Consider the following 72,089-nt stretch of genomic DNA (forward strand, 5'->3'; position numbering starts at 1 on the left):
ATTTTGCAATATTTTCTTCTACCTTTCTTCTACACTTTCTATGCTTTCTAGGTTGGATTTGAATGCCACTTTCTATTCTATGTGTAGTGTCATATTATTGCAACCCTATCAATTTTAACTACATTTGAATTCCTCACCTTGGCAACAACACCCTCCTTTCTAACCAAGACCTCTTTCTGCATTTTTACCCCTTGACCCCTTCCTATTTAATCCCTGAGTTAGCCTCATGACCCTATCCAGGCCCTAAGATAGGGCAGGACAAGGGCGTGACACCCCTGTCCCACCCTCTTAGGGTGGCCCCAAGATAGGTCCCCCCGACCTATCTGCACTTTGAGATCCTAAATCTCCCCGATGTCGGCCTTTGGTGAGATGAATTAATCTTCTGAGGCATGTATAAAAGCGAGTTGGTTTTCTCATTTGTAGGGGAGGCAAAATTCAAGCAGGAATTAGATAAGCAAGCATAGGTAAGGATATACATCATTAAGCATTCAAGCCTTCTTCATTCATCTATTGGAGCAATATTTCAACATTCATTTGCAAGCATGTATGTGTGTTAGGGTTTTGTCATGTTACATGTCATTTCATGCAACACTTGTGATTACATTCAAGAAGCAAAGCAATCATCATCAACAAATTGCAGATCTACAAGGTATACATTTCCATTGTTTACATTCAATCATTTGTAATTACTTTCTTTCAAGGTTGATTCCTCAATGGGGGTTTGACTAAGGCAAACCCCTATCCACAACCCCTTTTCCTCTTTTTATGTGTGTAGGTTGTAGGTGTGGAGTTGTAATTGTAGGTTTGGGCTTCATTTGCTGAGATGGAAGAACCCTTTTTGTTTCCTGGATTTTGTGGAGGACCATGTACACTCTCGCCACAGTCCTGATGACTTTTCTCCAAATTTGCAGGGAAGATCTGTATCAGTCTAATTAACTCAAATCTAAAGTTACAACGTGATCCCAAACTGGTAGCTACCTTGGATATGGATGACGTTGTTTTGATCCTTTTTCTATACCTATAGGTTAGTGGTTTCTAGGTGCAAGTTAGGGGGAGTGGCTCTCAAGTGGGTGTCGAGGCCCAAAAGTGGCTACCAAGGAATCTCATTGAGAGTTGGTTAATCAAGTGGTAGCATTAAATTAAATTAATTAGGCTGGGTTAAACACACATTAATAAGATAATTGTTGGTGCCCCAGTCATTCCTTTTGTGCTTGTATAAATAGAGGATGATATCTCATGGCTTGGAGTGCTCGTTTAGACTCAGGATGAGATTGGGAAGGCCTTTATGGCAAATCAAACTTCCTTTCCTCCATGTAAGGATTGTCTGCTTCCACATGTGCACTCAAATGGGGGTTGGAATCTAGAGTTTGAAGAGAATCAGACTACCAAGGAAACCCATGTTGATTCCATGTGATGACACTCTTCCCTAGTTGTAGACTATTACCCTATCCTATACGGTGTTGTGTAGAAGCCTCTGGGTGTCTATGTTATGTTTTGTTCTAGTCCTTGTGATTGTTGCATTTGTGTGTTCATTAAATTTTCATGGTTGTTTTAGTGTCAGCCTTAATTGTATGTTTGGTGTGTGGGGCCTTATGTCCTTCTCTAGAGCATGAGGGGTGGGCCTTATGGTTCCACATGGTCGGGTGGTTGATGCTTTCTTCCATTGGTATTTTTTATGATGTGTTTGTGAGCTTCATGGATGGACTATGTCTTCTTCAGTTACAAGTGCTTTGGAATCAGGATGCAAATCATATTCTCTTATGCAATGTTTCATTAATGTATCTAGAATATATTTCCATTTATATTCATTGTGTTATATGAACACACTCTTTGATAGAAAGAAGTAATGTAAATTTAATGTAATGATGTTAATTATGTGATTGTTTTATGAGTTTAGATAGTAGGGTGTCGGTACCATCTATCCTTTATGGATGATTAAATTCTTAGTGATTAGATGTTGGTCGTAATGAATAAAATGAATTGTCATGAGCATTGTATCATATATTAAGTTTAGTTCTTATATAATATCATTTCTATATTAAGATTCATCTATTTATGTTTAAGAATTATATTATGCAATGGTGAGATTAGATTGCATTCTCATTCCTTAGTGTGTTATAGTGTTGCCTTGTAGAGACTGATAGTTCTGATACTTAATATAAGTACAGATCCAATAGCCAACAAGATGAGAGGGGGGGTGAATCATACAAACTTAATCTTCCATAAAAACATCAAATTCAACCTCGGTAACATATATTTCAATAATATAACCAAAACTGTTAAACATGCAAACTCAAAAGCATAGAAACATCATAAACCTCATAACACCAGATTTAACGTGGAAACCCAAATAGGGAAAAACCACTGTGGGATTTCGGACCCACTAAGAAATATACTCTTCTAGAGTATGCTCGGTTAAAAGCAAATCATGTTAAAGATTACAAACACATTGCTAGATGTGACCCAGTTAAGGGATTTCCCTCAGATTTGTTAGGATCTTCACCTTGTTAGAAGTGACCTTGTTAAAGGATTTCAAACACTCAATCAAAATGTCACCTTGCTAGAGGATTTTACAAATAAGAATGTTAAGTCCACTCAGTTAAGAGATTTTCTGTCACTTTCACAAAATAACAGTAATAAAAATCTATCTGCAACTTCACATCTAAAATGCTAAAGAAGATTCTTATTTTTTCAATACAATCTAGACATAGAACTAATCTTGTCCATTTGTTGGGCTTCTATACTCTGTTATTCAAACAGGTCTTCAAGCTTTTGTGCTCGATAATCACTATGTAGCATCCCTATGCATACACTTGCCTGCATGCATTGTTTATCAACAGTTTCCTATTTATAAACAATAGCTAATCGCTTAATCTCCTTGATCACATTTCCCATGATCAATCATAGCCATCAGATCTTTGATCTTGTCCAGGTTCAATGCATCTTTCGATCTAAAAACATTTTACCCCGCCTAGGAACTTGCATACATTTCTTGGAACTTGTGCCAGGGTATTGTGGTTCAATCTATGCTCTAGATCTTCATGTCGGCTTTCCATTACCTTAGATTCATTAACAAACTATATTAACGACATACCAATCATTCAATCAGTTCTAGCTCATCAGCTTCCTTCATTAAATAACGCATGTAACCATTTAATGCATTCTGTTATAGCTCAGTTACAACTTGGTAACAACTCAGTTACAACTCGGTAAATACTAAACTTCACTCGGTAGACATTCCGCCTTCATTAACCGATACCGATAACCTTAGGGTTTACCAACTAGGTTCCTTAGGGTTTACTGATTAGGTTCTTTGCTTGATAACATAGTACAGTATTAACCTTACAATTTACAACATATGTATGATGTTAAAACAATCTAAACATCATGATCTCATCATTGTCTGACTCGGTAATAGTTGCCCATTGAATACCTTATTCATCATAATTTTTCCTGTGCCTTTTACCGACAACTTTATATTCTTCAAATCATACTTCTCAAGATATGGCAACATCATACTGAATTAGAAAATCAATTTCTTGACATCAATGACAAAATAATAATATCAAGACAATAAACATCTTTAATCAATTATATCCATAATCATCAACAACCTTCTCAATATCCTTATTGAAATGCCAACAATCTTTCATTGTCTGTTATAATGCTATATTGCCAACAATCTCCCCCTTTGGCATTGATGGCGAAACCAATTGATTTGACCTTATAAGATTCAGATATGCTGAAATGCTCTCCCTCATACATTAGACTTCTCCTCTTCTCTTCAGTCTTATTTCCAATCTGTAGTCTTCTCCCCCGATATTAGTCTTCTCCCCCTTTGACAACAATGCCAAAAAGTAAAGAACTAAAACATAATTTCTTCCTGTATGAAGTGATTTCCTACTGTTGTGTATCAATTCTTTCTCAGCCAAAGCATTTTGTCTTCAACTCCTATTCCCTGTATTGTTTCTTGTACACCTTTAGAAAACATCCTAAAGGGTGTAAATCAGCATCAACTCCTAAAATATATTCGATAGAGTCATCAGATTGATGCTTTCACCGAACTCGATCAATGAGTAGAAGATAGGGGTAGGACCCCTAACTTACTTCTAAGATATTCAAAAGTGTCCCTTGGTAGTGGCTTGGTGAAGATATCCACTATTTGTTCCTTTGTGCTAACATACTCCAACACCACTTTCTTCTCTTGAGCTTCTTCTCTAAGATAATGATATTTGATAGAGATGTGCTTTGTCTTAGAGTGCATAACAGGATTCTTTGAAATATTAATGGCACTAGTATTGTCACAGAATATAGTTACTGGCTCAGTAACTTTCTCATTTATACCTTCCAACAGTTGTTTGATCCATGCAATGTTGGTACAATTTAATGCTGCAGCAACGTATTCAGCTTCTGTTGTTGATTGTGAAACACATCCTTCTTTCTTGCTAAGCCAACTCACTAGTCTTTCTCCTAAAAAGAAAGCTCCTCCACTTGTGCTTTTTTTGTCATCAATGTTGCTTTCCCAATCAGCATCAATATAAACTTTTAAATCAAAATCATTTCCTTTCTGATATACTAAGCCATAATCCTCAGTGCCTTTCAAGTATCTAAAAGTTCTTTTGACTGTTGTCATGTGTGTTTCCTTAGGATCTACAAAGAATCTTGCAACTATACCTACTACATGTGTTATGTCTGGTCTGCTATGAACAACATATTGAAGTTTTCCAATCATGGATCGGTAAAGTGTTTCATCAACAGATGTAGATTCATCATTCTTTGATAGTTTACAGTTGGTAGTCATAGGAGTACTTACTGGTTTTGAATCCTCCATTCAAAATTTCTTCAAGATTTCCTTTATGTACTTGGATTGAGTAATGAAAATCTCATTTTTCATTTGCAGTATCTGTAGACCTATAAAATACTTTATCTCACCAATTAATGACATCTCAAATTCTTTGCTCATTTCATTTCCAAAGTTCTTGCATAAAGAGTCATTTCCACAAAATATAATATCATCAACAAATATGGCTGAGATCAGTATTCCATTTTCATCATTCTTCATGTACATATTGTTGTTCTCACTTGTCCTTATAAAACCAATCTTAATCAAATAAGAGTGCAATCTTTCATACCATGCTCTAGGTGCTTGTTTCAAACCATATAAAGTTTTGTTCAATTTACATACCTGATCTTTATTATTGTCTTCAACAAATCCTTCAGGTTGTTCAATAAATTCTTCTTCTAATATTCCATTCGGAAATGTAGATTTGATATACCTTGAAATTTTTGAAAGCAACATAGGCCAACAATGTTGTTACTCCATCAAGTCTAGCAACAGGTGCAAAAGTTTCACCATAATCAATTCCTTCTTCTTTAGCATAACCTTTGCAAACTAGTCTTGCTTTGTTTCGAATGACCTCTCCTTTTTCATTTAGTTTGTTTTTGAAAATCCACTTTGTACCGATTACATTTTTGTCCTTTGGTCTTGGGATTAGTGTCCATGTGTCATTCTTCTTGATTTGATCAATCTCTTCTATCATAGCATTTATCCAATCTTCACTATTAAATGCCTCTTTCACTATTCTCGGTTCAAATTCAGATATTAAAGATGTATTTTGTCTCAGTTTGTTCCTTGTCATCACTGGATCATCCTTATCTCCTATAATCTAACTTGGTGCATGATTTCTTTTGACATACTTGGCTAATACAGGCTCAGTAGGCTCTGTACGATCTTCTTCATCACTCGGTAACTGGATATTTTCTTCATTTTCTTCAACAGTCTTCTCGGTAAGATTTCTCAGTTGAACATAGACAAATTCATCATAGTCTTCTGGTTCCTTGGAATTTCCTTCATCATTTCTTTCTGCAAATTCATCAATTTTCACATTTGCACTTTCTACTATTTTGTTAGATGATTTGATCAGATATTTAAATGCTTTTCTTCTAGAAGAATAACCTAGAAATGTTCCTTCTTCACTCTTCTGATCAAACTTGCCATTTCTATCATCTTTGTGAACATAGCATCTACTTCCAAAAAGTTTTAAATAGCTTACATTAGGTTTCTTATCATACTAGATTTCATATGGTGTCTTCAAAGTACCTTTCTTCAATTGTACTCAGTTCAGGGTGTAAACTATTGTGCTTATTGCTTCTCTCCAAAATGTTTGTGGCACCTTCTTTTCAATCATTAGTGTTCTAGCACAATCCACAATATATTTGTTTCTTCTCTCAGCTATTCCATTTTGTTGTGGAGTTCTCGGTGCAGAGACTTGTCTTTTAATACCATGATCATTGCAAAATAAGGTGAACTCATCATATGTGAACTCTCCTCCTCTATCTGATCTAAGACATTTCAGTTGTCTTCCTATTTCATTTTCAACTCTTGCCTTGTACCATTTAAATATTTGAAAAGCTTCTGATTTTTCTTTTAAAAACATTACTGACATCATCCTTGAATAGTCATCCACAAATAATATGAAATATTTATCACCATAATAACTTTGAACTTTCATAGGACCACAAAGATCAGTGTGCACTAGATCTAAAATTCCCTTAGAAGTGTAAGACTTACTTGTAAAGCTTGATCTTGTCATCTTACGCATCTGGCATCCTTGGCACATAGCATTCTCAGGTTTTTGAAGACTCGGTAGACCTCTTACTCAGTGCTTCTTGCTTATTTTGATCAGATTATCAAAATTTGCATGACAAAACCTTTTATGCCATAACCAGGTATCATCTATCTTTGCATACAAACACTTGTTATGAGTTGAGTCAAGGTGAAAAGTGTTGCCTTTTGTTTGTGTCCCGGTAGTAGCTAACTTTCTATTCTTGTCATGAACTTTGACAATTCCTTTATGAAATTCTATTCGGTAACCTGTATTTGTAGCGTCCTAAAATTGTGACACTTGCAATTTTGACTGCATTTCGGTCTTCACGATGGCGACGCAACACGCAACCTGAATGGAGACCCCGAAACCTGTTTATAGCACCAAAAACTGCATTTTTCAAGCACCCTGGCCTGAACCTCCTTGCACCCTGTTGTCCCGGGAGGTGGGACCAGAGCGCCCAGTGCCCTGGTCCCTCAGGACCATGGCACCCAGCGCCCTGGTCCCTGGGTCCTATTTTGGGCCCGGTCTCCTAAGGGGTCTCGGGTCTTTTTGTTTGCAAATCGGAAAATTAACTTTCCTGGTCGGCCTAAGGTCGGGAAAATCAGTCTTTTAACCCTAATTGGCAAGTATATAAACTACATTTTTCTCTCTCATTGGATATGAAGAGGATATATGGAAAAGGCGTGGAAACTATACTCAAGCATTCAAGCATTCCTTCTAAGTCTCCATTCAAGGCTAAGTGTTGCATTCAAGACAAGGATTCAACCATTGAAGAGGAGATCACATACAACATACTACAACAACATACAACATCTATACCTTCGTACATAAGGATACAAACATCCTTAGAACAAGGTATTAGTACTTGTTTTACAGTCATTTACATTTACAGCACTTGCTCATTTCTTGGTTAATTCCAAAACCGGGGTTTGACCTAAAGGCAAACCCCTAATCCCTAACCCCCCAATTGTCTTCACTTTTCTGTGTGTAGGTTGCAGGTACGCGGCTGAAATTGAAGATCTGGAATCCTTGTGCAGAGACGAACAGATCCCCCTTCGTTTCACGGATTTTTCGGAGGACCGTGGCGCTCGGGCACCATCGTCCCGACAACTTTCGCTCAAATTTGCAGGACAGCGCCGTATCGACATTTTACTACTAATTCCAGGTCCGCAGCTTCATACTGTATTCCTATCTCAGTTTATAAGCGAATCTTTCTCACTTTCTATGCATTCCTAGCTTAATTCTTCTATCAACATTCTTTACAAAAGAGGGTAGCCTTGCTGTCATAACCCTTGAAACTCATTTAGCATCCAAGCTTGCATTGCGTGGGATTGGATCTTGTGGGTTTCAACCCCTCTTTTGAATGTAAAGTCTCTCCCCTAAGTGAAAACCATCAACCCTAGTGAATCTCCCTTCTCTCTCCTTGGAGTTGGAAGAGGGGAGAGCAACTAGGGTTCAATCGCGATTTTCCGCTTTACAGTATTGTTTAGTTGTGCTACACTCAACAAATTGTATTTCAAACCTTCAACCCAATTAACATCATTGCATCTTGCATTGTCAAGAAGTGTTATAGATCCTTTACCTTTCACTGGACATGGTGCATCATTACCAAATCTTACATAGCCTCCATCATAATCTTCTAATATAACAAACTTGTGTTTATCTCCTGTCATATGATGTGAGCATCCACTATCTATGATCCAAGAATCATTAGTGTTCATGTGTGATATTAGGTATTTTTCTTCATACCTTTCTTCATCTAATCCATCTTTGATAGCCACATAAACTACTTTCTCTATATCAGTCTCATCTGATTTATCATCATTGGATTCCTCATCAGCTATTAAGCATGTCTTTCTATCTCTTATCTGAAGTCTCGGTGTCCTCTGTAATAATTATCTTTATTTCTATCATCTCGGTAATCTCTCTTTTTAGTAAAATCTTTGTCAGGACAGTTAGAAGCCATATGTCCTATCTTATCACAATTGAAGCATTTCAAAGTTAGCTTTCCTTTATACTTACCTTTGCCTCTCGGTAACCTTTTGGCTAATAGTGCTTCAAACTCTTCTTGCTTTCTGATTTCCTCATATAGTTTGTGTACTTCTTCCATGTTCTTACGAAACCTTTCACTTGCTCCACTGTGATCTCCTTCAGAGTACTTATACTTTCTTTCATTGAAATCATTAGATTCATCAAGATGAAAAGAACTAAATGCATATTCAACTTTATTTACCGAAGATCCACTGTTATCAAAGTTACTTAACTCAAATGCATGTAGCTTACCAATAGTAGCATCTAAAGAAACTCACATATTAGGTACAGACCTCAATTCATTGATTGCAGAGACTCGGATTGCATAAGCTGGTATAAGGGTTCTTAACAACTTACTTTTTATATCCTTTTCTTCAATAGTTCCACCTGCTCCTTTGATTTGATTTACAATCTCCTTTAGTCTTGTACTAACTGAGTTATGTTCTCACCTTCATTCATCCTCATAAATTCAAGTTGTCCTCTTAGACTATCTACTTTTGCTCCTTGAACATGTTCATCTCCTCCATACACTGATATGAGCTTATCCCACATAGCCTTTGCATCATTGCAGCCTTCTAGATCATTAAACTCTGAATCGGTCAATGCAGATGTTATTTCAATCATTGCTTGAATATGTTCTTGCTTTGCCTTTATCTCTTCCATAGTCAATGGATAGGTGCTCGGTGTAACAAATTCATTCTCCAGATAGTATACAGCATATTCTCCAACTCTTGATAGATGTAGCTTCATTCTTTTCTGCCATGTAGAGAAACTTGACTTGTTCAGCTTCGGTGCATCCCTCTTATACATCTTTGGATCTTTAACTCAAGTGCCTTTAAACTTTTCTTTCGGAGTCCAAATCTCTGATACCAATTGATAGTTTTGATACTTAATATAAGTACAGATCCAATAGCCAACAAGATGAGAAGGGGGGTGAATCATACAAACTTAATCTTCCATAAAAACATTAGATTCAACCTCAGTAACATATATTTCAGTAATATAACCAAAATTGTTAAACATGCAAACTCAAAAGCATAGAAACATCATAAACCTCATAACACCAGATTTAACGTGGAAACCCAAATAGGGAAAAACCACTGTGGGATTTCGGACCCACTAAGAAATATACTCTTCTAGAGTATACTCAGTTAAAAGCAAATCCTGTTAAAGATTACAAACACATTGCTAGATGTGACCCGGTTAAGGGATTTCCCTCAGATCTTGTAGGATCTTCACCTTGTTAGAAGTGACCTTGTTAAAGGATTTCAAACACTCAATCAGAATGTCACCTTGCTAGAGGGTTTTACAAATAAGACTGTTAAGTCTACTTGGTTAAGAGATTTTCTATCACTTTCACAAAATAACAGTAATAAAAATCTATCTACAACTTCACATCTAAAATGCTAAAGTAGATTCTTATTTGTTCAATACAATCTAGACATAGAACTAATCTTGTCCATCTACTGGGCTTCTATACTTTGTTATTCAAACAGGTCTTCAAGTTTCTGTGCTTGATAATCACTATGTAGCATCCCTGTGCATACACTTGCCCGCATGCATTGTTTATCAACAATTTCCTATTTATAAACAATAGCTGACCGCTTAATCTCCTTGATCACATTTCCCATGATCAATCATAGCCATCAGATCTTTGATCTTGTCCAAGTTCAATGCATCTTTCAATCTAAAAATGTTTTACCCCACCTAGGAACTTGCATACATTTCTTGGAACTTATGCCAGGGTATTTCGGTTCAATCTGCATTGTAGATCTTCATGCCGACTTTCCATTGCCTTAGATTCATTAACAAACTATATTAACGGCATACCAATCATTCAATCAGTTCCAACTCATCAGCTTCCTTCATTAAATAACGCATGTAACCATTTAATGCATTCTGTTATAGCTCGGTTACAACTCAGTAAGTACTAAACTTCACTCGGTAGACATTCCGCCTTCATTAACCGATAGTGATAACCTTAGGGTTTACCGACTAGGTTCTTTGCTTGGTAACATAGTATAGTAATAACCTTACAATTTACAACATATGTATGATGTTAAAACAATCTAAACATCATGATCTCATCATTGTCTGACTCGGTAATAGTTGCCCATTGAATACCTTATTCATCATAATCTTTCTTGTGCCTTTTACCGACAACTTTATATTCTTCAAATCATACTTCTCAAGATATGGCAACATCATACTAAATTAGAAAATAAATTTATTGACATCAATGACAAAATAATAATATCAAGACAGTAAACATCTTTAATTAGTTATATCCATAATCATCAACAACCATCTCAATATCCTTATTGAAATGCCAACAATCTTTCATTGTCTGTTATAATTCTATATTGCCAACAGAGACATTAGAGAACCTTAAAGGATGTAGATGTTTTTATTTTAATTTGTTTCATCTTGTTCTTAGATAGATTGTTCTCATGTTAAATAATATGTTATTCATTATTACAATTTAATGAGTTAATGTATCTCTTTAGAAAATAAAAAATTATGTTGTTTTCTTGAGGTTGGTTAGTTAGTTGTGTTGTCCTCTGGGGTTCTCTAGTGGGGCATTACACAATGCATCATCCCAATCTTATCATCATCATAAATATCAAATAGATTTAATTTGCAATCTACTTTTTTACTTAAAAGCATAATATAATATACAATTTGTGATATCTGAAAAATTGTCTCAACTTGTTGATTTCGAATAAACTCAAACTACTATCTCTTGTGTTATTTATTCATATGGAGGCAACGCATTTGTTTGTAATATTTGATTTGTTTATTAGTGTCTCTATGTAGTGAGGAGGAAATAATTCTAAGGATTAGAGGGTTGTTCAAAGATAGTGTTCATGGAAAAATAACATCCCATTTTCAGCTATTCTATCTTAATATTTGTAATCCCTGGTCCTAAAATAAACCATAAGAGTTAACATCTCACTATCGAAATGGTTGTCAGTTTGATGTTTATTAAATTCCTAAATCGTGTTGATGTCCTTGCTACTAGATCTTCTTTAGAAAAAATGTAACAATTTATATTTTAAATCATGTATGACCAACACAACTAGAAATACTTCAAAGTGTGGGAAATATCACATGAAGTAAAAAAATATCATTACCAAAGAGGTTGTTCCCTTAATGCTCAATGAAATCATAAATTGGTAAAATATCCTCATTGATACTACATCATGTTTAGAAACAACATCTCAATTCAGACTCTAAAGCATCTATGACCAAAATATTTGAATCTCTCTTAAAATTACTACACCTTGCCACCTATTGTCTCACTTTTGGCCTCATAGAGTCTCAATGACTAGTAGCTACACATTCCATAGTGTGTGTCATATATATGACCTCTTAAGTAACATATCCTCTATTTTTGTCTAAAATTATACATATTTTTTGTATTTACAAACAATTATATTGCATATTGATAAAATTTATTATTCATACATGCATCTAACTTTTCACAAATTGTGTTCATGTTTCAAGGTAAGTTAAGGATTAATAACATGTTCAGCAAAATTTTATTTAGGCTTCATAGAATAGTCATATTCTAACAATCTCAAAAAAATAATTATATTCTAATAAACCTTTGCATAACAAGGATTGACATATTACACACATACAATGACACATCTAACATAAATACCACTAATTGTGTTAGGGTTTTGGTAGATCTAGAGCAAATAGAAATTAACAATTATATGCAAATTCGAACACACAAAGATGAAGAAAAATACACAACACAAATAACACAAAGATTTAGCGTGTTTCACCCAAGATGGGCTACATCCACAGAGCGCAGTTGTCCAATATTTTCTTATTATCCAGTAAAGCAGTACAACACCATTACAATTCCTTTTTACATTCCAACTACTTATAACATTCTATTTTAGGGCAACATACAAAGTCAGCTAAAATTAACCCTAACCCTAAAATAATATTCTAGCAATATTTTCCTTGGTATCCATACTTCACTAAATCTCCCTTTTTCAATTACATCAGCAAATACATGAAGATACATAACATAAGGGTGCATAATCTCTTTTACAAGTACAAAGCATCATGATACAATCTTTTCAATTCCAAGTACATATTGAAAATAGATGTAACAAACTAACCCTATAAACATAACTTTAGATAGGAGAACACACGCAAAAAAAATTTATTTCATACCATGATCATTTATATAGCGAAAACAATCTCTAATATTCAGTTAAGCACTAGAAATTACAAGCAAACAAGACTGCATAGAGTCATATAGACATCACGCTCATCTAGGAGGCATGCATAAGGAATGAATACACATATTGCACACAATTATGATTCTTAGGAGACATAAGGGAGAAACACAAGCATAAACATAAAAGATCTCCTAAGTTCCAATGACATTTTCTATTACAATCTCAAAGATCAAATCAAGTCAAGAGAACATTATAGCACACCACACAAGACCAAAAGCAACAACCTTAACCAGAGATCCCAATATTTGCAACACGGCTTTGATACCAGATGTAATGCTCGCCAAAATACCCTAGAGAAATTGATGAGGAGGCAACAGACCTGAAGGATAACCTTGAACCAACAAACCTCTAAGGCTCACAAAATCAACCAAAATCCCTAATTCCAAAGATCCTTACATAGAACCAAAGCAAGAAATTGTTCAGTGACACCAAACAACACCTTGGAAGATGCAAAGGCTCCACTATGTCCACTTACAAATGACTAACACTTCTCTAGTTCTTGTGTGACTACCCACACCCTTGCATACATGAGTGGGCTACTACTAGGATTTAGGGTTTGAATGGCCCACTTGACCAATTCAATACAACGATCCTTGGAGGGGTGTTCTCACAACACCTTAACACAAATGACATAAGATTTCATGGTTTAGATCCTCCAAAACATCAATTTTGACTCACTCGCCCACAAATAGAACCAATTGCTATTAGGTCTCCATTTGAAGGAATCAGGTGATAACTTTTGACACCCTGAGGATCTAGGCAAACAAAATATATTTTCAGATACCCTTTTGGTATTTCTCAACAATATCTCAATTTTCGGTATTGGACCAACTTGCAGATATCCCAACCAATGTTGCACTAACAAACCTAATAAGGCTACTAGACCTATTTGACTGAACACCTCCACAAACTAGTTTGGTTCTCCTAATGGATGATCATCCATGACCATGAAATGTTATGTAAACCTCCAAAGTAATTTTGTACCACATTCAAACCCCTTTCCAATGCTCTACCACTCAATTCTCACGCACTGCACTCATCAAACCGGTTTGTCACATAGAGATGCCAGACCTAGGGTTAGTTCTCCATCCACTTCTCCCTATTGTATCCTCGTAATGGATTTTGGAACTAACATATGGTATAGTGTCCTATCATCTCCTATAACGGTAGAGTGTTTAGTTAAGGATTGATAGGCCAAAACCCATTATTGTAGTCAAACCCTAGGGTTTTAAGGGTTTTAGGCTACCCGGTAGAGATTTGCTTGTAGAATGGGGCAGTGATCACTTCAAGAATTCATACTGAAATAAAAACAAAGGTAAAATGATCTTGTTACAATAACTATGCTATGATCATTCTTTCCAATCCACCTTCAGTATAGAATCAACATAATTTAGACAGTTTTCCGAATTTCCAACAGTTCTTGATGCTTCAATTTCCTTTCCAAATCAACCAACATACATCCTTAGGTGTTTGGAGCCTTTAAAGGTATATCCAAAACAACCACAACCTCTTCCAACTATTTTTCAAACTAAACTGGTCATTGGAGAATCACAACTTACAAAAAAGTGCAAAATTATCATGACAACAAATTGACAATATGACAACTTTTGCATAATTCAACCAACTTAGACTCCTGACTATCATAGTCCCCCAAAATTATTATATTTGATTCTAAAACATAAAAAATGACTCAAATATACTTGTGGTCATGTGATCCCTCAATTTAGACCATTGTGACCCTTATTGACTCAATTTTCTGTACTAGACCCTAGATGACAATTTGACCCAAACATGGACAAACTTGTCACACTCCTAGGAAATTGAATTACAAAAAGGACCCATAGGGTCTTATTACATTCCTTCTAGGCCAATATAAAATCATCTTGTTTTTGGTTCATGTCTTCATAGGTAGGTGCTCATGCACCAGAAATATACCAAAATCTACTAGCAAATAGAGAATGATTTTTTTTAAAGCATCAATTACTACTCAAGAATGAATCATCACATAACATGAATGCATGAATAGCTTAAAAATGAAACCTTATCCATCATTATGTAACATAAGTGGAAATAACATCTATCAACTTATTGTTTACATCTAACTTTCCTTTCATTTCATTCAATCAATAATACATATGTGAACATAACCATAGATCTACTCTATGCAAGCGAAATAACCTTATTTTCATTAGCACCTCATTATGAAACCTTATGCAATGCAAATTTTTCCCTAGGGTATCTCAACGTCACTACTTGAAATGCATCACATAAACACTTGGAATGCCATATACACATAGAACTTAATTCAATCTACCATTTACTTCTATTCGGCAGTGATAATCATTAACACTTAAGCATGTTTCTTTCATGACACATATTTCCTTTAGGTTCATTTAATATTCCAATTCCAAGTGTTCCTAACCACCATATTTCCTTACATTAAAATGTAACATAACTCTTTTAACCATTCCTTCATTAAGACTAGATTATCTCGCAAGATACATTGCGCCTTCTAGAAACAATGCTAATATGTTTACACAAGTAATCAAATCACATCATCTAGATAACTGCCATTCACTTAACAAGTACTATAGCAGCAAATATAATTCTTTTCCAATATGGATCCCATAGACTGCACATATAATCATACCCAATTCATGAACCCAATGCAATACAAATATAGGAACACTAATCATTCATTTTGAACATAGAATCACATAATTCCTTAATACATAATGAATGCCCATTATAACAATGAAAGCATCTTAAAAAATTGCACTTCATGGGTCTTAACTAATTTGTATGCTCCTAACACTAAGACCGGAAGAACTGATTTTTGGAGAAAACTAACCTTGTTAAGAAGTAGGTGTGTTGAAGATAGTTGGGTGATTATGGGGGACTTCAACACCCCTTTGAAGGAAAATGAGAAAAAGGGAGGGAGCCAAACTAATCTGGACAATAGATTGGAATTGATGGACTTTATCAACAATAATGCTCTCCATGACCTGGAGTTACAAGGAGTTAAATTTACCTGGACTAATAGACGGAGTGGTGAGGATTTAATTCAGGTTAGACTTGATAGAGATCTTATATCCCTAGACTGGTTTAATCTTCACTTTTACTCTTTATCTGCTCACATAAGGGAAAGATCGGATCACTATCCTATATCCTTTACGACGGAGGCCAAGAATAGAAGGAGACACTTCCCTTATATATTTGAGAGAATGTGGACTAAACATCCGGATATGGAAAGGAAGATCAAGGAATGGTGGTAGGTCAGTATTGAAGGGAATGCCATGTATAGAGTGGTCAAAAAATTGAAGTTTGTAAAAGAAAATTTTAAGAGGTGGAATAAGGATTGCTTTGGGAATATCTTTGCATCAAAAGCCACAATTCTCTTAGAGCTAAAGGATATTTAGGATGAGATACAGAATAATGGTTATACTAATACTTCAAGAGATGTTGAAGAATGTTATCCTTATGAGATATCATGACATAATAGCTAAAGAAGAAACCTTCTGGAAACAAAGGTCAAGAAATGTATGGTTGAAGGAAGGGGACAAAAATACTAAATACTTCCATATGTCCACCCTAAAACATAAGGTGGTGCAGGAGCACCTGAGCACCTGAGTGCTCAAAACCCATTAGGTATAAAATTTTGTTGCATATTAAGCATGTGTGTTTATTTCATGCTTCTAGTAGGTTTAATAGGTTTTTCTAGTGGTTTAATAAGGTTTGGAACTCATTTTGTTGAAGAGTTTCCAAGATTTTTTATTTTTGCTCACTAGGCCAAAAATTGTCAAATTTGGGTCAAAATGAGCATTTTTGCATTTTTGTTGTTTTAAAGCCTTGAAAGGCATTGGAGCATGTTTATTTAGTGTTTCCAAATGATTTTGAGTCATTAGATTGAGTGCCAAGTCATCGGGAGTCAAAATGCAACTTTTGAGCAACAAAAGTTGTAAAAAAAAAAAAGTTGTCAAAATGTGATTTTTGGTGGTTTTGGTAGTTCCAGCCTGTACCTATCCGTACAAGGGCTTTAATGAGATGGAACATGTATAAAAACCATGTTCCCATCATTGTATGGGTTGGTCTTATTGGAAAAAGTGAAAAAAAAAACACTCTTTTGCTCTTGTTTTTGTGAGTTTTCAACTAGTTTTCTGCACTTTGTGAAGTACAGTCCGTACCATGCCATAAACAGGCTGTACTGATACTGTTTCTCTTTGTTTATGAACATCATTTAATGCTTTAAGTAGTTGTATTTGAGTTTTATTGGTATTTGAATACTTTTTGCTTGGAGTGGTTGTGTTAAGGCATTGGTTTGAGTTCTCAATGGAGGTTCCTCTATGGTCCAATCAGTTTCCTTGAAGTTTATTCATCCATGGCTTTGAGGGAACTTGTTGGATCACCTGTACATACTGTACCATACTTCTATTTTCTTTTTCTAGCAATGCATAAGAGTTGGTAAGCCCATGGCAAGTGTGTGAAGGCAACAACTTGGCTTGGGTTCTCTTTAAAAGTTTTGTATTGTACCTTGCTCTCATAGCATTGTACATTGATATATTGAAAAGTGTTTAAGTTGAAAATGACAAAGTGAACTTACCATTCTTGTCCTTTCATGACCTGAGTGGATGTGAAGATCCATATGAAAATCTGATTCAAAACAGTGAGTCACTGTTTTCCTGCTAACTGTTTGTAGAAATTCCATTGCCAACACTCATTTGGTTGGAACAAATGGAATGATTGGAAATTTATTTTGTAATCTGGAGAAGTGTTTTGAAATTATTTGATTCTCAAGTAACTAATGTTCTATGGTTATTGTTGTAATGGACCTAAATAAGGATCCACAAGGAGAAACTCACAATATTTCAACTTGTAATGCAGTCATAATTTTATGAAGATCTTGTATGATCAAGCTTGTAAGACCTTTCAAGAAGGTTGAATACTTTGTATCAGTTTTTCATTGACATCCATGTGTAGGCCAAATACATATTCATTGCAGGTCTAAAGGCAAAATATATGCAAACAGTCAAAAGACTGTCAAAAACAGTGAAGGCGGGTTCATTGGTGACAGTCATAAAAAGAAACAGAGTTTTTATTTGCTTTGAAAATGGTTCTAACTCATGCATAATCAATAATGCTTCTTCAATTGATGTTCTCCATGCATATTTGGACTTTATATTGTTGAAAAAAATAAATGCAAAACTGGGAAATGCTGCTGTTACAGTCATTTGGACTGTTATTTCAGTGTGAGGGCAGCAGTATGACAAGTGTTTGACCAAAAGAAAGTTGTAATAAGGCAAATTTGGAACTTTGATAGCATTTGTGGTATGTCAAAGCATAGTTTGAAACATTTGGTTGGGACTAGTAACCTGAAGAAGACCTTTGTATTGTAAACCCTCACTAAAACCATTCAAAACCCTTGAAAAGTGACTTAAATGGTGGAAAATATTCAAACAGGCCGTACAACACTTGGATTAGAAAAAATCTTTGAGGTTGCATCATAATTAGACCATTCCTAAAAGGGTTTGTCATGAAATTGAGCAGATTTAACAGGGTGAGCAAATTTCACTAGCAACTAGGGCTAATTCTAGTAGCCTTTTTAAGGTTGATTTGGCAAATTGGTGAAAACGGGAAGGAGGGAAGAGTTGTAGTTTGTTTCAAACCATCAAAGTTGACAAGTGATGACCAGAGACAACCTTCTATGAGCTCATCAGCAATACATTTCAACATTTGATCAAAATTGACTTTTAGAACCTAGTAATGCTTTGAGTAACTCAACACTCTTGTATCCAAAATTGGGTAGTTTCACTCCTGCAAGTGAAGGACAGTCAATCAGACTTTGCCAACCTATTTAGTAGACCATCAAACACAACAACATGCCTGAAACATTGATAGATGCAAGCAAAGATTCATAAATCATGGTTCTTCAACAGTTGCCCATTCCTGGAAGAGAGGAGATCCAGCCAGTTGGACAACCAAACTTGTTTGTTTTTAGTGACACACAAGAGGACCTCATTTCAGACTTGAATGCTCTAGCTTGGAAGGTAAGGAGGAGTGATGTGCAGTATAATAGGGTGCAAGCTGTGTTGAACAAAGAGGAGGAGACAGGAGAAAGGTTTAGGAGAATGCCATTTGCTCCTAGAGATTGAATGGAAAGATAATTGAAACAAAGCCCACTAAAACTTGAAAAGACTAAGTCCTACCTTACCTCCTCATCATAAGGCCATCAACAGAATATCACAGATTAAAGTGAATGGTAGAAGTGTTGAAGAGGAAGAACCCATGAGCAGGGTTGCTATGGATTTTTTCTCCAATCTACTTGCTAAGGACTAGAATTTAGATATGAAGGCCCAAAAGAACCTTTTGGATTGTATCCCTACAATCCTAGGGGATGATCAGAATCTCACCTGATTGCTATCCCTTCCAATGATGAGATTTTGAAAGCTGTCAATTCCTTTGAAGGCAACAAGGCTCCAGGCCCGGATGGCTTTCCCATGTTCTTTTTTCAAATGTATTGGCATATTATTAGAGATGATGTGTCCAGAGCTGTGAAAGAGTTTTTTGGTGCTAGAAGAATTTTGAAAGAGATAAATGGTACTTTTATTTCTCTTATCCCCAAAAAGATGGGGGTCGATTCCATGGATCTCTTCAAACCTATAAGTGTATGCAACTCTCTTTACAAGATAATCTCCAAGGTTCTAACCTCTAGAATCCTGAAGTTGCTTCCCGTTATCATTTCTCCTCAGCAAAGTGGTTTTGTCCCTGGTAGAAAAATCTTGGATTTGATAATCTCAGTCCATGAAAATGTTGATTCTTTGTCTAATTCTAAAAAAGAAGGCTTTCTTCTGAAGCTTGACCTATCTAAAGCCTATGATAGAGTGGATTGGGATTTTATTATGGAAGTTCTCTCTACTTTTGGCTTCTGCTCTAGAAGTATTAATCTTATTAGGAAATTAGTCTCTTAGGCTTCTTTCTCTGTTTTAATTAATGGATCTCCTTCCCCTTTCTTCAATTCCTTAAGGGGACTCAGATAGGGAGATCCTCTTTCCTCGGTTATCTTTATTATCATGGCAGAATGTCTTGGGAGATGTATAGGGAAGCTGGTTGAGAAGGGGGAGTTTTGTGGTTTGAATCCATCTTCAGCGGATCAAGTTTGCTCCCACCATCAGTTTGTGGATGATTATATAATAATGGGGAGGGCTACAGTGCAGGATTCTAGAAGTTTAAAGAAAGCTTTGGATAGCTATGGTTCAACTACTAGGCAACTTATTAATTGGTCTAAAAGTTTTGTTTATTTCATCAACACCCCGGAGAGAAGGAAGATTAAAATAAGCAATATCCTGGGTTGTCAATTGGGGAGTCTCCCTACTTCCTACTTGGGGCTTCCCTTATGCCATGATCCACCTAACACTTTCTGGGGAGCTTTGGTGGATAAATTCCACAAGAAGCTAGCTAGCTGGAAGGGCTCTCTTCTTAGCCAAGCTGGTAAGGTTCAGCTGCTGAAATCAACTCTTCAAAGTATTCCTCTTTATGCTATTAGCCTTTTCAGAATTCCTACCAAGTATACGAAGGCTATTGAAAAGATCCAAAGAACTTTTTTGTGGATAGGGGTTGAGGAAAAGAAGAGAATGAATCTGATTGCATGGGACAAGGTCTGGGTCTTAGAAGAATAAGAGACATGAATGAATACCTTATGGCCAAACAGATTTGGAGAGGGTATAAAAAATAGGGAGAATAGAAACTGATATGGGACAACAGGTATAAAAGGCAATGTCCAACTCTTCTAAGCTTCCTCAAAGCGGAAAATATTCCAATTGGTTCCAATATCTGGAAAAACGTATCTAGAACAAGAGATTTAATTGTCAGAGGTGCAAAATGGAAGATGGGGAAAGGGAATCTTATCCAATTCTGGAAAGACTCTTGGTTGCTTGAGTCCCCTTTGATTGAAAATCCTGAGTGGAGTAGATTTCAGAACTAGTGCAAGGAAAGTTTTGGATCTATGGTGGGTGATTACTGGCAAGATGGACAATGGAAGGATTTATCTCAGGTGGACCAGTCCTTGGGAAGTCTGAACAAAATAATGAATTCTATGGTAGTGGTGGAAGATGAAGATCAATTAATTTGGAAACTCGCAGCAAATGGTACACTCACTGTGGCTTCTCTTTATTATCAACAGTATTCTAAAATGTAGAGCCCATGTTGGGCTAAGGCCTGGGTGAAAGGCCTTATCCCTAAGGTTAATATTTTTTTCTGGATAGCCTTTCAAGATAAAATTCTAACAGTTGAGAACATCAGAAAAAGAGGTATGAGTATGCCTAGTGTTTGTATTCTATGCAAGCAGAATGAGGATACCATCAACCATATGCTCTTTCACTGCCCTTTCTCTGCTGAGGTATGGGGAAGATGTCTGGATCACTTCAAAATCAGTTGGGGCTTCCCAAAGTCTGTTCAAGAGGTTTTCAACTATTGGCATCATCCTTCAAGGAACAAGTCTACTATTTTGTTGTGGAAATTACCTTTACCCCATATGTGTTGGGGTATATGGAAAGAGAGAAATGACAGAGTTTTCAGAGAGAAGGTGTCTAAGGCTCAAATTGTGTTTGAGAAAATAAAAAGAAATATAGTGGAAAATATGAAAATCATAGGAGGTATTGATAATCCTCAAGACAAGGATGATCAAACAATCTTCAAGAAGTGGAGATTAAAAGGTCAAGATCACTTTCAGATCAATCCTAGAGAGGGTGTGATATGGGTTAGCCCACCCAATGGTTGGATGAAAATTAACTTTGACGGTGCTTCAAAGGGTAATTCGGGTATTGCAGGATGTGGGGTGGTCCTTAGGGACGAATGGGGAAAATGCAAAATTATAAAAAGTATTCCTATAGGAAATCAAACAAACCATGTAGCTGAGGCAATGGTTGCATACCATGGGATGGTCCTTGCTAAGGAAGCCAAATGCACTAGAGTCTGGTGTGAAGGAGATTCATTGAATATAATCAATTGTTCAAATAAGAAGTACCCACCTTCTTGGTCAATTAACAATGCTATCAAAGAGGCTAAGAAAATAAGTGAGGAATTTAAAATGTGTGTTTTTACACATGTGTATAGGGAAGCAAATACATGCGCTAATTGGGCAGCCAACCTGGCTTGCCAAACGGAAGACATCATTACTAGTTATGACGAGAGTGAGCTCACATATGAAGTGAAATCCCTACTCAATCTAGACTGTATCCAGACGAGGCAACATGGCACTTTAAACTATAATTTCTAAATGCCTCTTCCACTTATTTTGAAGTAGGGTTATTACGGAGGTAATGAGACTTTATGTATGTGTCTTCTCATAATTGTCTAGCACGGATTCTGGGCATTTTTCAGGGCATCTACAGAAACTAGAGAAGAGGATTTGGAGCCAAGAGAAGGAATTTTAGGCATAGCACAGGAAAAATGGGAGGAAATAAAAAAAGGTTCAAACCTCCCTCTTTCTTAGAATGGAGGAAGAATAGGGAAGTGTGGGATATCCTATAGGAGAGGGGTTTGAGTGTGTTTATGGAGAGGCTTAGTGGGAAAGATCCCACGGTTACCAAAAATTTTATCAAGAACTAGAAAAATGGCAAAATTATGGTCAAGTCCCAGATGATGAATGTTGATGAGGAGGTTATTGTTGAAGCTACGGGGATGATGACTGAGGGCATGAAATTTTATAGGGACCGCACCATCTCTGATAAAGTAGCGGACAAGTTCCTAGTCACTGATGATGAGAGGAGGAAGATGGTGAAAGTCAAAAATTCCTATCATTCCCCAAAATGGATATGCAGGCCTTGGAGGTTTGTTTTATTTGCTACTATCACCTATATCACTTTGGATGGTAGGTTTACTAGAGCCTATGGTCATCACATTGTTTTTCTCAGCCATTTCCACCATGAGGAAAAGGTGAGCTTGCCTTATTATCTTGCTTTCTCTATGGACCACACTATCAAGGAATTCAAAAAGATCCCAAAGGTGACCATCAGGGGCTTATGGCTCCGGTTTATAAAGTGCTTAAAGGGAGATGCATTGAAAATCCTATTAAAGGCAAAAATACAAGAGATGAGGATACAGAGAGTGAAGCCAGTGGCTTTAACTTTGATTCAGAGACTGAGGGAGACTCAGAGGAGACTAGTAAAAAAGGGAGGAATAAGGAAGAGGAAAAGGATTGTGGTAGATTCAGATATTTCGGAGTCTGAAGCTGAATCCTTTGAGGAAAAATTTATTAAAAAAAAGAAAGGGAAAGTTACAGGAAAGCAAATTCAGAGGAAGAAGACCAACAAGGGAAGTAATAAAGACATCAGCCAAGTTCTGATTGATTCTGATGAGGAGGCTAGGGAGAACAAAAATGATGAGGGTCGGGATAAGGAGGGGGAGGAGAACTCAGTTATGGGCAACATTGAGGGTTTGAACACCTAAGGTCTGCAAAAGGAGGATAAAGGGGACAAAAGTGGTAAGCTTAGTGACTGTGTTGGTGATAATGAGACTATAAAAGGTTTATGTGATATCGTCGAGACAATGGTGAAGGATATTGATAGCTTGAAGAAAGATATGATGGTTGTTAAAAGAGCAATGATTGGTGAGAAACCCCTATTAGAAAATGTTAAGGAACTGGTAGTTGCAATTAACAATGTGGAAGCCATTGAAAGTATGGTGGGTAAAATTATTGCAACGAAAAAAAAGGTTAAAGAGATGGAAGAAAATAAGGAGGTGAAAGGGATGGAAATTGCAATGAACAATCTGGGTAGCAGAATCGATAGAATGGAACTCAATGTTAAGAAGATTGCAGAACAAAACTTCCAGATCCTCAAAGCATCGGTGGATAACATGAACATCTTGATCAATAGATTTGAGAACAACATAGAGAAACATGGTGACAAGGATCAGCTGGACAAAAAGGGTCATGAAAAGAGGACCAGAGCCAATACAAGGATCAAGGGTGACTCATGAGCTGGAGGAGTTAAAGACCTTGGCAGACAACATGAAGCAAATGGTTGTCCATGCTGAGGATATCATGAAAAGTATCTAGCTATCTTTGTCTCTGTTTCGACAGTGGTCTTGGTTCCTGTCTTTTTGCTATCATTTTGTTGTCCTAAAGCTATCTGTTTCTGGGTTTTTTATGTAATGTGTGTTGATCCCTTTTTGTTCGGTTGGGATCTTTTTTTGTTTATGAAGTGATCGGGCATGAATCTGTCTAGTTCTTTTGATCTCTTGCCATGTACAAGGTTCGGGTACCTTTCAAAAACCTGCTTTTATTTAATCAAAACAATGAATACATAATGTATACTTTTCCACAAATGACTTATTACCTTCATATCTACCATTACATGAAGGGACATATCTCTTTCATATATGAATCATCTAGGTATATTGTCTCTCATTCCATTACATAGAAATCAGTTTCATGCACAACCACACCATGAATAACTCAAGAATCCATACATATACTATTTTGATTTTAAGTGTAAAATATTCTCATTTCAAATAGGAGATTCCCACAAATTTAAAGCATGTTTCTTTTCTCCCTATCAAAGACTTCACACAAGCTTATACATGAGTATTACAACAAATGCTACTCTTTCTTTTCTCCCTATCAAAGACTAATATTGCAAGACAGCCACATGAAATCATTAACCATGAGAGTACACATGATCTACCAAGATAACTTGTACATAATATGGAATTTCCATTATCTAACCATCCCATAAATAACATTATTTATTAACATAATATATATGATATTTACAACATTGTTTTTCCATCACACAATCATAGTCTCTACATCGTCACATCCTAATACATAGGAATACAAGATACAAGTACATAATCTCCTTGGTATTTACAACATCATCATGATACAATATGTTATCTCAATTACATTGAATTCAGCTTCATAAACCATATTCATAAAGAGGAACCATAGAATCCACATCCAAGCATGCTAATATCCAATGAAAAGCATCCCAATGGTAGAAGGCATCAACCACCCAACCATGTGGAACCAAAAAGAAACCACCCCCCATGCTGGGAGATGACAAAGGTTCCGACCCACACTCAAGACCTAAGTTGACACCTAACCACCAAGGTTATAACAAGACTGCGCAAAACTCCAACAATGAAACAAGAACCAATACAACACATGGCTGAAATCAACAATAAAACTTCCAGAGACAAAATCAACAAAACAAGGCACATAGAAAATGGACACATGTAGGTAAAGAGTGTCATCACATGCTATCCTTACAATAGAAGGGGCCAAGCCTCACCCTGATAGACATGTGGTACCATCTCAACCTTGGAGTCATTCAAGGGAGATTGGTTTACCACTCCAACGGTCTTCCCAAGTTCATCCCGTGCGTACACGCTTCTAGGACTATGAGGTGGGGCCACAAAACCAATTTTTCTCTTGTTTAGTTAATTTATAAATACCCAACCCACTAATCAATTATTAAAGTTATCACTTGCAATTACAATAAAACTCTTCATGTGGTTCCATCAAGTTTAGACCCCCTCCTAGAGGCCTAATGCTCAAGACCCTGGTCCACACATGCAAGAGCCCACTTTCCCTACCATGGACCATAACCATAGGGTAAAAATACATATCCAAATAACATATAATAGCACCATGAAGTCCCAAAGATGATACAAGAACAGCCTCATCAAACTAAGAAAAAAGAACTCATAAGCCATACTCATAGAAAGAGGCCTTCACCAAATCAACATCAAGGATAAGCCAATCATGAATGAAAATAATAAAAGAGATCCAAATAACATCAAATCCTTAAAAATGAGACATTACACATCCCACTACTTCCATAAAACCAATCCCTCAGCAACAAGGCATACTCCCTCTCGTCGGAGCCACAAATCGCATATGAAACACCTCAATGGTAAGGCATGAACCCTCTTATCAGAGAACAAGAAACATTAATAAGGGATCAAAATACATCATGAGAAACTCAAATGGACTCAACACATACCTCCCATTCCTCTGGAGAATGCAAAATGACCACCTAAACATGCACAAACCTCAAACTAGGCTTTGTAGGACCTTCAAAGCAATTTAGCTCCCTTGGCACATTGATTAGTGCCCTTGGAATGAATAGTGGTGCCCCTAGTATGTAGTGTAGCATCCTTGGTATTAAAAATGGTTTTTTTGGTTTAAACAATGGCGTTTTTGGTTTGTTTGGTGGCATTTTCGAGAAAATGATAAAAAAACAAAATGCATTATAAACTAGTCAAATGGATAGGGCACTTGCCCAGATCAGCAAAGGGGTCAAAAATGATACCCATGACCAACTCAGAGGGCCTAAAAGATGCAAAATTTAATGAGGAATAGAAAAATTGCAAAGTTGTATATACAAGAAGTGAAAACAGTGAGCAAGTCTTTCTCCCATAGTGCTCAAACTATGTCCTAATGCACATAGCATAAAAGGGAGATAACCAAGCAACATAACAACCATATATAAACATCAAACATGATTAAAACTGACTCAAATGTGGTCATAGTCACCCCTATAAGGTCTTCTCCCAAATTCACAATACATAGGGATTTGAAAAATGACTCCTGACAAACAATGGGGAGTCCAAAACTCATACATTCATACTGGGACAAGGAGACTCAAATAGATCAACCATACGGAGTTCTAAAAGTTCTAAATCATATCCCAAAATACATAATACCACTGAAGGAGGTAAAACAACACTCATAAGGATGCATTGGAAAATATTTCTAGTAAACAAACATGCCACAAATTGCAAATAATCAATTTGCATCCCTTCCCTTTTTAATTTCATTATCAAATTTCAATTACAAATTTTTCAATAAAAATTAAATTCCTCAATCAATTCCCCAAACAAAACCAGAATCAAAATATTGCAGACACAGAAAAGACAATCTTTCCAGAATTTAAAAACTTCAAAAGAGAAATCCACCAACCTGCAAAACCAAATCCAAAATGGAGAAGAAATCTGAAGTAGAATAGCCCTTAACAATCCAAAATCCTCAAGCCAAATCTTTAATTGAATTTCAAAATCAAATCCAAAATATGTCGGATGATCAACCCGACAACCATTCCAGAAAAATAAATAAATATGAAAACCATTCAGAACATCAGCCAATCAGAATATTTCAAAATACTATATATTATACCTACCTTTGCATAGTTCAAGGTATTTAATAAATATATTTTATTTACCTACCAACCAATCAAATAAATGGGTAGGTAATATATATATATATTTCAAATGTAATTGCCGATAATATTCAATTTATATAAACATATTAATAATAATACTTTTCCCAATAAAAGAAATTAAATAGATAAGACCTTAAAAATAGTTCCCTATATTAAAATATGAAATCTAATCACAAAAATCAATAAATAATTTTAATAAAGTCAACAAATCATAACCAAAAATAATAATAAATTAAATAAAAAAATATAACAATAAATAGAATAAATAAATAAATCATTCAACAATAAAACAATATAAATAAATAATAAATCAATTTAAAGGTTAATATTAAACAATAGATAAATAAATAAATAAACAGTTAATGTAATTAAATCCTATCAATAATCAATTTAAATACGTGGTCCATCAATAAATAATTAAATCATTAATAATTCAAAAATACACAATAATTAAATCAATTAATTAGCCAATAATTAAATTACTCCAAATTGGTTTAAATAAAATCTCACAATAAAATCATTATCCTAAGGTAATCAAATAAATAAACATAGACTCTAATCATCTTACGCCAAAGGAGACAACATAAAGGAAGACTCTAACCACAACTTTCATCGTGGTGCAATCGACAAGGTACTCATCTTAGACCTAGAGTGTGCGAGGGAAACTATGTCATCTCTGACAACTTGCCATTGGGATTAAGACATACTCAGACCTGTGAAGCCAGGTGGAGTCGATGTCTGGTACCTACAAACCTACATCAAAGACCAACACAGCATATACGATACATATACATCATAATAATCAAACAAGCGATAAAGAGTCGCGATGACATATCCCACTCGCAACGAGTGATATGGCATCGTCTCTACTCATGAAGATAGTCACACAATATAATATCAAAACATCACATAGAATCATCATCATGAAATAGGTTTATTATCATTATAAATCATATAACCCATGTAAGCAATGATCACATATAAATCCATCCATCCAAGTGATACTATGTGCCAACATCCATAATAATCATTGAAATACCACCTACCATTTAATAGGTCTCGCATCATCAATCACATAAATCTCCAAAACATGATGAGTCATATAGAGTAATCATAAATCCACATAAGTCCTATCATCCATGATATCATCTAAGATAGCAAAAGATTCATAAATAGCCAACCAATTATCCATCATAAGTCTAAATAAGTCTAGCTGAATGCAAATCAAAATTCAAGTCTAGGAGGGGCATGTTGCCATTATAAACTCTAATGAGAATCAAAAGTGTTGTCATTAATGGCAACCTTGTGGAAACCTTCAGGTAACCTTGTAGCATTCATTTGGTAAACCACCGGCAGACACTTTACCGACAGTGACAACAATGTATACCGGCACCCCAACCGACAGGAACAAACTTTTGTTTATTGTATTTAATTGTAAATATTTTTTGTAAAGCCGACATGGCATATTGTAATAGACTCATATATGTATGAGATCTTGTAAATTATTTTGATATAGGAGAATAAGAGAAGAAGATAGGTAGAAGGAATGAGTGAATATTAAGGCAAATTTTGTATAAGGTTTATGGTTATAGTATGAGCTTAAACCGGTACTGAACCTGGCATAGTAGATGTTGAATTGTAGTAGTACATTATATTGGATTCTCATAATCCATTTTGTAAGTCAGTGAGACTTCCATTTTATAGATTGAGCAGTGAGCTCTAGGTAGTTGGCCTTCTTGCATGTGCAGGCACCACATTGTAAGTAATATCCATTCATTGGCCAATGAGTAAATATTGTGGGTCACAAATCTCAGTGAGGTATTTCCCACACCGGGTTTCCTCATTAAACATCTTGTGTTATGGTGTGTTTTCTATGTTGTCTTTATTGTTCTTATTTATTGCATTAACTCTTGTGTACGGGTACACTGTTTTGGAATGCAAAATACTTAATAAGGTCAAATATTTTGTTAACCAATTTGATATTGATTCACCACCCCACCCCCCCCCCACCCTCTCAGTATCTTTGGGACTATCATTAATCCTAACAATTGGTATCAGAGCCTGCTCCTCTATTTTCAAAAATCTAACAGCTTGAGGAAGATTTTGACACCAGTATAGATGGAGAACTTAAGAAAACAATTAGAAGGAGCTCTTATGGAGTATGATGCAGAGAAGTTGAAGAATATCAAACTTGAAGATGATTTGAGGACTGCACAGGAATTCATTCAAGGACTTCGAGAGAATCTTACTATTGCTAGAAATAAAAGAAAAGAACTTCATGAGAAGATGCGGAGTGATGATGATGAAAAGGAAACTCTTAATGATCTTGTGAGCAAATTGAGGCAAGAAAATAGTACTATGAGGAATTAAATGCAAGACATGACTATGAGATTTTGTAAAGACATTCAAGACAGAAAGAAGAATGAAGATGACTTGACTAGGAGACTCAATGATGCTGGAAATGAAAATCTAAGACTCGGTCATGAAAATGATATGTTGAAGACAGATTTAATTCACATGCAACATGATAAAACTGAACTTATGAGACAAAAGGAAATTCTGGAAAATGACTTGGCTACTGCAATTCAACATAGAGAGAAATTCAAGAAAAAGTTTAGAACTTGATAATATGCTGAAAAGTCATAAACCTAATGGAGATACTAATGGACTTGGATTTGAAGTTGGTGAAATTTCTGGTACTACAAACAATCATGATCATAGCAAATCGGTAAGACAACCTAATGCTTACAAATTTAATGGGAAATGCTTTAACTATAACAAGTATGGTCATAGAGAAAATCAGTGTAGATCTAGAAACAATCAGAACATTAATGCACCCACCGGTCAATGTTCCAAATGCAAAAAAATTGGTCATAATTCAGAAAACTGCAGAATGACTGTAAGATGTTATGTTTGTGGAAGATTTGGGCACTTATCTAATCAATACAGAACACAAACTGGCATAGGATATGAAAAGGCTATTCAGAAGAATAATGTGACTTGTTATGCTTGTAACAAGATTGGACACATTGCAAAATTTTGTAGAAGCAAGACTTCACCGGCAAATAATAAAGGACCTAGTTTGAAAGGCAAAGAGGAGGTAGATGAGGTAAAGAAAGAATTTTCAAAATAATGGATTAGAAAGAGAGATCAGAATGTTGATGAGACTATTCCTTCACCAATAGAATAGAGTATTACTCCACCGACAGGAGATTCTTCATCCAACTGAAAACAAACCCTTTGGGGGTATTGCAACAAGTTGAATATCATGCAGTTTACCCTCGGTTGATGGTGAGAAGATGGATTTCTTCTCTATCGGCAGATGTGTTAAGTTTGACTTAACCGGTGAGCATTTAATGCGGTTGTTGGAAGAAAAGACATTATAAATCATTGGTATTCCCTCTTTTTCAATTCACCGAGCATTCAAACTTTTAGAGAGCACGAAATTCGAGTGAAGGCATCCAAGGTGAAGAAGTGAAGCGATTTCTTTCAAGCACTCAAACCATTATCAAACAACTTAAGGTATTTTTCCAATGGCTTCCTCCTCTGCTTTGGAATTTATTGCAAACCCTACTATAGTGGAAGTTGTGAAATACGCTAGGCCCATTTTTAAGATTATCCCCGAAATAGCTAAGCAAGATGATTCTATAGGCGCATTTTCAAAAATTCCTAAAGGTGTTGCTTATGCTGAAGACCCTAGAATTTATATTCACTGCAATATTGAGGAATTAGGTTCTGAAGAAGTGTTGAAGATGTTTAAAACTGTTATCTATGATGAAAATGGAAATGTCAAACCCGAACACAAGGTAATTGAAACTTTAGGTTTTATGGAAATTGCTATTATCTATCGAGTGTGAAGCGTTAATCGTTTGTAAACCCTAAGGTTAGTTTGCACGGTGGGATGATTCCATTTTGGGAATTACATGGTCGGGTGGTAGTGCCACTTCCCATCAGATGTTCTTGTCCGTACTCTCATGAGAGGATTGGCTTCACAGGTGATTTTTGTGGTTTGTGGCTCATGCTTATCTCATGTTTTGGAGATTATTGTTACTTGGAGACCTATGTGGTCATTGTATCATGATCTTTTGTAACCTTGTAATTGGTTAAGTTGTATCTTTATATGTATATTGAGGAGCCATGTATTGGAAGAACATTGTAATCCTAAGATTGGGATGTTATTTATCAGTTTACTTCATGTTATGTGTACATGCTTATTGAAGAAATTATATTGTATCCTTTCATTCTTTCAATGGTGTAATCTATTATTGCATATGGCTTCCTGTGATCATTGAGTTAATGATGGATTATTGGATAAACCTTATTGTGGAATTTATCTTTTGGTTTAATTCTTAGTTGGAAACCCTTAAGGAAATTTTAGTGTAAGTCTTCCACTTGTGTTATCGTGCATGTTGTGTGTTATGCACTTATTATGTTTATACTTTTAAAAAAATAAATTTTGTTTCACCCTTGTTGTGGGTTTTCCTTTGGGGTTCCTGGTGGGGCATTACAAGATGCAAGGGTAGGTATGGGTAGGTAGGAGAAATAGTAAAATATTCTACATGAGGTTGATCAGCCACCGAATGTGGAATCATCACTCCACAATAAGTGGATATGATAGAGTAACAACAAGATCACAACATAAAAGGTGGAAATTCTCCTATATACACACTCTCAATGTATGCAAGGGAAAACAGTGTACCATATTTATGTTACTTCTAAAGTTTTGGCTAGCTCCATTAGAACTAGTAAAGTCACTTCCGAGTGAATTATACTTACATATTGATAACAGATGGAAATATGCAATGGACTCAGAGAAACAAATAAGAGAAAGAAGTCTAGTCCATCTATTCCCTGATATGTCTGTAGCAGAAATTAAGGAGCATTTGACAACATACAATTCTAAATTTCTTGTCAAACAAAGAGCCTTAAAATTGATGAATGGGCTATACATTGATGTGGAAAATGAGACAAAATCCAAGTGGCAGGAAATATTCAACCGGAACATGCACGATAACACAAGCGGAAGACTTACACCAAAATTTCCTTAAGGGTTTCCAACGAAGAATTAAACCAAAAGATAAATTCCACAATAAGGTTTATCCAATAATCCATCATTAACTCAATGATCATAGGAAGCCATATGCATTAACATATTAGACCATTGAAAGAATGAAAGGATACAATATAATTTCTTCAGTAAGCATGTACACATAACATGAAGTAAACTGATAAATAACATCCCAATCTTAGGATTACAATGTTCTTCCAATACATGGCTCCTCAATATACATATAAAGATACAACTTAACCAATTACAAGGTTACAAAATATCATGATACAATGACCACATAGGTCTCCAAGTAACAATAATCTCCAAAACATGAGATAAGCATGAGCCACAAACCACAAAAAACACCTGTGAAGCCAATCCTCTCATGAGAGTACGAACAAGAACATCTGATGGGAAGTGGCACTACCACCCAGCCATGTAATTCCCAAAATGGAATCACCCCACCGTGAAAACTAACCTTAGGGTTTACAAATGATTGACGCTTCACACTTGGTAGATAATAGCAATTTGACTAGTTCGGAAATCAGCTTAACAGTGTGAATAGATTTGATGTAAATACCTTGAAATTCGCTCTGAATGAAGTTTGATCGCCTTGATTCACTCTGCTCTGCTCTCTTGAAAACTTGGTGAATGAAAATGACCGTGAAAATACCTTTAAGTACTCAAAAATACCTTATCGGGCTCCATGCAAGTTAGGTCAAAACATTAAATGCACTCGGTTCACCTTTTACCGATTTACTCCTTTTTTCGTTTTTAACCGAGTAACCAAATTTCCTTCATTAACCAACTTGACAGGCTTCCTGTATACACTGACTTGACAAGTTTCTTATAAAGTACTTTGATAGAATTTCAAACTAACTCATTGCATCTTAACTATGCAGATTTTGAATTTTGTACATAATAGAATAGGAACTGTTATGATTTAACCTTTAAAGAATGCAGTCCCTTCATACCTTTTCTGACTAATTTGGAAATGGTGCACCTAACTTGGTAGGTAAGGTGCTTTCTTCATCTGACATTATTTCCTTCTTTTTCCAAATCATCTTGAATTTTTCTTTTATCTCTTCAGTGTCTCTTCTAGGTTGATCTCTGCAATCTCCAGCTAAATGTCCAACTTTGTGACAATGAAAACATGCCATACCAGGGTTTCTCCATGATCTTTGGTTGTTCATTCCAAACCTTATAAGACAATTGGCACTAATATGTCCATATCTTCCACAAAATTCACACCATATCCTTGTATTGTAATCCCATGGTACTGCTGCATATTGTCGGTAAGGATCTGTGTGAGTTCGGTAACCTCTAGTGTTTGTTCGGTGTGGATACCACATGTAGTTCTTTTGCTTAGACCAGCACTTCTTAGTATTATGTCCATATCTATTGCAGTTTCTACAAAACCCTTTGAATTTTGCCTTTTGATAGTTGTTAACAGACTTTGTCCTACATTGATTAGATGTGTGACCATATTTATTGCAATTGTAACAATATCCATTGGACTTAGTGATATTCGGTTGCTTACCTTTTCTAATCTGGCATATGTTGGTAGTATGACCTTGATTTCCACTGTAGTAGCAAATAGGCTTCTTCCTTTTGATGTTATTACTGTTTCCAGCTTGCTTTGATGATTCTCCTCTCTCGGTAGTATGAATTCCTTTCTCAGTTGATTCTTTTCCTTTGTAACCGAGTCCTGCATCTTTATTGGGTCTTCTTGTATTCAGTTGCTCATCCAACATCTTTGATGCTTCATAACTCTTCTTCAATGTTTCTTTGGATTTCTTCTTTGTTTCAAGTTCACCAGTCAACCTTGATACTTCAAGTTTCAATGCTTGATTTTCATCATTCTTTAGAATTGCTTCATGATGTGCATAACCTAGTTGATCTGTCATATTTTGTTGAATACCAGTTAGCCTTATGATTTCATCATTCTTATCAAATACTAAGACTTCAAGTTGTTGTTTCTCTCTTTGTAGATCTCTTGCTTTATCCTCAGCTATCCTTAATGCATCTAGATTTTCAGTCATCTGTGTACTGAAATGTTCATGTTCTCTTTTCATTGCTTTTAGTTGATCAGCCAATGCTTTGTTCTTTTCTTTCAACATTCCAATTATTTCTTCAGACTCTTCAGATATACTGTTCTCAGATGATGTCTCGATTTGTTCCACTAACTCTTGACAATCCTGCAAGTCATCAAATAATCTTCTTCTTACTTTCAGAGATTTTTGCATTTGCCTTTGCATGTCTGCAATCACTTGATTTGCATGATCCAGCTCTTCTTGTAGATATAGAATCCTTCGAGATTGTTTATAGCCTTCCATTGATAAGATCTTTCTCTTTAGGTAGTTAAACCCTTTTCCAAGATTCAAGCTCTGATACCAATTGTTAGGCCCAATATGGAAAGCTAATGTATTGAGAGGGGAGGGGTGAATCAGTACTCCAAAACCTTTCTTCAATAATAACCTTACTATTATGCATAAACAGAATAGTGCAATAACATAAAATAAAGTTAAAACAAACAGATAACAATCATACATGATTCACTCCATAACACATATATTTTGGTTACGCAGAAACTCTTGGTTAGAGAGAAAAACTGCGGTTGGGATGGCACCCACAACTTCACTACTGCAATAATAAAGATTGCTTGGTTAGAGCTACATTTAGCTATTTCTGATAGCTTACCCTGTTAGGAGTAACAAGATTTGTTAGATCTACCTTGCTAAAGGATTTTACAACATTAATCTGAATGCTGCACCTGGTTAGAGGATTTACAATTTATAGACTTGGTTAGAGTCTTTTACCCTGTTAAAGGTTTCTCTTTTAACTTCACAATATTACAATAAAATCATTACAAATATCTGCAACTTTACATTTGAAATGTTATAGCAAATTCTATGTGCTCAGAATAAGATTACCTTGCTTATAGCATACCTCGGTAACCCATATTGTAACTCGGTAAACCCTTTTGTTTACTCTATTCTTTGACTGTTCTCTGATAACCTTCTCGGTGACCTCTCTGTGTCTCTGTAACATTCTTCCTTCATACATACACACACACACACACACACACACTTCTTTTACTCTCTTCCCATGATGTATAAATAGATCTCTTAAAATGGTGATCTAATTCATTGCTTCGATCTTACGAACAAGATTCCTCGAATGAATAACTAAACAAAATATTTCATTGGTTAGATTGACCTTGCAATCATACACAATCTTCTAGTGCAATTTCCAATGTAATAACGGTTAGATGTGCCTCGATCTTGTAACACATTTTCATGTGCATGTCTAGGTTCAATGTATCAGGTAACACGTTTCACTCGGTGAATATCAACTCGGTGTGTTAACTTTACTGCTCGGTAGCCATAAAAGATACTCGATAAACAGCTCGGTGAATACTACGTTCTGTGACTACTTTCTTCTGTAACCGACTAGACCATTCATACCGACTTCTCTATGTGTACCGACTGCATGATTTGGTAATGCTAACCGACTAGAATATATAGTATGACTTTGAATATACAAACTAATGGCAATTTGATAAGTAGTAACAAACAGTTGCAAGAAGCCTTCACCGGCATGGGCACTGATAAAGAGAACAATATAACTAAGTATTTTAAAACCTTCCAAGCAAAAATGAAAACCAAGGAGAGACTATCACAGAGTGTAGTAGACAAATATGAAAAATAAATATGTTTTGTAATTAAAAAGGATGAAATTTGGATGGAAGCAGTTCTTCCTAGAACTGTATGGGTAACTGAAATAGGGTATGAGGCAGATGTAAACATTATTGAAACTTATGCTAAAGCCTTATTAGAAGCACCTAGAGAACCCACAGAAAAGGTTTTTGGAAATGCAAAAACAATTGAAAGTGGTGTACAGACATTGAAATGGAGAAAGAAAAGAGAAAAGTACATAAGGAGTGCAACAAAGAAAGTAAAGGAAATAAAAGAAAACGTCATGAACATAACTAGAATAAAGGAAAGTGAACTAGAAGGATTACAAATGGAGGCACATATCTCACAGGTCGATACATCATCTGAAGGTGAGATACCTATTGAGTTTAAGAGAGTTGATAGGAAGAGAAAACCCTCACCGATACCCTCTCCTTCACCCAAGAAAACAAGAAAGAAGCAACAAGCAGTAAGGCCGCCGGCAAAGAAGTTGACACCAAAGAAGAAACAAAAATAGGTTATACCACCTCTAGATAACTTATTGACTGAAATCACTAATGATGGCAATTTATCAAATGTGAGCAAACTGTATAATACATTCTCTAATTCTGAGAAGGAAAGTATTGAGAATAACATAATTCTACATCTTGACATATACAAGAAAGTGTTAATAGAATTTTTAGATGATTTTCCAAATGAATTGTATAGAAGGTTAGATGCTAAGAGGATTTTAGTTATGAAGCTAGACAAGAAACTCAAGATTGAAAAACTTCTAGTGGTACATCTAGTTGGCTCTAAAGAAGAGATTGATGAACTAATTAGTGAAGCTAACAGATCAGTTTTTGCAAGTGGTCACTGGCATGTAAGCCTAATGGCTAGTAGAGTCAATGAAATTGTAGAGGAAACAACAGACAAGTGGGATATCTTTTTTGTAGAGAAGGAAAAATAGGAAGAGTTGAACAGACCTAAGAAAACTTTCAAGGTTTATCAGAAGGACAAAGACAAAGGAAAAGTTAAAGTTGGTGGATTACCAAACATAAAACTAACTAACAACCTACCACCACCTTTGGTTACTACACCGGTAAATACTGAGGACATACCAACTATTGAAAATATAGACACAACACATGAGGACACTAACCCTAAGTCAGAAATTTTATACACCATGAATATTGATACTCGGGAAGTGAACATTGTTGTGGACAAGGACAGCACAGAGGTAAAGAAAGATATTTCTACTGAGCAACCGACAGATACACAGGTACACATTGAGACAGTACAACCAGTAATCACTGAGAAACCCAAACCATTGCTAGTAGAAATGAAAACTCAAACTGATCCACCAAAGGTCGATACAAGCAAATTGGTTAGTCATACTACAAGCACTGAGGTAGTAAAGGTAGTCGGTCAAACATCGGGTACTTCATTGAGCGAATTCAGACCTACAAATGTGACAGAGGTACTTCTGGACTCAATAAAGAAGATAACTGATTGTAATGCATTGGCCTATAAGATAATGGATGACACAATACCTATTCTTAAAATGATTGTACCAAAATGCAATATAGATCATGTAAAGGATTCTTTAGGTCAGTTAGACACATTGTCTAAATTCATTGTTGGAAATATACTAATAGTTGATCAAATAAATGAGGAAACATTCAAAGAGAAAATGGAAAAAGAAAAAGTAAAATTCTTTGAGGAAACAATAAAGAAGTGCACGGAATACATTAACACACTTTTACCGGCACTGAATACAACAATTTTGGAGTACAAGGAACTGTACAGGGATACATGTAAGCCACATCTGTTAACACAGGACATTGATAAGGAAATAAACAGAGTACAAAAAGAGATAGGTGATGTAGCTGATAATATCATTGGTTCATCTGAACCTATATCAGTTATTGAGCAAGAGATAGAAGGATTTGAGGAAAAGATGGAGAAATTAGAGAAAGAAAAAGAAAGGATCAAAGCAAATGCCAGAGAGCTTAAGTTCAAACTCAGTCCTAAACTGGATAACCTTATCTCTCTGAGAAATGAGATCTCTAAGGCGCTAATTCAAGGGGAAAGGTCACTGGAGGAGCATATGCATCATCTCACTGGTACAATCTAAAGAACTGAGGTAACCATGAAGGATAGCAATAGATTCATACAAAGATTAAACTTGGTTTTGGCTGACATATTCCAAATTGTAACCAACCGGTTACAAACTTCAAGGTGAAATGTTGCACTCATTTGAAAAATTTTGACAACCTTTGTCATTGATGTCAAAGGGGGATTAGTGGACAGAGAAAATTGGCTAATCAGAGGAGATCATCTGCTCAGAGGGAGCACACATTTTTGGTAAAATTTTGGACTTCATTTTTGGAACAAATTTTTGGATTTTTCTCATGAGTGTTGCCATCAATGCCAAAGGGGGAGATTGTTGGCATTATACACTCTAATGAGAATTGAAGATGTTTTCATTGATGGCAACCTTGTGGAAACCTTTAGGTAACCTTGTAGCATTCATCTAGTAAACCATTGGCAGGCACTGGCACCGGTAGACACTTCACCGCCAGTGACAACAATGTATATTGACACCCCAGTCGACAGGAACAAACTTTTGTTTATTGTATTTAATTGTAAATATCTTTTGTAAAGATGACATGGAATATTGTATAGACTCATATATGTATGAGATCTTGTAAATCATTTTGATATAGGAGAATAAGAGAAGAAGATAGGTAGAAGGAATGAGTGAATATTAAGGCAGATTTTGTATAAGGTTTATGGTTATAGTATGAGCTTAAACCAGTACTGAACCTGGCATAGCAGATGCTGAATTGTAGTAGTACATTATATTGGATTCTCATAATCCATTTTGTAAGTCAGTGAGACTTCCATTTTGTAGATTGAGCAATGACCTCTAGGTAGTTGGCCTTCCTGCATGTGTAGGCACCACATTGTAAGTAATATCCATTCATTGGCCAATGAGTAAATATTGTGGGTCACAAATCCCACCGAGGTTTTTCCCACACCAGGTTTCCTTGTTAAACATCTTGTGTTATGGTGTGTTTTCTATGTTGTTTTTATTGTTCTTATTTATTGCATTAACTCTTGTATACTGGTACACTATTTTGGAATGCAAAATACTTAATAAGGTCAAATATTCTATTAACCGATTAGATACTGATTCACCCCCCCTCTCAGTATCTTTGGGACTATCATTAAACCTTACAGGGCACTACACACCTAGACACCAGCGTAGACCTACATGATATAGCATGTCCCTCTTAGCTCCAATTAGATGGCTACAGTACCTTATTGCCAGAAGCGAACACTCCCATGACTACATCGGACCTAATGACTCATGCATTCACAAATCCACTCATTTCATCCCTTTCCTTCTAATTCCCCCCATCTTGCACCCTAGGGCATCCCCTGGAAGCCCCTAGGATCCTTATTTTTCAATCTCTTCTTTTCCCCTTTGCCTTTAGGCAGAGACAGAATTTCTCCTGGTGGAGATGCTGAAATCACAGCCTAGGCACAATTTTGTAGAGCGTAGATGAAAAATCCTCAGTCCTCCCTCCCCTATTGCCTTTCCCTCCCATTGTAGACATCAATCACCTACACAAGCATTATTACACCTATGTAGATGAGGATATGTCATGCAAATAGTGATCCCTGGGCATAGACATCAATCGTCTATCAATGTCTGCACCTCACCAACCTTTTTTCCTCCTTAAATACCCCTAATTAATGCTACCCTACTAAAATGACCAAATCAGGATAGGGGTACATATCGTTGGTCCATGCTCTGGTGGTCACTAGAATAGTCTAACCCTCTTGTCGCATTGCTTATGGAGTGGAATCTGCACGATCTTTACTCCTTCTCTCTAGGCTCTCTAGTGCTCATTGACTTGTGAGTGTGAAAATGGCTCTTTTAGGGGCCTCATGTGGCCTATATATGCCCTTCTTGCACCTTTCTATCAACTTTTCTCCACTTCCTCACCATCATTTTTCCAAGCCTTTTTCTTCTTCTCATGCTTTTCATCTTTTCAAGAATTTTAACATAAAATAGTCAATTTTCCAATTAAATTCTCGAGGGTGCATACCTTACCCACGTCTTCATGATGGGGCATCTTTTCTCTATCTTTTACCTGTCACCAAATTTTTTGTCGCGTAAAAGAGGGGAAAAATGTAGACACCTAAAATTAATTAAATTAATATTTAATTACTTTATCCTTTTCGCATAATTAATTATATTAATTGTGTTGGTCCTTTTTCTTCTTAAAATTAATTAAATTATATTTTAATTAATTTTATCACCTTATCCTTACTATTAATTTATCAAAATTAATTATATTTAATTCTTCTAAAATTTATTCTAATCCCCAACCTTAGTCAATATTTCTTCTAAATTCTAATTATTTGATTAATCCTAGTTAATTAACTAATACCTCGATTCCTACAAATCACCCTTCTAATCCCCATCATCTAGCCTAATTATTTTTTTCCTAATCATGATTACCATATTCTCCAATTTTATATTCCTCCACTCATTCTCTCTCCTCATGTCCCATCCTCCTAACTCACCACCTTCCCTCATAATCCCTCATTAACCCACCCAATTATCTCCCTTAATCATTTGCACATCCCTCATCACTTTGATTAGGGATGGGTCAACTCTTTGCCATAAATGGCTTTCCCATCTCATCCTCCAACCATAAATGTTACCCACTTTTGTCTATCCAAGGAATGTCAAGTCCCTTGCATCTCCCCATGCCCCTCTTCCTAAGGAATTTTTAATTCATTTATCCTTTATTCTTCCCATGCTACCTCTTTCTTGGGAATTTTTAATTCCCCTTGTCCTCTCCCAAGGAATTTTAAATTCCTTTCCTTTCTTCCCAAATTACTTGGGGAGCTCTTCCCCATGTACTTGGGGAGCTCTTCCCCATGTACTTGAGAAGTGTGGAGAAAAGAAATTCCTTTATCAAAAATCTCTCGGATCTCCCACTTGTCCTCTCAAATCCTCTCCCACTCACTTTCAATCCTGACCCTCCATTCCTCTTTGATCTTGGTCATCCATTTTGGTCCCCTCCAATCTATAAATAGGAGTCTCCACCCTTCACAATCATAATCCATCTCATTCATATTTTTATGTTGTTCATTTGAGTCACAAAGTCATCTATCATACCCACATTTTCCCAAATATTGTCGCATATAAGTCAATCCATCCATCACATTATCAAAATCATATCATCTGTTGTGTAGTGGAGAGAAATACACATCCCTCATCCTAAGGATCAAATCAAGTGGACATCAAGGGCACATTTCCACTTCCCGTTCACTTGGAAGAGGTGAAGAAGGTGGAACAACTTTTACTTGTATGCATTTTATGTTATATTGTGTTGTTTTTTAATATTCCATGCATGTGAGTTTGCTAACCCAAATTTAATCATCCTCGAGTATAATGGTTCTCCAAGGGAAATCTCACTCAGGGGTTTCATTTGTATTTCATGCTCTATAGTTGTGAATTTTTGTAATAGCTTCCAGGTGTTTGTTGCAAGATTTGCAGTGAATATTGTAGAAGTGATTTTTAGTTTGTTTTGTTGACTATAATAGCATACTTTTCTAAAATTTTACTATTATAAAACATTTTGGGACATTAAATTTCAATAATATTTCAATTTGGTGTGTTTGATGAACTTTGTGGTTTATCTGATTTATCATTTTTCTCTATTTTGCAAATCTAAAATAAAATATTAAAGAGCTCTTCAAATCTGATTTAATAATTTAATAAAGGATATTGTAGTGGTATCAAAGAAAATATATTGCCATCATGTAGGGTTTGGTGTTTCAAATCATGGGAAGCTTTTATGAATCTATTCATGATTACTTCATGAGAAGTGCCCCTAAAGGGAGGAAATCAGTTCTCAACTCTATTGGTAAACAAACTTGTCACTTTGAATTTCTTGACAAAGTGCTCAACAGTGGAGTGACAAAAATCTCACCACAATTGGAGAGATCGTTCCTTGAATATGACCTTCCTCTGCGTTCGAGAGGGGCAACTCCCTCGTACGATGTATTTTAGTAATTTTTTTAATTTTTTTTTGTGTGTGTCTGTGCATGCATGCATGCATGTATGTATGTATGTATGTATGTATAGATATGTAGATATGTAGATATTTATGTATATATGTAGATATGTAGATATGTATATATATACATATATGTATATGTATATATATACACATATATGTATATGTATATATATACACATATTTATATATGTGTGTGTATACATATATACATAAATATCTACATATCTACATATATATACATATACATACATATATATATACACATACATATATATGCATATGTATATATATATACATATATATGTAGATACATAGATACATGCATACATACATACATACATATGTGTGTGTATCTATATATATATATATCTACATATACATATGTATATGTATATATATTTACATAAAAATATATGTATATATATACATACATACATACATATGTATATGTATATGTATATGTATATGTATATGTATATGTGTGTGTGTGTGTATAGATGTAGATACATACATACATACACACACACATGTGTCTGTATGTATATATGTGTATATATATGTAGATATATGTAGATATGGCACTTATAGAAGAAAAACCTAACAACAAATATACATATACATATGACACTTATAGAAGAAACTCCTAACAACAAATATACAAGTATTGTACAAACTTCCTGAAATATATTTATGACACTTATAGAAGAAACTCCCAATATAAAATATACAAGTATTGTACAGGCTTCATAAAAAGTATATCAATTTTATTCATTGTGAAGGCCAGAGTGTATACATAAGACTCTCAAAAATGGAAATATGTATAATCTTTGATACATTTGATTCAAGGTACCAAGAAAGAAACACGCCAAAACCTCTCTTAAAATTAATCTTTAATACTTGCAATTTAACTCAACAAACTCAAAGACTTGTATTAGCTACAACATATAATGGACTAATAACATTTGAATACAAATCAATTTAATAAACACTTCAAAAAGTGGTTTGTATTCATCTTGAGGAGTTACACAATTCCACAATATCTTTGAGTCACAATTGCTAAAATGTCAAAAAGTACTTTCAAATTGTTATATCTCTTGTATTTATAGACCTCTTGTCATAACTTCTTTTTCAGGTTAGCAATCAACTAAATTAGAGAATGGAAGTTATTCATGCTTTTATAACCAACTCTAACTTTTACAAAATCAAAATCAAAATCCTAACTTCAACAAAAGAAAAGTCAAAATCTTAACTAAAACTCAAAATTTACCAAAGTTACAATATTTATGTAGATATCAAAATTGCAACTTTATCCAACTTGTATAAAGAAGCCAACTATGGAGTAAGGTGAGGAGCAACTTTGAAGTTCACATTCATGCACTTATGTTGGTATCTCCAGTTGACGTTCCTTGACTTGCAGGTGGCGGTTGTTGTTGTGAAGGATTTGCTTTATATGCTCTAAACAATTTTATGGCTTGAACTAAGGATTTATTCCTAAGAATGATCACACTTTCCATCCTTAGTTTCCATTTGTCATGATTTCGCTAAACTTCATCTAATTCTTTGTTGCAGTTAGGTAGGTGGTAAATGCATGTGCCTAGAGCCACTGAAATGACGCTCAATCCTTTCATCACATATGCACTTGAATTTTGTTGCAGTTAGGTAGGTGGTAAATGCATGTGCCTAGAGCCACTGAAATGACGCTCAATCCTTTCATCACATATGCACTTGAATTTTGTTTGTCACTAAATTTTGTATTGATCTTAGCTTCAAAACTATTCTGCATCTGGATCGTAAGTCTGCTCATTAAATAGTATGTCCTTAATGATTGTCGATAAATCATTCAACACTTTCGTCTTGAGCTGCCCACAAGTGTTTAACCATATTTATTGTTCATCTATTATTTGATTCATGCTTATATTTTTTCATTTTATGTCCTCAAGCCACATGTTAGATCGATTTTCTCCTTCACTTGAAAATTATTCATAATCTTTTGCCTGAATAGCCATTACTTTTTGATGTTTCTTATCTATTGTGAAATCTCCTACACCATCTAATTTGCCTTGGTTTACATTGATTTTATTCCATTGAACAAATCCAAAGCTTGTGCCTTCATCTAAATTATCCAATTATCAACAATTTTGTCATATGATTGATACCTTTGTATGTTTTCTATAGCTTCTTTATTAGCCACTCCTTCAGAATTAGAAACTATTTCTATTGAAGTGGATTCGAGAGTTAAGGCTATAACTCCTACTATTGATTGAAGGCATTAAGATAAAGCTTGAACTTGTTCCTTGAGTTGATCCTTAGTTTGTTTATCCTTATTTGCTTTCTCTACCAATATGGCTACGAAGACTTGAAAGTTATGAACAACTCCTTCATGTTTGGTAGGATTCAAATCTACTTGAGATACATTAAAATCCACTTCATGAACCTCATTTGTATCTTTATCGGTAGTAGGTTGTGCAACTTTAACAAACAAATTTCCTAATGAAGGATTCACTGCTAATCTAGAATCTACTTTGGTTTTCTTCACTTTCACATTTTTATGAACCAAATTAGCAACTGCCTCCATATTTGGTGTCTAATTGGATAACTCTCTCTTTTTTCCTTTCTATACTTTGTTGGAGCCAAGATGTAGATAATTTTGATGTAGGAACGTTTGAAACCAACGATGGAATAGTTTGATCATTCACAATATTTGTAACTGGAACCTCTTGAGACACATTGACATCATAAGGAGGAGTGACTGTAGGGGAAGGGATTGAATTAATTATCTCTTCCGTGAATGATGAAGGCAATGAATTTATTTCTTGAGCTTCTTCTACCATCTCTTGTATTGGATTCATATTCTTCTCCTTTGATTTGACCTTTTCTTTCTCATTATTGAATTGTTTTCACATATTGCAGAAAGGTCTATTCCTTTATTAGGATCTTTATCATCACCTCTACCTTGAGCACTTTGCTGCAAATTAGTAGTTGAAGATGAAATATGAGAAGTATATGGCATAAATGAGCCTTCATGTGCATCATTTCTTTTAGATTAATTACTTCTTCTTTGTTGTCTAGTGGTTGTGGCTTTTGTAATTTTCTTTTTAACCCATTCTTCTATCCTTTTTATAACATAAAAAATTTCTTTCCTTCAAATCTTTCAATTCCTGAAGTGACCAATCAATGAAGGGTAATGGTAATAACTAGATCCTCTCAAAATAGAAAGGATCAATCAAATCTGATTTATCCTCTTGTATACCAGACACATCCCATCCCAATTTGAAATCAATAATTTTCCTAACAGTGAATCTCATCCAATCCCTTCTTCTCACTTCAAATTCATCTTCACAGTCTTCCTAGAAGTCTTCCCTAGTTGGGAAGTGAAGGTATCTTGGCCCCAACTCTAAATTTTCTCTAACGTATATTTTACTATCAAATTGAAACCTCTTATTATAAAAGTATAAAATGAGTTTGACAATAGACCTTTCTATGTTTTGAGCATATAAAGAGGAGTTGTTGTTGTAATGACCCATGCCAATTGGGAAAGGGATAAATTTTTCTTTTCTTTTCTGACACTTCTTATTAACATGGCCAAGATGTCTGCAAACTTCAATCATCACAAGTTTATCATCTACAAACTGAGCGGCATGAATGGGCAACTTGTTGGCATTATGTTGTCATTGATGTCAACCAGTATGGAATGGGCACCGGTGAGTAAGTAGTGATGACCGGTATGGGTGAAGTAAGAAACAATGTCAACTTGTATAAAGGATGAAGTGTGTAAGTAGACAGAAAAGGAATGTTACTGGTACACATGAAGTGCATCATCTACCAATAAAGCAGGACCATCGGCAAGGCAAGGCAAGGCAAGGCAAGGAAAGAAAGCAAGGAAGAAAAGAAGAACAGGGGGATGTGATCACCAGTATACAAAGAAAAATATAATGCAACTGGTAAATGGACCAGCATGTTTCATGGAAGACCAAGTTGATCCACCGGCAGAGAAGAGGTCAACAGGTATGAAGGTCCACCAGTGAATTTAGGTTATACCAGTAAAGTGAGTTGAAACAGTAGTATGTCTTGGTCGATGAAGGATGTCAAACCGGCTTTGCAGTCTGAGCATAGGTGGACGTCGACAATGATGACAAGTGGACACCAGGTGGCGAGCACGCAGAGTTGATGAAGTATCCATTGACGTAGTCGCTTGACTAGCAAGTTGGCATTAATGAAGAACCCACAAATCATGGAAGGATGGTGGGATGTTGCAGCTCGAGGGAGACAGAGTGGCAAGGTGATTGAACTGGCCTTGCAGGACGATCCCATCCTTGTACTCGTTGGCTAAAGGAAATAGTTGATCCATTAAAGGTGACTGACAGAGAAACACCGAAAAGAATTTTGTAGACATCTAAAAATAGAAAACATGCATTGGAAGGCAAGGATATGGCGGTGTTGTTTGATATGATAAAGATCATCTTTCCAAAAAAGTAGATCTGATCAAGTCGGATACGGATTGAGTTGGTAGAGGAAAACCCTAGCAAGCCACTATTTGAATGTTGCTTTTGGCCGGAACCCTCACATACAAATATGTGAACTCAAGACTGAAGATGTTGATGTTGGATGCGAGTTGTGAGAGAGAAGAGAGCTTGAGAAAGAAAAGAGACTAGCTGTCTAAGAGTTCCTTCATAGAGAGACAAAGTGTGAAGTTAGCAGGCTGAACCGATGAGAGGTTCTAACCGGCAGAGACAGTGTAACCGGTAAATTGTTAGAATCTTAACAGTCGAGCGTGCCAATAGAGATTTTATGGTTAAGAAGGCATCCAAGTGTGATACTAGGTAGGGTGAGGTTCTGAGAAAGAGAAGAGAGGCAGAGAGTAACTGGTAAGAGATCAGAGAGAGAAATTTAATAATCAACAGATGAAGGACTGGTGAAATAGAGGAAGGTGATAACTGGTATACATCAGTTGATCAATTATTGCAGAACTCATTTGTAACTAGGTACTATCATTGTATTAAAATTGTATTTTATTGTATTACTCTGAGTTGGTGCTTGGTGTAGGGGTTGGTGCTCCTTGGGTTAGTGCTCTAAAACCAGTAGGAGTTGGCACTCCTTGGGTTGATGCCCTAAATCATTTATAACTTGTTGTTCCATTGTGAGGCTGGATTGGAGCAATAGACTCCAACAGCATTTCTCATCGAGGTTTTTCCCATATTGGGTTTTCCTCGTACATCTGGTGTTGTGGGTTATGCATTTATGTGTTTGCCTCTTGTGACATCCTCTCATATCTTACCAGTTTGATTGCTTAGTGTTTAGGTTGTTAACTAGTACTCGAAGCTTGGTTTAAAGAGAAAATATTTTTAGGAACCACTGATTCACCCCCCTCTTAGTGGTATGTTGTGTTCAACAATTGGTGAGCAGAAGAATGGAGACCTATATTTCCTCTCTTGGTTTTGATGTGTGGATGTCTGTCAAGAATGGGACAGTATGTCCCTAGTGTTCCTCCCACTGATTTAGATGCTAAGAAGGAGTATGAGAACAATGCAAAGGCTAAACATGTTATTCTAAGAGGGTTGTCAGATAATGAGTTTGTCAAGGTCATGCACTATGCATTTGCCAAGGAGACTTGGGTTAAATTGCAGAGATTATTTGAAGGAAATTCCAAAGTCAAAGGCCAAGCTGCAATCACTAAGCGGTCAGCTTGAAGGATTCAAGATGAAAGATGAAGAAAAGATTGCAGATTACCTTCATAGAGTAGATGAAACTGTGAACACCATCAGAGGACATGGAGAAGAAATTTATAATAAAATTATTGTCAAAAAGGCACTTAGATCTCTCACATCTAAGTATGATACTAAGGTCTTTGCCATAGAGGAAGCCAAGGATCTTAAAACCTTCACAATGGATGAGTTATTTGGCTCCCTAACTACCTATGAAATGAGGACAATCGGTGAAGCATCCTCAAGGAAAGAGGTAGCCTTCAACTTCATCAAAAAGGGAAACGAAGAGGTTTCTGATAAAGGATCTTGTGAAGACTCGGATGCAGAGGTAGCCAACTTTGTCAGAAATCTCAAGAGAGGATCCAGTAAGTATAAAGGAAAGTTACCACTCAAATGCTTCAATTGTGGTAAAGTTGGACACTTTGCTACAAAATGTCCCTATAATGAAACCGGTGGAGATGAACAAAGAAGTTTCGGCAGATCTGTCGGTAAATACAAAGAGAGGAAAGTCTACCAGAAAGGAAGAAGGAGCTATTGTAAGTAGAACATCTTATATATCATTGAGGATGATGCCACAGGTGAAGAAAGTGCATCAAAAGATGACTACCATGAAGATGAAAGAGAAGTTAATCTCTTTATGGCACTAGATGAACCGGTTGTGGAAGATGAGGAAGATGAATACATTAAAGTTTAAGAGGATCTAGAAGGCAAGCTCATAAGTTCTCTTGAGGAGTTAAGTAAGACAAGAAGAGAACTCAAGAAAGTCAAGCTAGTTGTAGCAGAACAAGATCACTTGAAGCAATCCCTGGATGAATTCAATCAAGTTATCTCTGACTTGAAACTCCAGTTGGAAGAAGCCAAGAGGATATGTGAAGTTACATCCTCTGGTTTGATGGAAAAGGAAAAGGAGCATCAAGACCTAGAAGAAGAAATAGTGAAGCTCGGAAAGGAGCTTGAAAAGAGTAAGGATGAACTGAAAGTGAGAAGCAAATATGAGGGTAGCACAAAAGCCTTGGACAAGATGTTGAGAAAATAGAAGCAATATAAAGATACCGGTGGCTTAGGATTTGAAGAAGCACAAAGTTCAAATAGAAAAGATACATTCGGTAAGGAGATACAATTCACTTCTTCAAGTGAAGGTGAAGAGAAGAAAACATTCATAGTAAGCAAGGATACTGGTAAGAAGACTTATGTAGAAGCTATTAGAAACCGCCACACAAACCGGTATATAATCAATGAACTGGAGGCCACACTCAATATGTCAAAATACAGATCTTAGGAGAAATGCAAGGGTTGATCACGAAGGATTCACTAGAGTTAGCAGCATGAAAAGAACACCCCCTGTGAGACAGACGTTTGCATGACCAAGGCAACCTAACCCGTATGTTCCAAACTTTCATGGTTATTGTTACCAGTGTAACAAATGTGGGCATAGGTTAGCTATCTGTAGATTAACAAATAAGCCCACTATGAATTATGAAAATAGAAACTCTTTTGCTGCACTCCGGGAGATTAATGTTGTCTGCTATCAATGTAATGGATCGAGTCATAGAAGTTATGAGTGTAGGAGAAGTCAACCGGTTTCCTACAATAATTTTTCAAACTCATCATTTAATATGAATGTAAAGTGTTATAGTTGTCATGAGTTTGGACATATTGCTAAGCATTATAAAAATGGGAAAATCAAGAAGAAGAGGATAGCTCCTGGACAGGAACTAGTAGTCAAACCAGAGCATCAAATTGCAGTTGACAAGAAGAAGGAAACTCAACCAATTTGGGTTGAGAAAGAAAAGGACAAAGAAGAATCAAGTCTGATAGTGAAGACTACCCTACATGTAGAAAGAAGAAACTTGTGGGTTGTAGACAGTGGTCGTTCCAATCACATGATCGGTGATAAAAAGAAATTTATCAAACTTGAGGATTGGAATGGTGGCTTAGTGAGGTTTGGAGACAACTCATCCATCAAAATAAAGGGAAAAGGTACTCTAAATATTGATGGAAAATTGAAAGCATGTGATGTATATTATGTGGAAGGCTTGAAGCACAATCTGTTGAGTGTGAGTCAGATGTGTGACAAAGGTTATAAATTCACCTTTGACTCTATCGGTTGCAAGATAAAGAAGGAGAGTATCGGTCAATTTGTAGCAAAAGGAAAGAGGATAGATGGAAATGTATACAATCTGAAAGAATGTTTTGAATCCCAATGCATGTTGGGACAAGTGGATGAAATCTAGTTGTGGCATAGAAGATTAGGCCACATAAATTTTGATAATCTAGTTGCAGTAAGCAAAAAGGGTTGTGTGAGAAATATTCCACCCATCATCAAACCAGTAAGCACATTTTGTGATGAATGTGTGAAAGGAAAACAGACTAAAGTGAGCTTCAAGACAAAAGAACACAACACCTCAAGACCACTTGAACTTGTGCATACAGATCTATGTGGTCCGACTAGGACAAGAGCTCTTGTCGATGAGAGATACTTTATGCTCTTCATTGATGACTATTCAAGAATGACATGGGTCACCTTCCTACATGATATATAACAATAAATTTATAGATTCAAGATCTTCCAGAAGATGGTAGAGAAGAAAAGTGGGTGCAAGCTGAAATGCTTAAGATCAGACTGGGGTGGAGAGTTCACATCAAATGAGTTTGAATATTACTATGAAAGACATAGAATCAGGAGACAATACTCAACCCCCAGGACACCACAACAAAATGGTGTGGTAGAAAGGAAGAACAGGACAATCAAGGAAATGGCCAAAACCATGTTGAATGAGGCAAGTTTACCGGATATGTATTGGAAGAAAGTGGTTCATGCTGTAGCATATACTTTGAACCGGGTTTAGTTGAGAACAAACAACAATATGACACTTTATCAATCGTGGTATGACTAGAAACCCTCGGTCAAGTACTTCAAGGTGTTTGGGAGTAAATTCTTCATTAAAAGAGATCAGGATGGCTTGGGCAGCTTTGACTCTAGGAGTGATGAAGGGATCTTCCTTGGTTACTCAACTCACAGTAAAGCCTACAAATGCTACAACAAAAGACTAAGAAGAGTCAATGAGAGTGTGCATGTAAGGGTTGATGAGGATATGCATAAAGGAAGACAAGCACAAGTGAACTGATATGATGATTTCAGTGATGAAGGTGAAGAAACTCAGTTAGACAATGAACCAGAAGAAGCATCCAATAAGGTCCCTAACCGGTATGTGCAAAAAAACCACCCGGAAGAGAAAATTTTAGGTAATAAGAGTGATGGTGTGCAGACTAGAAGAAGACTTTCCTAGAATGATGAACAAGTCAATTTTTGCCTCATGACTGAAGTGGAACCTAAGACATTCAATGATGCCAGCAAAAGTCAAAAATGGACGGATGCCATGGAAGAAGAGTTATAGCAAATTGAGAAGAACAAGACTTGGGAATTAGTCGCTAGACCAGAAAACAAGAACATCACTGGCACCAAATGGGTCTACCGGAACAAGATGAATGAAGAAAGTAAAATTGTTAGGCATGAGATGTCAATTATTGGAGAGTTGACATACTTTCTTGGTTTGCAAATACCACAGCTAGATAAGGGAATCTTCATCTCACAAACCAAGTATGCAAAGGACATGCTAAAGAAGTTTCGAATGGAGGACTGCAAACTAGTGAGTACCCCCATGGTGACCTGAAGCAAACTGAGCAAGAATGATGAGTCACCGATGGTGGATCAGACCTTGTATAGATCCATGATAGGCAGTTTATTGTATCTTACTATTTCTAGACCAGATAAAGTGTAGGCAGTGTGTATGGTGGCTAGATTTCAAGCAGAACCTAAGCAATCACATATTAATGCAGTTAGCAGAATTTTTAGGTACCTGCCAGGGACACTCAATTATGGATTATGGTACCCTAAACAAGGGGAATTCATCTTGGAAGCATATACTGATGTTGATTAGGTAGGTTGCATTGATGACCGGAAGAGCACAAGTGGTGGTGCATTCTTCCTAAGTGATCGATTGGTCTCATGGTATAGCAAGAAGTAGGATTCAGTCTCCCTATCCACTGCTGAAGCAGAATACATTGTTGCTGACACATGTTGCTCTCAAGTGCTTTGTATGAAAAAGACTCTCAAAGACATACAAGTGGATATCTATGATCCTATTCCCATCTGATGTGACAATTCAAGTGCCATCAACATATCAAAGAACCTGGTGATGTATTCAAGGACAAAACATATAGCCATCAAATATCATTTTCTCAAAGACAAAGTTGAAGGAATAGAAGTCATGATGGAATATGTCCCTCCAAGAGAACAAGTGGAAGACATCTTTACCAAACCATTACCGATAAGAACTTTTGAGTACTTAAGACACAAGTTGGGAGTTGTGTCACCTGCCTCATACATTTAAGTTTGGAATAAGATTTATGGTTCAGGAGGAGTTCAATGTAAAATCCCCTATCTCTTGGACCATATGTTGGACATAGGGGGAGATCAAGTGTTTATGATGCAGTACCGGCATGCTTGAAGTTATGGGTGTACTAGAAGCATCAACTGTAGAAGAAGGAAATTGTTGTAGGAATACCCAAGTGAATTTCATGATTACAAGTATCTACTTTCCCACTTGGCAGCACTCATAGTACATTCACATTTGATTCTTATATACTATTGGTTGAGTGGATTGTGATCAAAGGGAGAGAATACATTGTATAACCGGTGGAGAATGAATTAGATGGAAGGATGCCCCGATCCTTTGTCATTGTTGTCAAAGGGGGAGAATGGTCAAATGGAATGGATGAAGGAATAGAGTGTTTTCACATCAATGGCAATGGGAAAGATTGTTGGCATTATGTTGTCATTGATGTCAACCAGTATGGCATGGTCACCGGTGAGTAAGTAGTGGTGACCGGTATGGGTGAAGTAGGAAATGATGTTAACCAGTATGAAGGATGAAGTGTATAAGTAGACAAAAAAGGTATGTTACCGATACACATGAAGTGCAGCATCTACTAGTAAAGCAGGACCACCGACAAGGCAAGGCAAGGACAGGCATGCAAGCAAGGAAGCAAAGAAGAACAGGGGATGTGATCACCGGTATATAAAGAAAAATATAATGCAACCAGTAAATGGACTTAGTGGATGGACCAGCATGTTTGATGGAAGACCAAGTTGATCCACCGGCAAAGAAGAGGTCAACAGGAATGAAGGTCCACAGATGAAGTTAGGTTATACCGATAAAATGAGTTGAACCAGTAGTATGTCTTGGTCGATGAAGGATGTCAAACTGACTTTGTAGTCCGAGTATAGGTGGATGTCGGCAAGGATGACAGGTGGACACCAAGTGGCGAGCACGCAGAGGTCAGTGAAGTATTCATCAACGTAGTAGTTTGACGAGCAGGTCGGCATTAATGAAGAGCCCTCAAATCATGGAACAATGGCCGAATGTTGTGGCTCGAGGGATATAGAGTGGCAAGGTGATTGAACTGACCTTGCAGAACGATCTGATCCTTGTACTCGTTGGCTGAAGGAAATAGTCGATCCATTAAAGGTGACTAACAGAGAAATGTTGAAAAGCATGTTGTAGATGTCTAAAAATAGAAAACGTGCATTGGAAGGCAGGGATATGGTAGTGTTGTTTGATATGATGCAAATCATCTTTCCAAAAGAGTAGATCTGATCAGATCAGATACGGATTGAGTTTGTAGAGGAAAACCCTAGCACGCCACTATTTGAATGTTGCTTTTGGCGGGAACCCTCACATACAAATATGTGAACTTGAGACTAAAGATTTGTATGCTAGATGCAAGTTGTGAGAGAGAAGAGAGCTTGAGAAAGAAAAGAGACTAAATGTCTGAGAGTTCCTTCACAGAGAGTCAGAGTGTGGAGTTAGCAGGCTGAACCGGTGAGAGGTTCTAACTGGCAGAGATAGTGCAACTAGTAAACTATTAGAATCTTAGTAGTCAAGTGTACTGGTAGAGATTGTATGGTTAAGAAGGCATCCAATTGTGATACTGTGTAGGGTGAGGTTCTGAGAAAGAGAAGAGAGGTAGAGAGTAATTGGTAAGAGATCAAAGAGAGCAATCTGATAACCCTGTGACTGTCAAGTATAGGCCAAGGTTTCATCCTTGCAATGACATACATGAGGTATGAAGACATATGAAAACATTGATTGAGCTCAAATTGCATCAATTGGTTATGAAGGATATTATTGATTATTTCCCCCCAATCAATAAACTACTTACCAATACATATTGTATTGATATACTGGAACATCCATTCATGAAAAATTTTAGAATTTTCATTTCTAATCAACTTCTTAAGAAAAATTACCATGTTTGATATCTCTTCAACGAAGAGTGCTATGTGGAGTGTCCTAGGTAATTGTGATTGACCTTCCTTTGGCAACACTAACTATCTTTTAGCCATGGTAGTCAAGCATTTATTTTTGTTCCTAGCAAAATATACTTTAGTGTTCTCTTTGGTAAAGTCTTTGAATTCTTCTCTAATTGACAGCATGAGATAGATCCCAATGGATATAGGATCAAGCCTCACTATGACTTTACCTTCTGTTGTCCTAACTTCTCTAGTGTTCAGATCATATGCCTTTTATGTATTCAAGAACCAACTATAGACACTGAACAGCTACTGGATGACCCACAGCGTGTGCTAACCCACTATCCAATACCTTTTGTGTCAATGGTGTTTTTCCCTCTTTTCCCATCTCTTCCCAGAACTCATTTATGCTCACATGAAAAAAATTTGTATTAGCTATCTTTAGGAGTGTTCTTTTGAGTACGAAAAGTAGTTCTTTCCCTTGGCACTTGTACTTCATCTTACTTCAAAAATTGAACCTTTAGTAAATATTTAACCCGAGTTGTTTTTTATTAAAGTAAAAACAGGTTTTGAAAGGACCCGAAACCTTTACATTATAAAATCTCCATGAAGTCTCAACCAGCAATTAAGCCAAAAAAGAACACAACAATTAAAAATCCCCATAATAGAGATAAACCAAAAAATAACAAATGGGGCATAGTCAAGAGAAGGCAAAAAAAAAAAGACAGGATAAAACACAAAACATAGAAAATCTAGCAAAAGACTAGTAGAGAAGTAGTCGAGAGCCAGCCCTAATCTGGTAGTTTCACGGTTTGTTCCATCTCTTTCAAAATCTCAGTCATAGTATCAGTAATCTTCTTGAGCTTCTGAAAATCGAGAGGAGGTTCAACTGCCTTTCTTTTCAACGTACCTCTGATCCTTTTGTCGAGTCTCGAAGAAGTGTCTTGTTCAGCATTACCTTCCACATACACCACATTCTGCAACTGAAATTTCTCTTCAAAGCTACTAATCATATTTTTTAAGCTTTCCACAATGGAACCAAGCACCCCACGGCTAGTCTTAACAACATTCTTGATGGATTCCTTAATTTTAGCATTTTCATTTTCCAAAGCTTCCATCCTAGCTTCGTAGCCTCTTTTGAAATTGTCAAAGGTCTCCATTGTGCTTTTGAGGCATTCAATGATAGAAGCCATCTCCTTCTCAGACCTAAGGGAGACTTTATCCATCACTTGTCCTTTATCCATCTACTTAACCTTTTCTTTAACAATTTCTAGGTTGCTGCTATCAGCTCTTTGTTTGAGTTGAATCTCCTTTATTTCATGGAAAACCCATTGGAAGATTTTAAAAGTATCCATGGCCCCATCTCTGAAAAGAAGAAGAACATCAGTAACAGACTCCTTCTTGGAGCACATCAATTGTAAATTGGGGTCAAGAGAGGTCAAGAAGGGTTGTCTTTTCTCAGGGTTTTGGGCAGGGCGGGACTCGCTATAAGCAGAGGGAGAAGGGAATTACCCTGGCTGCATGGATTATCAACCAAAGCACCAACATTAGCAAAGAGAGGGGTGCATGAGGTGCGAAGGTGTATGTTTATGCTTTATTTAATGTGCAAAGTTTGGAACTTAATCATTCAATTTGGATGAATCAGGTCCTTCGTCACCATTTTCACATCTTGCAAACATGTTTATCAAAGCATTTCCAACTTCAATATTTGACAAGAATTTATGTTTTTTATAGATATCAATAACCTATTCGAAACTCCAAGTTCGCACATAGGTATTTAGGAATTTTGTGAATTGCATTCAATGAGATGGCATTGCTTTCGAGAATTATGCCAAACAGATTAGGTTTGTTAATAATGCTTCCATATTGGCATTTCTTGATAGTTGCTAAAGTTGTTTCATCATTTTTTAATATTCTACCTCCTAACTTTTCACCCACATCTATGATGGCTAGTTGTAACTAAAATCTTTTCAAAAGATCCATTTTGTGCATAACCTGTAACCATTGAATTCCATGAGAAGAATCTCTTTGAGGCGTGTTCTCAAATGATTAACATGTGAAACCCATCATTTTGCAGTATTGTTCACATTGTCTTTGTTTCCCATTGATTTTATTTTAATTCACATTTCTTTAAGGCATTTGGTCAAACTGATCAAGCACACTTGCTTTGCTCCTCTATTCACCAATATAAATTGTGATCATTGCAAGTGGTTAGATGACATTTAATCAAACAGTTCATGCACCTGGTCTATGCTTTAATGGACATCCATATGTTGTTCAGTTGCCCCTGTTCTTCCATCTTTTTGCATGCAAGTCGGACAAAGCAAACATATCAAAATATTTGATATGGTCTATATTTGATTATGCTTTGGTGGATCAGTATGTCATGAATTAACCTCTCATTTCCTGAACAAGTTGGGATTATGTTGGTAAATGCAAACAATGTCTGGCTTATACCCAACAATAGCATTTTATTTAAATTTTCTAAAGCCTTTTTCAACAAATTTATTGCATACAATTTACAATCATTGCATTTATGAGATGGCATCTCTTTGATGCATTTTATAGAACAATTTCATGAATTACCAAATGCATTTGCCTTCGAGCTTTAAAATCTTTTTCAACAAATCGATTTGTGCTTCTACTGCGACATTGGCATCCATGAGATGTCATTATTTTGAAGTGTTTTGTTGAATAATTTTGCGTCTGTCTGAGATTCCACCCTCGCACTGTGCATACAAATCAAATAAAATATTTCTAGTTATGATATGTGACCTAACATCTTTTTTTTTAGCGCTTTGATGGTTGTTCATAATTTGTTGCAAAGCCTCTATAACAGCGGGACTAGGATGATATTGTGAAAGTTTGTGGGATTTGGATTTACACAAGTTGCCAAAACCTCTAAAACAAATCCATTATGTGCATATACGAAAGAATCGCTTACCTTGAGATAAAATCTCTTTGAACCGCTTTGTCAAAGAGTTCAAATACCCTATCGATGCTTCAAAAATTGCATTTCATTCTCTGCAATGATTTTACCTAAAGCATTCTGACAAACAATTTTCTACCTATGTGTATGTCTTCGCACTTCGTATGCATATCCAACAAAGTATTTCTAACTATTGTATTTGACAAAATCTATCCTCCATTACACTTTGATAGATGTCAATGCTCTATTTGTGGGCTTCCACATTTGCACGAGTAGGAGGATGCTGGAAAATTGTTGGCTTTGGCTTCACACCAGTTGATTGCATTTGCTTCAAGGTTTCAAAAAAAAATTAATGTCTCTTCGTATTTTTGTTGCAATCATTGGATTCATGAGATGATGCCTCTTTGAGGTATTCAATCAGATAGTTCATGAGCCTGCTTGGACATTCGCAACTACCATATGACAAAACCCTTCATTCATGTGTTTTTAGGTGTGTCCATACTTTGTTTGAAGTTTCCATTTGACGTAGCTGTGGAGTTATCATATTCTTTAAGAGACCATTTGTTCTCTCGTATTACAACTACTGAAGTCTTTACATGGATTCTTAAAACGGTTACGAGAAGTTACTAGTTGGATTCTTGAAAATCAAAACATGAAAGTTAAGGTTCAAGGAGATTTTGTGAAAAAAGTTAAGGTTTGGGCTTCTCAAAACACAAAATTTAGACTTTGGAGTAAAAAGGCGCGCAAAGTTAAGGTTTTCAAAATTTTCGTGCAAAAGTTAAGGTTTTGAAGAAATAAACGTGAAAGTTAGTGTTTAGAGAAAAAAGGTACACAAAGTTAAGGTTTTTAAAAATTTCACGCAAAAGTTAAGCTTTGGAAGCATTATGTGCAAAAAGTTAGGATTTGGGGCTTTCAAAGGTAAAAGTTATGGTTTGGGATAACTTTGGTGCATAAATTTAAAATTTTAAACTTTCACATGAAACAAGGAGTTTGTTGGTCTCAATTTCTGATTTGCTTTGTTTTCTCTGTAAAATCCTTTGCCTTTGTTCACAAAAGAAGAGAACAACAAGAATAGGAAATAAGACAACAATTGACAAGGTTTACAAGGAAACCTCCTACACTTCAAGCTTAACAAATCTTAGGCAGGTATACCTACTTGTGACTACCTTCTCGCAATTTAGTAAATGGCTTACAGAAAACTGATGCAAATTTCTGCAAACCTTCTCACTTTAGCACAACTAAACATAAATGAAATATTTATTTTTATTATAAAGGATCACAAAGAATGTCATGAACACTAGCAACTTAAACCAGTGCCTTATCCAAGCCCCAGAGTCATCAAAATCAAGTTAAAATTTGACAATAGAGTTCACATACATATCACCACTTTGATCTACTGAATCTATATATGCCTGACACATATAAATTCTCAACCCATGCTAGACCCAGTCATCGAATTCATGTGAATTTAGTGATTATCAATGAAGATGAATTAAGTACATTTAATTCTCCTCCTTGAGGAAAATAACTAAAACATTCCCATCATTTGCCTTGTAAATCATTTAACTAAGCAATCCTTGATCATCTAATCAAAATGATAACCAGCACACAAACACAAAGAGATTCGGGCTCAAAATATTTTGATTGTATATTACTATTTCTTCTTCAAAATTTTACATAGACATAAGTATGATTCAAGGTGCCAAAATAAAAGCCTATATGTATTTTGCCAGAGCTTCAATACAAAAATTTTGCGATCCCTTTCTAGGTAGTCCTGGTATCCATTTATAAAAATTGGATGCAACAAGCTTCGGACTTCCCTAGAAGAATATTCTTATCCTAAACATAATTCCCCCCAAAAGTTACATTGATTACAATTGAAGTAGGAGCATAACTAACTAGTTATCCAGCTCTGAAAAGGCCAACTGACATCTCAATATTTGCAGATTAGGTGTCAGGTGTCTTTAATTCTTTAAAATTCCAGTTACCCAAAAAATATATGTTATAAGAACTAACCACTTCAGGTCGCCTATGAACTGTCACATGTTGGAGCATCGGTTGGATCTTCCTGTGCTTCTGTCTCTTTCACAACATATTTGCTTTCCCATTCCTTGAATGTATCATCATCAGGCCAAGAGAAACTAATAATTTTCTTCTTCGGCTTGTTCAAACTTTTCCATGTTTCCCTTAACTGTTTAACTTCCTTCTCCAAAAAGCTAAAATGTGATTTTATTTTTTCAATCTCTTCAATGGTTTGAATAAATAAAGAAGTATCATTTATATTTATAATGTTATTTATTCTCTGAGACAACTTATGACCTAACTCGTCAAGCCATACTTATTTATTTTTCAATTTACTGATTACTTACAAAACCTCCAGGAAACAGTTCAAATTTTTGATTTGCATACTCTTTTCGGTACAAGTTTGCCATCCTTTCTATGTTGAATCTTTCCGCTGCAAACCTGGACAAACCTTTTACTAATTCATAATTAGGTTTGATAGTGACATCAGCACCTACTTCTTCCTAGGATAAAGAATATATGGACTCTAAATCCACCTCTTTGGTAGTCCATTTGTCCAAAATTGGCTCCAAAATAGCCTTATCTTCTTTCAAAGAACCCAAAAGAGTCAATATTATTTTCATAATAATATAAACAATTGTTGCTCCAACAGTATCAGCAAACTTCAAAATTGTACCACTGATCTTCTCCTTGTATTCGCTTGCAAAAATTGCTTGAGCCTGTTTCAATTTCTCCATCTCATCTTGAATGTTCTCAGCTGATTGGAAACCAGGAGTCATGGGAGAAGGGGGGAATTCAACAATTGGGCTGGAAGGAGGGGGCTTAGTAGGAGAAGAAGAAATCATCAGTTGGGAAGACTCACCTTTTTTATGTTGTCCTTCCAATTTACTTTTCAACTCTACAATGGTGCTATCTTTAAAGAAGCTAACTCAATCTTTGCTTCATTATAAGCCTTTAGGACTCTCTCTAATTTTACATGGAGATCAACTTTCTCCTTGGCCTCCTTTTCAGCCACTATCATGCCGAATTTAGCAAACTCTAAGGTCGTGCTAGAAGCTTCAACTACCCCTGTATCCCTGACTCTCTTTACAATCATGCCCCCTGAGTAATCATATTCTGAGGAATATCTCCTTTTATTTTCTTCTCTTTTAAGTGACCACATTACAAGGGTTGCATGGTCATTACTATAAGTTATTCCTTCTAAAGGTTTAGTCTCCTTCCTTACTCCATCAAAAACTATTGCATCGGCTATGTCCCATTCTGGGAGAATTAACACTCCAGCATTTGCAATCAATTTTATCCCTTCCTCAAGGGTAATTGCTTCAAACTCTCTTAGCATTTCCTTCTTTATTTCTACTTCAATAGTAGATGTATCCTTATGGGGTTGTTCAACTCTCCTCTTTTGACATCTTTCCTTAAACTGCCCCATATGCTTTCTCCAAACAAATTGCAGAAAGGCTCCTGTCTTTACAAAACTGTTATCAACCAAAAATTCATCATTGGCCTGCTTAATGACAGGATCCAGTTCTCTACCTAGAAATTCTTCAACAGTCAGGTCCATTTTGGCACCTGTTGGCTCTTCTGGCATCCCTTCTTGCAATTCTCCATAAGTAAATGAAATCTCCCCTAGGCTTCCTAGTTGCATTAATTGTTCAGCAATTGCATGTTCATCACCTATATGCAATGGGGATTGAGAAGAAGAATACAAGGATTCACTTAACTGTGCCTCTTTTCCTAACCTCTGCCTTTTGGGGGAAGCTTGTGACTTGAGAGAATCTTCCATTGGCCTCTTTCCCTTTGATGTAGAAGGTTCATCCCTCCTAGGCATCACCACATTATACCCTTATTTCTTATACATTACATACTCTCCAGGGGAAATGACCTTCGCAAAAACGGGCTTAGTCAAGACAAGCTTGGCTTTCTCAGGATCTGCCTTTATTACAGCATCCTTTTTTCTCATTCAGAGTTTGCATTGCATCTTCAAAGTAATCTGTCAAAAATTTAATCTTCTCCTCAAATAGGTAAAAACTTTTCAATGGATCATAATTCTTGTCAAAATATTGGACAAAATCAAGGGTCTTCTTGTATACCAACCATTTTTCCTTTCTTACTTCCTGCTCAACCAAATTAAATTCATTTCTTATTAGATCTTCAAGGAAGTGAAATTGATGAACTTTTCCCCCACACCTGACTTTCTTCCTAAACATGCCATTGAAGAAGTCTTCAGGATCAGCAAACCTAGCAATTGTCGTTGACAATCTGTATGGCTGGAGGAACTTCTCAAAATGTAGCCAACCACCTTTGGTAATTACAAATTGATGTGTCATGGTGACTGTTGGAAAGATTGTCCCTCTTCCTTTATTCATCAGCTCTGCTTCTTGTAGACCTCCAATCTGCCTCATAATCTCAGCGATACCAATCTTCAAGGGGACCTGATAGGGGAACAAATATGGGGTTCCTCTAAAACCATATACTCTGAAAATAGTGGAAATAAGATATAAGATTATATCACCCCAATTGTGCACAATCTTGATGCTCTTTGCAAACTCCTTAGGTCTAATGAATTCAAGGAGAAGCTTTGGGATCCTAGGGTTCTCTTGGCATATAAGAATTCTAAGCTTAGATTCAAAGCATCTATCAAACTTCAAATAGCTAGCATCTTCTCTGTCCCAAGACAGATCTGCACTCCATAACTGAACTGGCATGTCTTCACCATCTTTTTCTCTTAGTAGGTCCATGTCTTTTGCAAAATATTCCACACCTTTAAACAAAAACATATGCATTAACATGGAATACCACCCAAAAGGTCTATCTACCTTAGCATTATTTATCCCAATTAAGCCCTCATGAATGACATCTGCAAGATAAGGTGCAAAATCATATGTTGTTGCTAAAGACGAGTTCAAAATTTGTGTCATCATAAGCATATAATGAGTGAGCATGGTGTTCTCTGCATCTTCTCTGAAAATTTGACATAGAGACAAATATATACCCTTAGCCCTTAAAATGAAGAAATTCATAGGGAAGGGCTCCATTGTGCTAGGGCCTAGCAATGTTAATCCTCCTATCTTTGCTAGAAATTCACTCAATGGCCCATTCCTAAGATGATCCTTCTGGGCATCATAAACCTTCTTGAGCATTTCAAAATCAATGGGTTCTAAATAACTTGAGGCTTCATTCAGTCGGAATACCCTTCTGAGTTCATCATCAGTAATTTCAATTAGGGGGCCCCCACTTACATTCCTCACAGTCCTAGTGATAGGGTCATAACTTTTTACAATCTGGGTCAACAAATCAATATCCATGAAAACCCCAGGGACCACCAGTTTCCTAACATTTAATTCCCATATGTTATTTATAGGAGCAGGTGCATTCCGTTGACCAAACCCTACCCTGAACAGACCCAAACCTATCATGCCTATCTGGGGATCTCTCAGCCAACATCCCTTGTCATATAAATCATCATCAATCCATAGGCGGGGAGACTTGGGCACAGGTTCCTTTATCTTGGTTGCACTATTCGTGGATTTAACCAGTTGTTCCCAGAAAGTCATCACAAATAGCCCTCTCTTGGTAATCTATCTTTCCCTTAAATTCTCTTCACGGTGCCATCTTATCAATCTAAGGCTACCCTTATTTCAATTGTTATTCAAATAACCCCTTCTAAATTTCCAGCATTAAAGAATGTCACACAAAGAGGAATTGCAAAGCACAATCACAGAGAAACTTACTTGACGCCTAAGAATTCACAGAAACTGTGTACCTTGGCTCTGCTAATCTTCTTGAATGTCTTTTGCGATTAAAGTCTCAAAATAATGTTTTATGAAGGCACCCTGCTAGCAAATAAGCATTAATTACCATCAATGGAGCCACACGTTCTGCAATTAATCCATTTAAATTTCAAATTTTCCCCTCCAACGGACCAAATAGATGTTTTCAGCATGCATTTCCTTTTAGTCGCTTATCCGCGAAGAATAAAACTCGAGCGACTTTCCATCGCAGTCGAGCAATAACCACTAGAACACATATAATCAGCGCACCTTTTAATCACTTAAACCTTCAAAGTGGGCCCATCATTTTGTCACTCACCTACTCTTTGTTTCTGATCCGCGATGAGTAAAGGTCGAGCATCTTCCCACCATGGTTTAGCGATAGCCATTGATTTCCCCTGGACTTGTCGATCCTTTAACACACCCGGGCCCACATTGGTCAGGCCCACCATTTAGTCGCTAGCCCACGAAGAGTAAAGGATGAGCATCTCTTTGTAGCGGTCTAGCAACAACTGTTAGATCATGACCTAACCATTCGATCCTTAAGGTCCTTCATTACTTAGCCATCACCACTAACTGTCTCCATTAACTGTCTGATCGGCCTCGCTGCTAGTCGCTTGTCGCTGAGTTGTGATGAATATTCAACGTGTGACTTCCCATTGTGGTGTCACGACAACCGTTAGATCAAATATAACTTATCCGACCTTTAAGAACCCGACGTGTTCATAGAGGAAAATACTTAGGACTTTAGAAAATATAAAACATTTCAATTTTAATTAGAACTCGACCAAGCCTAAAACTCAAAATGGCCCCTTTCGACGACACGGTGACCCTTCCAATTAAGTGAAAAAAGGTAATGGGCAAACATAAGTGATTTGAAAACAATGCGACACAAAGGCTTTTTTTTTACCACATGACTTTGAAGTTATTAAACCCTAAACCCTTAGGAACCATGGACTCACAGATAGGGAACAATCCAAAATTTAGAAAATTTAAGGATATCAAGAAAAACTTCCAACATCCAAAACATTGATAACACAATTGAGATAGGGATCAAGAATTGGTTGGATGCAACTCAAACTTTTGGATTTAAAAGTTCAAAATTGTAGTTGTATTACATAGCAACAGACTCAAAAATAAGGGAAACTTTCCTACCTAATAATAAAGGAGGATCTACCCCTATCATTTGAACAAAAAGTTCCATGAATAAGGTAGTTGCTAGATGGTATGAGGATTATGTTAAACAATTTGATTCTTTCCAAGCATCTCTTCTATTTCACAAATTTATAGAGATTCATGAAAAGGATCAAAAGAAAAGAGAACAATTGAAGAAGAAATGTCATACAGTGGTACTTGTACAAAAGAATACAAGTCCAATTATTACAAAGAAGAAAGAAGATACCAAAAGTGAGCTCAAAATAAAAAATACATTGTTTTACATGTAAGGAACATTGGTAACCAATTTATAGATGTGGGAGAAATTAAGAAGCAAAAGGAGAAGCTTGTATGAATAAGATGGTGGAACTAGAAAGGGCGATGGATACATCATTTCAATTTCAATATAAGGAAGAAGAATCAAAATTAGAGCTTGAACCTTTTCATGAGGAGTACATAGAACAACCCATTGAGAAATAACAAGAGGATCTTAAAATTCATGAGGAAGGTAAAAGTTCTCTAATGTCTTCTAAAATTTCAAATAGTGAGAAATTGTTTAATTTTCATTATAGTGTTGAAGATGGGTATGACTCCATGAGGGATTATTTGATTGAGTATTATGTAAGTGTGGCTACAATTCCAAAATCAATGGTGGATAAATTTTTGTATTGCCTCTATGGTTATAACTCAATAAATAAGGATGATATTAGAAGAAAGTATTTATTGCAATATTTTGATGGTGCGATCATAATATTTTTGTCAAAATAAGGAGTCTTCTTGTTGGCATTGTGTTGTCATTGATGTCAACCGGTATGAGAGATGTATGTGCAACACTGGTCAAGGAGAATTACAGAGCAGCAAGAGATATCTTTGATATCTTGGTGTGTTTCAGAACACCGTAAGGTAAGACAATGGTTACCGGTACACAAGTTAGTGCCCAACCTATGTGAATGAGGTGAGAAGGTTACCGATGTAGTGTATCACTGGTAAGGAAAGGATGTCAACCAGTAAGTGGAACTTATCTTCTAGTATGCATAGCATGCATCTGAGTTCCATGAGATAATGGATGAGGCAAAGGCAAGTATTTGAAGGCTCACACTGGATTCACCGATGAATCAAAGGAATAATTTGAGTGCATGCAATCAGAGATATGCACTAGACTGTCTAAGAAGGCAGGTTGAAATGCTGGTACAAATGATGGGTGATGAGTTTGTCATTTTGACAAACCGATTGTGACATGGTTAGATATGATCAAGGAGAAGAAAAGGTTGGATAGAGATGAAGTTAGTTGAAGGTTGATGACATGGTGTCATCAAGAGGGTTTTACCAGTATGGATGATCATCAATAATATGGACAAGATGAAAATATAGTTGACTCCTCATCTGATAAAGTTATAAATAATGCAAGTTAACAAATGTGCTAATTGATTAAGCAATCCACCGAAAGAGAAGCAAAGTGCAAGGTAAATGAAAGACTGACTTGAGGGTTTGACTGACAGGGTTAGGAAACCGGCAGATAAGAGGAACCGGTAGAGTGTTTGGTCAGGGAACCTATCTAAGCCGATATGATGATCCAAGATGGCAGTTAGTCGGCATGGATGCCACATGGAGTCAAGGTGGTGAACCTGCATGCAGCAATAGAAGAAATGTACATCGACGGGGTAGCTGCTGAGTTGGTCGACATTAATGACAGATCCCAAAAGTCACGAGACATGTTGCAGGGCTATTGTAGGGGTTTGTGGCTTGAGGTCTAGAGGACAACTATGAGCCAGCTAAGAGCGATTGAGGAGATCGAGGTGGATGAAGGAAACAACAGGACCAATCTTGGTGTTAGACCAAGAGACCAGTCGATAGGGTGAAAAGAAGATCACCAGAGATGGAAGGCGTGATCATGAAGGCGCATTAATGGCAGAATTGTATAGTTGGTAGTCTGGAAGATCAAATCTGACATGATCTGATTAGATTTGTTTTTCCTCGAGGATGGTGAGGAAACCCTAACTGCCTGGAATTTGAATTGTCTTTTGGCGGAAAACCCGGGCTATAAATATGCAAGCCAAAGACATTGTTGTTGTTGAGGCTACTGCTGAAGAGAAGGATATTGTGATGTTGCGAAGTGTGTTACTTATGTATGCAAGAACAAATCAATCAAGTGTATAAAGCATAACTGAGAAGAGATTGAGAGAGAGGGAGAACTAGGTTGAAGTGTTCAACAGGTAGCAGAGCAGAACCGGTAGTGTCCATACCGGCAGAGAAAAAGTGAAGGAAGTTGCATAGAAGGCAAACATATAACTGGCAAAGTATAGTACCGATGAAGAGAAGAGAGTGAGGAGGAGATCCAGCAGAGAATAATAAGAGGAGAGGTGTACCAGTAGAGTTTAATGGCAGCAAGGTTATAGTTGAGAGCAGCAGGAGAAGTGAGTCGATGTAGCAAAGTAGGTATCTCACCGGTAGAGTAAGGTTTATGAAATGGTTGCAATACTCACTTGTAACAAGACAGCTACTTTTGTAATTGATTTTTTCATTAAGAACATTGAGTTGTAGTTCAGTGCAGGGGTTGTAGCCCATAGAACAGGTAGGGATTGGTGCTCCTTGGGTTGGTGCCCTAAACATTGTAATTGTTTTCTTTTCAAGGCTAGATTGGAGTAGTAGACTCCAACAGCATTGCTCACTAAGGTTTTTCCCATCTTGGGTTTTCCTCGTATATATTAATGCTATGTGATGTCCCTTGTGTGATTTCTCTTGTGTAGATCTCCCTACTAATCGATAAGTCAGCATAGAGTTAGATCTATTAATCGGTATGCTCACATAGGACAGCAAAAGAGAAAATTTTGAGGACCACTGATTCACCCCCCCTCTCAATTGTGCATTGTGTCTAACACTTCTAACAGTGAAGAAATGATGAAATGATGATGGATGCCAAATAGAAAGGGGTGTTTCATTTTCTCTAGATTTTATATTTTCTTATGAAATATGATGTGGGATCCCATCAGTATATCCAATATACAAATGTTCAGGATATATGCACATTCCTCTATATATTTTGAGTTTGATCAAGTAATTGATTTTTAAAATAACATATTGAATAGAGATACAATTGAAGGAACTATCTTGACCTACAAGGATGGATGTGTTGATGGCATCCCAATAAGATCTTTTATGAAAAAAAAAGATCCTCAAGTTGATTATAGTCTCATGGTAGCACAATGGAAGCATGGTGGTAACTCCCCAACTTTTACTTTTGTAGAGGATGAATTCCTCATTGGAAACTGTAAATTGGAAAATTGGAAACCTTAGCCAAATTTGCCACTTGAGAGAAAGGTGGGAACTTTACTAGGGTTCAATTTTCACTTGGGGAAAACTTTACATTCAAAAGAGGGGATGAATCTACTAGATCCAATCCCCAAAAGATGCAAGGATTGAATACTAAGTAGATTGGTTGTGATTGGAATGCAATTGACCCTCTTTTGTAAGTTGATAAGACAAAGTGTTGGAATGAAGACAAAGTATGCGAAAATAGTGAGCTATAGATTCAGGATTCAGGCATGCACCTGGATCTGAGAAATTTGGGATGATTCAGAGCTACTCTAAGAAATCTAGCAAAAGTTGCAGGGATCGTGTGTTTGGACAGGGGTGCCCTCCTATCAGTCCTCCAAACTTTTCGCGCATCAAAAAGGGTTTTTTTCGTCTCTGTGAATAAAGCTTAATTCTAGAAGTACAGTTGCGCACCTATTTCTTGCACACGGAAAGAAAGGGAAATGTGTTGGGAATAGGGGTTTCTCTTCAAATCAAACCCCAATTTTGGAATAAACCAAGTGGTTGAAATAATGTAAATGAAAGGACTGAAAGTAGAAATCCTCCTCTTTGAGGGGATGTTGAATTGACTGAAAATTAAATGCTTATACCTCCTTGTGAAGTTTTGTTTGCCTCCACATGAAATTAGGGTTTCATGAAGTACAATGTTGATCTCCTCTTCAATGCCCGAAATCTTGTCTTTATTCCTGCTCCAAAGCTTGAAGGAAGACTGAAAATGCTTAATTGCTATTGAATACTTGATCTCATGTGATTTCCCGATGCTTGATTGAATTTCCTGATATTGTGTGTTATGTCAAGTGAGAGGGGAAATCCATCTTATATACTTGCCAATGGAATTAATTGACTAATTTTTTAACTTGGGCCGACATAGGGGGATTTTCCCACTCTAATTTAAGATGGGCCAAAAGGAGGGACCCCAAGATAGGTCCCAAATAGGGGATCCCAGGGCACCACACCCTAGTCCTGCCCTATTTTGGGGCAGGATCAAGGTGACCTTGAGGTGCAAGTTTGAGAAAAATGCAGGTTTTGACTTGTATGAGAATATTCAGGTCTTTGATCAGGCCGAGGGGTGCAAACACTAAGGCGAAGACCCAAATGCAGTTAAAAATTGCAAGGGTGCAATTTTAGGATGTTACATTTAGCCCCAACTTTAGTGGGAGTATGAGCTTATGAAAATCTTGTCGATAAAGTACAAGGAATTCAAATTGAAATAATTTCACCACATCAAGGAGGCAAGATTCACCAAGCCCCCAGTGGAATTTAGGATCTTACGACTTCAATGATAAGGTAAAAGGGAAGATCATGACACGAAGAGAGAAACATGAATACAACTAGTAAGGTTCTCTTACTATGAGTCATGAAAAGAAGCACCAAAAGTTACAAAGCAAAGACCAAATTCACTAAGTAACTTAAAGTATCAAAAGAGAGAATCATGAGTGGAGTATATGCCCCCACGTTAAAGCCATTGTGTACGCCTTATTGAGAGAAATTTCTTTAAGGTAGGATGCACCCAAATAATACAAGCACGTTATCACAATAATTTAGCCCCCAAGAAAGGACAAATAAAAGGATAATAAACACAAAGCACAAAACATGAGGTGGTTTCACCTAACTGTGTAGTCAGTATGCTTTTTATGATAACTCATGTATATAATGTATATATATATATGCATAGAATCATCCTCATTCCTCAAAGAGAGGAAACCACCATGGAAGAAGGGAACACATGTCTTTTGAGTCAACATGGGAGAGACCAAAAGAGATCTCAACGCTTTGCATCGTCCTCAAGTAGACAACACTAGGGACAACAAATAGAAGAATGGGGAAAAAAATACAAGAATGTCACAAACAAGAAAGAGAGGAGTAAGAGAGAGTCTACAGTGCTAATGAAGATAATCAAGCATGTCGTCCTCCCCCCCGATCTTGTTGATCATTATTTTGGGAAGGTGGAAAACATGCAAGAGGAGCCACGTCGTGCACAATAGATGGAGCTATCATAAGTTCCAAACAAGGACTATGCTCTAATGATAAGTCACTTTGTTCATTACTAGGAGCTAGGATTAATATTTTTGAAAAATTTGCAGATAAGTCATTGTCAACATCAAAATATTCATATTCATCATCAGAAATATTAGGATTACATTTTCATCATTAAGAACATTTTCACCTATTTCTTCATCAAGATTAATATGAAAAGGAGCTCTAATAGGAATAGAAATTGAATGTATTTTGCATCTTGGATAATTAGGTTGAACATCATGTTTAGGAGAAAATGGAATCATGTCAACAGTTGGTGTTTTGGGAGAAGAAATGGTTTGGGAATCAAATTCATGAGCTCTAGCACAACGTCTTCATCACCGTTCTCTTGCACAATGGTTTCGTCTAGTTTTGGTTGAAGGTTGAGGAGGTTTAGGCTCATTAGGTATAGGTTTTGTCTCTCCTTTTAAGGAAGGATCTTTTAGGTTGGACAATAGGAGAGGCTGATTGCTTCTCTCTATAATATGGAGGAGGAACCATACCATATAAAGGAGGAATGGGAGGTGTAGGAAGGAGATCGGGTCCATCATGAGGAGGAGGGATAGGTCTATCCTTAGGAGGAATAGATTGTTGTTTAGGAGGAAGAGTTTATACCTTTAGGAGGAAGAGTGGACTCATCCATAGGAGAAGGAATAGAATTTTCTTTAGGAAGAGGAATATCTCTTTTCTTGGGTGAAAGGATACTCTTCTCTTTAGGAGAAGGAATAGATGCCTCCTTGGGAAGAAGATTATTTCTTTCCTTGGGAGGAAGAACAATCTTATCCTCAAGAAGTGGTATATGATCATCAAGAGGAATACTAAGTGTTGGATTTCTAGGCTTACTCAAGGATAAAATCATTTCATTTTTCTAGTTTTGATATGATCTAAAAAGAGCATCACTTCTAGGTTCAAGAGGCTTGAATTGTTTGGACCAAAACTAATCAAGACAAACATCTCCATGCCTCAGTGTAGGTTGAAATATGCTATGATTAAAAATTATTATTTTATGATTATGAGGAAATTCCAAACACTTATGAAGAGTAGAAGCGATCACTTTCATGGAAAAGAGCCAAGGATGTGCCAGCTTCACACGAAATTGGTCGGATGTCAGAATGGTAGAAAATTGAACATCTAAGCATTTAGTGCTAACATCAATAGGAAGTGTTATAGAACCAATAGAAAGACAAGACAAGTCATCAAAAACTTTAACTATCACATCAATATCATCATATATCACTTGATGCAATTGCAAAGAATAAAGAAATTCTCTAGTTATCACACTAACCATGCAAGCAGGATCAATAAGGACTCCTCTAGTGGGTATACCTTTGATTTTTTCACTTATGTATAATGGGCCATCGGGTGCCTTAATGGTCTCACTAGGATCAAATGTTATGAAAAAATCCTTAGGAGGTTCTTGTTTATCTACAAGGTTCACAACATTATTGGTTTCAAGGCCAACATCATTGGGACAGAAAGTAAGATGATCAGTCTCAATCACATTAGTGGAATGGGATGGTAAAGGATCAATGAAAGTTTTAATATAGTATTGTTATCAATCAATTCTTGAATCTTACTTCCACTAGTACATTCGGGCCTAATTTTCAACGGCTCACTGTCAAAAGTTTGACGACACGTCGAACTTTCGACAAATGTAACTGTCAAAAACTTGTCGTCGGTATTCCTAATGATTCCATTTGTGTCGGCAGTCCGACGACATTATGAACTCTTCTGACGACTACTATGTTTGCTCCTCCGGCCAAAAATGTTGTTGGATTACAGTCGGAATTCGGACGCTCCCCCACTACCATGAATCGAAGACTGTCCAACAAGGAAGTGATGTTGGACATACAGCATCCTTGTCAGATGTTTCTTTATTTGTCATCAGAATCCCAACGATATCATATGCAGTGGGTCAGACGGCTTGGTCGTCGGTGCATGAAAGCATTGCATGAGTTCTACTTTTAAAAATTGCATAAAACATTTTTTTTTTTTTTTTTGGCAAGGTGGCAATGCCACTTGATATATTTTATTAATAATATATAATTTTTATAATATATTTAAAAACTGGTTCAAACTGAGCTCCCAGAGAAGAGAATATAATTTTTAATTTATTTGATTTAGTGTTATTTGCAAAAAAAGATTATCAATGATGTTTCCTTTCTCCAAGAATTGTCTAGGATCTTTCCATCAAATAATATTTAACATCTAATGACTAAATCTTTTATTTACAAATGCTTATTTTATTGAATTATCATCTGAGTGTGAATTATAATTTATATCTGTGCGGAAGAAGAAGATACAAGCTAAAGACTTGTGTGCAAGTAAATTTCATAAAAGAAAGCAAGCAAGCATTATCTTGAATGACATGGAAACAAGCTCATCAGCTGCCTAGAAGAGAGCAATTGGAGAAAAGCAGAGGAAAGTGTTAAAGGGTGATAAATACATAGAGAGTATGCAATACAAACAAACAATGTCTGGAGTGTGTGATGTGACGTCTCTAATTTATATCTCGAGGGACTAACTGGTTTTGGAGTTCCTAGGAAACCTATTTGGCCACACTTGCAAGAAATCAATGTGTTCATGCAAGGACCACCTTTTTTCTATTATGAGAATGATGATTTTGTACTGAAGGATATTTGGAAGGCAATATCCAAAAATTTCTATAGTGTGCAACCAGAGTTGGTGGACTCGAAGTACTTTTCGGCTTCCAGAAGACCAAGAGGTTATGTACACAATCTCTCAATAGAAGGGCGATTTCAAGCATTACCTCTCCCCCCCATGACTATTCAAGAATAACTTCCTCAGACAAAGGACTATTGGCCTCCATGGGATCAAAGAAAAAAATTGAAGCATAGACTCTAGATGATGTGGTGGTGTCCTTCATGAAGAACTCTGCACTATAACTGA

This window comes from Cryptomeria japonica, chromosome 5 (genome assembly GCF_030272615.1).
Source record: "Cryptomeria japonica chromosome 5, Sugi_1.0, whole genome shotgun sequence".
In the NCBI taxonomy this organism is placed as follows: Eukaryota; Viridiplantae; Streptophyta; class Pinopsida; order Cupressales; family Cupressaceae; genus Cryptomeria; species Cryptomeria japonica.